This window comes from Mobula birostris, chromosome X (assembly GCF_030028105.1).
Source record: "Mobula birostris isolate sMobBir1 chromosome X, sMobBir1.hap1, whole genome shotgun sequence".
In the NCBI taxonomy this organism is placed as follows: domain Eukaryota; kingdom Metazoa; phylum Chordata; class Chondrichthyes; order Myliobatiformes; family Myliobatidae; genus Mobula; species Mobula birostris.
This window is the reverse complement of record NC_092402.1, coordinates 52,893,244-52,965,104: the sequence shown is the minus strand read 5'-3', so window position 1 is coordinate 52,965,104 and position 71,861 is coordinate 52,893,244. Positions and strand designations below refer to the sequence as shown.

General features: G+C 49.5%; 2 protein-coding genes across 4 annotated transcripts; one reads left to right on the top strand and one right to left on the bottom strand.

Moving 5' to 3' along the window:
* Nucleotides 1-20,630: 20,630 nt before the first annotated feature.
* On the top strand, nucleotides 20,631-50,844 carry LOC140191932 (ATP synthase F(0) complex subunit C3, mitochondrial-like). 3 transcript variants are annotated; one of them, XM_072249819.1, is made up of 4 exons: nucleotides 20,631-20,716; nucleotides 48,374-48,451; nucleotides 49,428-49,591; nucleotides 50,586-50,844. In XM_072249819.1, the coding sequence occupies exons 1-4, from the start codon at nucleotides 20,690-20,692 to the stop codon at nucleotides 50,698-50,700; spliced, it is 384 nt and encodes a 127-aa protein (XP_072105920.1). In that variant the 5' UTR covers nucleotides 20,631-20,689; the 3' UTR covers nucleotides 50,701-50,844. The 3 variants fall into 3 exon arrangements, with proteins under 3 accessions (XP_072105920.1, XP_072105918.1, XP_072105919.1); XM_072249817.1 differs by lacking the exon at nucleotides 20,631-20,716 and adding an exon at nucleotides 25,140-25,213; XM_072249818.1 differs by lacking the exons at nucleotides 20,631-20,716; nucleotides 48,374-48,451 and adding an exon at nucleotides 48,460-48,639.
* Nucleotides 50,845-53,844: 3,000 nt separating this feature from the next.
* On the bottom strand, nucleotides 53,845-59,901 carry LOC140191931 (G-protein coupled receptor 84-like). Its single transcript, XM_072249816.1, has 2 exons — nucleotides 58,466-59,901; nucleotides 53,845-55,967 (listed from the first exon to the last, which is right to left on the bottom strand). Exons 1-2 carry the CDS (start codon nucleotides 59,069-59,071, stop codon nucleotides 55,401-55,403), a joined length of 1,173 nt encoding a protein of 390 aa, XP_072105917.1. The 5' UTR covers nucleotides 59,072-59,901; the 3' UTR covers nucleotides 53,845-55,400.
* Between the last annotated feature and the right edge of the window lie 11,960 nt (nucleotides 59,902-71,861).

Below are 71,861 nucleotides of genomic sequence, written 5' to 3'. Positions count from 1 at the left end.
TAGGAAGAGGTACAGTCAACGTTACGGGCCGGGACCCTTCGTCAGGACTAACTTATAAAGCCTCAGGTCATCTTGAGTTGGGGTGAAGAGGGTTGGCTGGAGAAGTGGAGGATGAGTGATGGATGTATTTAATACTTAAGTAGTATTTGAGTAATATTGTAAATATATTGTTTGATTAAGCATTCTTTGTTTACATAATTTATTATGAGTTATATGTAAGCAGGTTGTGAATGGCAGACGTTATTATGCCACCACATCATATATGAGCACCTCACCAAAGGAAAACAAAGTTGACAAAACAAATCCCGGCTCCTGTGTTTTTCTTTCAATTAATTTCTGGGGTTACAAACCATAACAGGGGGCTCACCCACCGAAATTCCAGAATGTCCAAGTTAGCAGTGTGACTGTTCAGCAGAAGCAATCAGTCAATGGGGTTTGTGACGTCCTGGTCTGTCACTGGTCGGGACCACAGAACGAAAGATTTTACACACACACACACACACACCTCCCCACCACCTCCTCTGATCGATACAGCTAGGTCTTGGTGATGTATTCTAATCAATATCCCATCAGTCAAGGATGCATTAGGGATGCCCTCATTCCCAGCAGGTTGCTGTCATACATTACACAGCCCGTGATGACTTACACACTGAAAAATCTCTCAGTTGTTTTGGTGGGGAGTGGAGGTAGGTGGAAGAAGTGAGGCAGGGAACAGAGTCAGCGGCAACGACATCGTATATTACAGTGGTGTGACATGCCCTTGAGGGAGGAGGGAGATGTGGGTTAACACAAAACTGTTCTCCACAATGGAGCTGTTGTCGATGTGGCCAATATCTTCGAGTCCCAGACATCGAGGGAAAGAGTGAAAGGAAGAAGATAGAACCTTATTCATAAGACATCGAACATAAAACATGGAGAGAGAACATGGAACCTAGGACAAGGGACAAAGAACTTAGGACACCAGACACAGAACATTGATCACAGGACATAGAACATAGAGCACAGGACATAGGGCATAGAATATACAATATTGTAACTCTTGACATTACAATGGACTTTGTTTTGCTTTTTATTCTAATCATATTCTTTCTTGTAAAAATTGTGAATAATCTATGGATTAATCTATGATAAGATAGGGATTTTTCCTTTGGAATGAAGAATGGTGAGAGGTGACTTGATTATCTTTTTCCCAGGGTGGCAATGGCCAATACCAGAGAACATTTGTTTAAGCTGGGTGGAAAAATTACAGATGAAAAAAATGAAGGACTATGTGAGAAAGAAAGGTTAGAGTGATTTTAGAGTAGGTTAAAAGGTCAGTACATCATGGGCCAAAGGGCCTGTACTCTGCTGTAGTGTTCTATGTTCATCTTATCATTCTAGGAGACCATTCAATATCCTGATCACAGTGGGGTAGAAACCGTCCCTGAGCCTGGTGGAACGTGCTTTCAGACTATTGTATCTTCTGCCCAGTGGAGCGGTACCTGAGAAGAGAGAATGTCCGGGGTGGGTGGGGTCTTTGATGATGCTGGCTGTTTTACTGAGACTGCAGGAAATGTAGACAGAGTCCATGCTGGGGAGGCTGCTTTCTGTGATGTGGACACAGCTCTGCACAGGTTCTTGCGATTATGTACAGACCAGTTGCCGTACCAAGCACCCAGACAGAATACTATCTATGATGCATCGATGAAAATTGTTGAGAGCCAACGGGGACATGCCATATCACTTTAACCTCTGGAGGAAGCAGAGGTGTTGGTGAACCATCTGAAGTCAATGACCAGCTCTTTTTGGTGAACGCAGCAGGCCAGTCAGCATCTATAGGAAGAGGTACCGTCGACATTTCGGGCTGGGACAAAGGATCCCGGCCCGAAACGTTGACTATACCTCTTCCTATAGATGCTGCCTGGCCTGCTGCGTTCACCAGGATTTTTTGTGTGTGTTGCTTGAATTTCCAGCATCTGCAGATTTCCTCGTGACCAGCTCTTTTGTTGACATTGAGGAAAGATTGTTTCATGACACCATGTCACTAAGCTCCCTACCTCTTTCGTGTTGGCCTTCATTGCTAGAGGGGCTGAACTTCAGACCTGGGAGTGTGCTGCAACTGTACAGGGTACTGGTGAGACCGCACCTTGAGTATTATGTGCAGTTCTAGTCTCTTTACTTGAGGGAAATGTACTGGCTCTGGAGGGGGTGCAGAGGAGGTTCACCAGGTTGAGTCCAGAGATGACGTGATTAGCCTATGAGGAGAGATTGAGTCACCTGGAACTATACACATTGGAAGTCAGAACGAGAGGGAATTTTATAGAAACATAAAATTATGAAAAGAATAGATAAGATAGAGGCAGGATAGTTGTTTCCACTGGTAGGTTAGACTAGAATTAGGACACATAGCCTCAAGATTCAGGGGATTAAATTTAGGACAGTGATGAGGAGGGACTGCTTTTCACAGAGAATAGTGAGTCTGGAATTCTCTGCCCAGGGAAGTAGTGGAGGCTACATCATTAAATATATTTAAGACACAGTGAGATAGATTTCAGCATAGCAGGGGAATTAATGGTTATGATGAAAAGTCAGGTAGGTGAAGCCATGAATGACTGTGAATGGCGAAGCGGGCTCGACGGACCAGTTAACCGACTCCTGTTCCTGTTCCATATCTTCTTCTGTATTCAGTGCCCTGATTAGTGAAGGCCTGTGTGTCTTCCTCACCATGCTATATACCTGTGTTGCCACCTTCAAAGGTCATTCGGTTTGTGCCTCAGAATGCCCGCCAAAGCTGTAAATGCCTCCATTAACCGGTAAGAGAGTGACAGTAGGAGGGTATACAGTAAGAAGGACCCTTAACAGCATTGATGTACAGAGGGATCTCGGGGTCCAAGTCCACATCTCACTGGAAGAGCCACGTAAGTGCATAGGGTGACAAAGAAGGCATTTGACATGCTTGCCTTCATCAGTCCGGGGTTGAGTTCATCATTCAGGAAGTCATGTTGAAGCTGTATAAAACTCTGGTCAGGCTGCACTTGGAGTTTTGTGTGCAGTTCTGGTCTCTCCATTACAGGAAGGATGTGGGGGCTTTGGAGAGGGTGCAGAAGAGATTCACCAGGATGCTGCCTGGATTAGAGGGTGTGAGCTATAAGGAGAGGCTGGACAAAGTTGGGTTGTTTTCTCTGGAGCACTGGAGGCTGAGGGGAGACCTGAGAGTGGTTTAGAATATTATGAGAGGCATAGATTGAGGAGAGAGCTGGTATCTTTTCCCCCTGGGTCAAAATGTCTAATTCCAGGGGCATGCATTTAAGGTTGTGGTTGGGGGTAAGTCCAAAGGCAATGTGCAGGGCAAGGTTTTTGACACAGAGAGTGGTGGCTGCCTCGAATGTGCTGCCAGGGGGAGTGGGAGAGGCTGATGTGATAGAGGCAGTTAGATAGATACATGAATATAGGTGAACCCATCATTCCCCCGCAAAATTTTAGACATCTCTATCAGGTCCAGGGAGACCAAACCCAGCCTATCTGTTCCCTCCCTGTAACTAAATGCTTCCAATCCAGGCCACGCCCTGCAGAATCTCCTCTGTATCCTCCCCAGCACAGTCTCATCAACGCTCTTGGTCCCCTTGAGTGTGGATGCTGCTAATGAATGGGAAACAGGGTGTCCAATTGGAGTGCAGACAGTGGGAGTGAATGGGAAGGGATGGGGTCCCATTGAGATTCTGGATGGTGGAAGTGAATGGGATGGGGTGGGGGCTTATTGGGAGTGTGGATGGTGTGGATGAATAGGAAACAGGGGTCGCATTGGAATTGAATGTGAATGGGTGAGGTACATTTGGGGTGCGTATAGTGGGAGCAAATGGGAATGGGTGGGACTCATTGGGAGTGTGGACATTGGGAGTAAATGGGAAGGGGTGGGTCCACTGGGAATGCAGAGAGTGGGAGAGAATAGAAAGGAGTGGGGTCCATAGAAGACAGGGAGTAGTAGCCAGTGAGACATTTTCTGGCTGGAGGTCCTTGTCTAGTGGTGTTCTGCAGGGATGTAAACCGGGATGTCTATTGTTTGTGACGTATGTACATTTGTAAATGACTTGGATGAAAACATGGATAGGTGGGTTAGTAAGTTTGCAGGTACACAAAGATTAGTGGTGGTGCTGTGAACAATGTAGAAGGTTGGAGAAGGATACAGCAGGATATAGACCAGGTACAGATGTGGACAGAGAAATGGCAGATGGAGTTTAATCCAGGCAGTTGTGAGGTGTTACACTTTGGGAGGCCAGATGTAAAGGGACAGGACACCGTTAATGGAAGCTCCTATAATAGTATTGATGTACAGTAGGATCTTGGGGTCCAAGTCCACAGCTCCTTGAAAGTGACCATACAAGTATTTTTACACAGAGAGCAGTGGGTTCCAGGAATGTGCTGCCAGGGGTGGTGGTAGAGACTGATACATTAGAAGTGTCTAAGAGCCTCACAGACAGGCAGCGAATGGAGACACAGGGACATTGCATAGGCAGAAGGGATCCATTTAATTACACATCATGGACTTAATTAATATGGCATAACATCATGGGCCAAAATGCCAGTTCCTGTGCTGTATTATTCAATGTTCTATGTTCTATGTTCCAAGTGTGAAATTTTGCAGGAAAAAGTCCCAACCTCTCCTTAATTCCCACCCACCACACTCCAAATGGAACCACAGCCTTTCCCATTCACTTCCACCGTCCACGCTCCCAATCGACCACATTCATGCACACTTTGTTGCCCTCTCACAATCTCCCTCTCCTGTTCCCACAAACCTTGAGTGATCTCCTCCCTCAGTCTCACTCCCCCCAGGGACTCTTCTTCCCTCTGTTCCCTTCATCTCTCAAACACCCTCAGCAACCAAGCCTCACAAGGGGGAAAGAGTTTCTAAGACTCATCTCAAGGTTCATCCTAAGATTCTGTGGGAGGAAATCACTCCCCATCTCTGCCCCCTCATTCTAAAACTGGGTCCCCCGGTTCTCTAAATACCGTCCTCCTCCATTGCTCCCTTCGAGACCCTTTCCCATATGTTCTAATGGGATCTTCTGTCGTTCTCCAGAACCTGAGAGAAAACAGGATCCAGTCCACTTGATCTCTCCCCACGGGACATCCCCTCCGTCCCAGGGATGGGTCTGGTGGGACCTCCGCTGCTCTCCCTCTGAACTAGGTCCATCCTTCCTCAGGGAGGGAGTGATTCCCAGACACAGTGAACCAAGTGTGGATCTCACTGGGAATCTGGATAATTGGGATAAGACCTCTTTGCTCATGTACTCAAATCCTCTCACAATAAAGGCCAGTGGCCACTTCCTTCCCATCGCTCAGTGCCCAGCATCTCAGCCTGAAGCGACTTGTCTACAAAGGCAATCAGATCCCTTTGACTATCAACAACACCCCATCTCCAAGCTGGCTCCCCAGTTCCAAGAAGCTTTGCTGGGCCCATTGCTGGAATGGCAGTAGTTGGTGTACCACACCTGGGGTTGTGTGGACAGGGCCTGTCTCCTCATTGAGGGAAGGATGTGGATGCATTGGGGGCAGTTCAGAGGTTTACTGGACTCAAGCCCAGAATGGGAGGGTGTCTCACAAGGGGAAGTCAGACAGACTGGGATTGTATCCCCCAGGGTTTATAGAGAGCAAGAGGGGAATGTTGGGGGCAGTGGAATGAGATCAGGGTGAGTGGGTGGGTGATGGTTGACCCATGTGCCTGTCTCCGTACCTCTGTGTGACTCTGTACTGGTGAACTGTGGGCTCTCTCAGTGAGTTGATATTTACTTGGGTGCTTTTTAAAAATTCCGCACAATTATTTCACCTTCACACGCACAATACAAATACATCATATACCCCCCAACACACACACACAATCACAAATATATCATGTACTCCCCCCCCCCGACCACCACATGCATACTCATATATTCTCAACACACACAAAATCCTCAGTGCCTGAGACCATTGCTCTCAGAGTGTGAGGGAGATGCAGGGGAGCATTAATCATTGCTACATTACTCCGTTACTTTTGCTGCTGCATATATTCTCTATTCATATTGCTGACGATGTCCCTGATGTAGTCCCAGTTATGGTCCTGGCTCCATTGTGTGCAGACCACTTCAAACGGATAAGGCACAGTAAATCAACCATCCCATTATTGCAATGGCTGTAAATTATGCAGTATGCACAATTACATCTAATGCTCAGAGGATCAGGCCTTCCATGAAACATCTCCCCTACAGACATTTCCATCGATAACTATAAGACACAGCCATTTGTCACACACATACACAGCCCTCCTTATGCTTCCGAGCTCCCTGAAAAATTTCCAGATTCTGGGGAGTGAAATCGCTCAACTAATCCCACTGCCTCGCTCTCTCCTCACATCCCTGTGTCAGTCCCCAAACTAACCCCACTGCCCCACCCTCTCCCACAGCCCTGGGTCAGTCCCCAAACTAATCCCACTGCCCCACTCTCTCCCCACAGCCCTGGGTCAGTCCCCAAACTAACCCCACTGCCCCACTCTCTCCCCACAGCCCTGTGTCTATCCCCAAACTAATCCCACTGCCCCACTCTCTCCCCACAGCCCTGTGTCAGTCCCCAAACTATCCCCACTGCCCCAGTCCCTCCCCACAGCCCTGTGTCTATCCCCAAACTAACCCCACTGCCCCACTCTCTCCCCACAGCCCTGGGTCAGTCCCCAAACTAACCCCACTGCCCCAGTCCCTCCCCACAGCCCTGCGTCAGTCCCCAAACTAATCCCACTGCCCCACTCTCTCCCCACAGCCCTGCGTCAGTCCCCAAACTAATCCCACTGCCCCACTCTCTCCCCACAGCCCTGTGTCAGTCCCCAAACTATCCCCACTGCCCCAGTCCCTCCCCACAGCCCTGTGTCTATCCCCAAACTAACCCCACTGCCCCACTCTCTCCCCACAGCCCTGGGTCAGTCCCCAAACTAATCCCACTGCCCCACTCTCTCCCCACAGCCCTGTGTCTATCCCCAAACTAATCCCACTGCCCCACTCTCTCCCCACAGCCCTGTGTCAGTCCCCAAACTATCCCCACTGCCCCAGTCCCTCCCCACAGCCCTGTGTCTATCCCCAAACTAACCCCACTGCCCCACTCTCTCCCCCAAAGTTCCAGAGCTCAGCTGAAGGAGGAGAGAGCGGTGGAGAGGTGTGAGGAGGGAGTTCTAAGGATTCACCCCCCCCCCCCCAAGGGATGAAATCTCTCCCCATCTCTGTTCCCTCATTCTGGGATCTCGACTCCTAGCTCTGGACTCCTCAGCCCAAAGGATCATCCTCCTCCTCCCTCTCCCCTGTCGGGCCTCCTTCCCTATATGTTCTGATGAGATTTCCTCTCATTCTCCCAAACCCCAGAGAAGACAGGACCTTGTCCACTTGATCTCTCCCCACAAGATCCTACCTCCGTCCTAGGTATGGGTCTGGTGGAACCTCCACTGTGCCAGGTCCATCCTTGCTCAGGGAGGGAGAGCGGTTCCCAAACACGGTACTCTGGGTGCCAAAGGCTCCGGACATTTGTTTGCACACACACACACACACGTATAGGGATTTGATTGCACCTGTGCATGCATGGAATTCTGCATGAAACAATAAACTCCACTTTGACACAAATACATATATACACACAGTCATTTTCACACACACACACACACTCACACACACGGTGACATCATCTAATGCATCTAGGGATTTAAATGCTTCCACATAAATTAACCAGTTCTCCAAGCCTTGCACATTTTATTGATTTTCATTAAATAAAAATTAATTATAACAATGATTTAATTAATAAAATGCCCCGGATGGCTCACCACTGCAAGTACCCAAACCTCGGGGCCCTGGAGCTGACTGACTGATGCAGTTCTGTATTTCAAAAGCGTTTACAGTCTGACACCTTTATGGTAATTTCACACATCCATCACCCTCGCTTTGGCTTGTCTTTCATATTAATAATAATCGGAAGATTTAAATGAAATTGAAATCTTTTCACGGTGCAGAGCTAAGAGGGCGAGGCTAGCATGAAGAGGCAGATGGACAGAGCCCCGGAGGAAAGCTGGATGGAGGGAGAGGGACAGAGAGGAAGAGGAGAGAGAGAGAGGGGGAGACAGAGAAATGAGATGGGAAGAACTAGAGACAGAAAGGGAGAGGGTTAGAGAGTGAGGGGGATAGAAAGAGGGAGAGAGAGAGACAGAGAGAGGGAAGATAGAGAAAAGGATAGAGGGAGAGAGAAAAGGAGGGGGAGAGGAGATGAAAAAGAAAGATCAGGGAGGGGAGGGGGGAGGAGAGGAGAGAAGCAAAGAGGGAGCAAGGAAGAAGGAGTGGGAGAGAGAAATAGGGAGAAAGTGACAGAGAGAGAGAGAGAGAGAAACAGAGCAGAGGGGGAAGGAGAGAGAAGTGGGGTGGCAAGGGCTAGATCCTTCCCCATCTCTGTGACACCTTCCTCCCTCTCCAACACCCCTCCCTATCTCTGAGACACCCCCTCCCCTACACCCCTCTGACTACATGACCCCCTCTCTCTCCTACACCCCTCTTCTCTGTAACCCCCTTCCTCTCCCTCTTATATGTCTGTGACCACCTCCCTACCCTACACCCCTCCCTCCCAGACTCTGTAACCTACACCCTTCCCAGTCTCTGTGACCCCCCCACCCTCCTCACCTACACCCCTTCCCATCTCTGTGGCCCCTTCACTTCCCTACACCCCTCCCTGTGATCCTCACCCCTCCCCGTCTCTGTGACCTCCAGGGCTTGGCTGGATAAGGGAGAGAGAGGTTCGGAAAAGCCTTGACATCAGACATCAGGTACATGGCGGTGGGGGACTTTTAAGAGAAGCTTTCATCCACCTCGAACCATCCACTGAGGGGACAGGAAGTCCCAGCTCACTCACAGTCACAGCCTCGTCAAGCCAGTAAATCAGTAAAATGATCTATCATTGTCACATATACCAAGGTACAGTGAAAAACATGTGACATACGTTGTGAAATTTGTTATTTGTGGCAGCAGTACAGCGCAAGACAGAAATAAATAATGTAAAAGAGGAATAATGAGGTGGCATTCATGAGTTTTGGACCATTCAGAAATCTGATGGTGGAGGGGAAGAAGCTGCTCCTAAAACACTGAGTGTGGGTCTTCAAGCTCCTGTACCTTCTCCCTGAAGGTAGTAACATGAAGAGGGCATCTGCCTTCCTCACTGCCCCTTACTCAAACCCCTCCTATGGTGCTCCTTCCTCGCCACTCTTCCTTCCTCACTGCCCCTCCCTCCTTAAACATTTCTATTCCTCAGGAACAGCTTCCTCATCACTCCACTCAATCTCGCCCACCGTGAATTCACACCTCACAAAATCAGGCTCCAGAGAGGTAATTGGCTTAGTATTGTCACATGAACCAAGAGGGGAGAGGGGAGGGGAAGGAGGGGAAAGTGGAGAGGGATTGTGGGAGTGGAGGAGGGAAGGGCAGAGAGGAGGTGTGGGGAGAGTTGGAGGGAGGGAGGAAAGGAGGGGAAGGAAGTGCAGGGGATGAAGGGGGAGGAGAGGGAAGAGAGGAGGAGAAAGGAGGGGAAAGAGGGAAGAGTTTAAACCTCTGCAAAGTACGGCTGGAGACAGATGAGTTCTATTCCTCCCTCAGGAAAGGTGGGGAGATCGGTCGGGAGGAGGGCAGTGAGGATCCCTGGCTACTCGATCTCCCGGTCTGGGTAATGTGGTTCACACGGCCATACACACACACGTTTACGCCCCTCCCTCCATGGCCAGGATCTCGGGGTGACTTCCCCAGGTCGGAGAGGGCGTGGTACTGCCTACACGGAGTGTCTGTTCCACACCCTCTCCCACTCACTCTCTCTAATTTCATGAACTGGAATCTGATGACTCTAATCTAAGTAGCTCTGATGGTCTATGTTAGACCACTCCATTCCTCCAGGAGTCCTTCCCACTCACAACCACCCTCTTCACACCCCCGCGATCTAAGAACAGCCTCGCTAACGAGCGCCTGGCGTGTCCCTTTGCCACCCCTCCGTGGTCAGTCCCGCCGACTCCTGTGATGCGACGGGCTGAAGCGGGTAGGACGGGGCTGTTTTAGTGGAACTGGGGTTGGGGAGGTGGGGGAGTGGAGATGAAGAGCTGAAGAACAGAGGGCCAAAGGGATAAAATCAAAGAAGGGAAATATTAAATCATGTTTAAATGTTCAGAAATCAATACTCATTTGTGCTGCAGTTCTTTGATGCATCTGAGATCTTTCGGAGCATCAGATCATAAGACATAGGAACAGAATTAGGCCATTCGGCCCATTGATTCTACTCTGTCATTCCATCAAGGCTGATTTATTTTCCCTCTCAACCCCATTCTCCTGCCTTTGACGCCCTTACTAATCAATAACGTAATGCTTTAAATATCAAAGTTCAAAGCAAATTTATTATCAAAGTACATATACGTCACCATATACAACCCCGAGTGGGCATACTCAATACATCTCTAGGATAATAACGTGACAGAATCAATGAAAGACCACCTGACTTGGGCTTTCAACCAGAGTGCAAACAACAACAAACTGTACAAATATTAAAGGAAAAAAGCAATAATAATGAATAAATAAGCAATAAGTATTGAGAACATGGGATGAAGATTCCTTGAACGTGAGTTCATATGTGAGTTCGGTGTTGGGGTGAGTGAAGTTATCCCCTTTTGTTCAGGAGCCTGATGGTTGAGGTGTAGTAACTGTTCCTGAACCTGGTGATGTGAGTCCTGAGGCTCCTCTACCTCCTTCTCCCTGATGGCAGCAGTGAGAAGAGAGCATGGCCTGGGTGGTGGGGGTCCCTGATGATGGATGCTGCTTTCCAGTGACAGCTTCATGTAGGTGTGCTCAATGGTGGGGAGGACTTTACTCATAATAGACTGCGTCATATCCATTATTTTGTAGGATTTTCCATTCAAGGTCATTGGTGTTTGAATTCCAGGCTGTGATGCAGCCAGTCAATATACTCTCCACTACACACCTATGGAAGTTTGTCAAAGTTTTAGATGTCATGCTGAATCTTCACAAACTCCTAAGGAAGTAGAAGCACTGGCATTCTTTCTTCGGAATTGCACTTACGTGCTGGGCCCAGGACAGATCCTCCGAAATGATAATGTTGAGGAATTTGAAGTTGCTGACCCTCTCCACCTCTGATCCCCCAGTGAGGACTGGCTCATGGACCTCTGGTTTCCTCCTCCTGAAGTCTACAATCATCTCCTCGGTTTTGCTGACATTGAGTGAGAGGTTGTTGTTGTGGCACCACTCAGCCAGATTTTCAATCTCTCTCCTCTACGCTGTTTCATCACCACCTTCGATTCAGCCAACGACAGTGGTGTTGTCAACAAACTGAAATATGGCATTGGAGCTGTGCTTAGTCACACAGTGCTAAGTGTAAAGTAAGCAAAGCAGGGAACTAAGCACACAGCCTTGTGGTGCACCTGTGTGGATGGAGATTGTGGAGGAGATGCTGTTGCCAATCTAAATTGACCGGGGTCTGCAAGCAAAGAAATCTAAGATCCAATTGCACAAGGAGGTCTTGAGGCCAAGGTCAAAGCTTGAATAAAGTGTAACAACTACAGCGGTGCAGACAGTCAATAAAGTGCAAGGCGATAATGAGGTAGATTGTGAGGTCAAGACTCCATCTTATTTGTACAGCACTTTTCAAACACAAGGCAGTTCAAAGTGCTTCACATATAAAAATCAAACATCAAATTTCAGACAATATGTAAGAGAATAAAATCACATCAAAATAGATACGATAAATAGAAGTTACAGTGTAGGAGATTCTAATTAAAAGCTACAGCGAAAAGAGAAGTTTTAAGCCTCGATTTAAAAGAGCTGAAAGTTGGGGCAGACTTCAGATCCTGCGGAAGGTTATTCCAGATTTGTGGAGCATAGTGACTAAAAGCTGCTTCATGGTGGTTAGTTTTGACCCTGGGGACGGTCAGCAGACCTGCCCCTTAGACGACCTGAGAGCTCAGGAAGGTTCATAATGCAGCAGGAATTTGGAGATGTATTTTGGCCCCAGACTATTCAGTGCTTTATAAATCAGTTGTAATATCTTAAAGTCAATCTTCTGGTGGACAGGAAGCCAGTGTAGTGATCCGAGAACTGGAGTGATACATTCTACTTTCCTGCTCTTAGTGAGGACTCCAGCAGCACCGTTCTGAATGAGCCGTCTGAGGAATTTTCTAGTGACAATACCATTACAGTAGACAAGCCTACTAAAAATAAACGCAGGGACGAGTTTTTCTAGATCTTGCTGAGACATAAGCTCTTTAACTCTCGCTATATTTTAAGATGGTAGTAGGCTGACCCTGTAATTGTCTTAATGTGGCAGTTAAAATTTAATTTGGAGTCCATCACCACACCAAGGTTTCTGGCTTGGTTTTGTGGTCTGTAACAACAGGGATTCTAAGTGGACACTAATTTCTAATCATTCTTTTTTGGCACCAAAAACAGTTATTTCAGATTTCTCTTTGTTTAACTGGAGGAAATTTTGGCTCATCTAATCAGTGATTTGTTCAACACAGTTTTTTTTTTGTGATTGCTTGCGACCACAATCACTTGATGACACTGTTATAAAAATCTGAGTGTCATCTGCTGAATTAAGGCAAGATATTTTGTTGTTACCATGATTTGAACTAGAGGGAGCATGTATATGTTAAACAGAAGAGGCCCTAGTATGGACTGTTGAGGCACTAATGGACCATCCAATGGTCTGATCACAGTGGGGTAGAATCTGTCCCTGAGCCTGGTGGATCGTGCTTTCAGGCTTTTGTATCTTTTGCCTGATGGGAGAGGGGGAGAAGAGAGAATGTCTGGGGAAGGTGGGGTTTTTGATTATTCTGGCTGCTTTACTGAGACAGTGAGAAGTGTAGACAGAGTCCATGGAGGGGAGGCTGGTTTCTGTGATGTGCTGAGCTGTGTCCACAACTCTCTGCAGTTTCTTGTGGCCACCGGCAGGGCAGGTGTCATACCAAACTGTGATCCATCCGAAAAGGGCGTTTTGTGCGTGGCATCTGTAAAAATTGGTGAGGGTCAAAGAGGACATTGCAAATTTCCTCTAACTTTGCCTCCAAATTCTACCCTGCCCCCAAATTTACTTGGTCCATCTCTGACTCCTCTCTCCCCTTTCTCAATCTCTCTGTCTCCATCTCTGGAGGAAGAATGTCTATTTATATATTTTATAAACTTACTGACTCTCACAGCTATCTTGACTACACATCTTCCCACGCTGTCATTTTTCTCAGCTCCTGTGTTTCTGTGCATCTGTTCTCAGGATGAGACCTCTCTTTCCAGAATATCTGGGAAGTCCTCCTTCTTCAAAGAACAGGGTTTTCCTTCCTCTGTCCTGACCTGCATTTCCTCCATTTCCCAGACATCTCGCCCCATAGCATGAATAGAGTTTCTCTGGTTCTCACCTATCACCCTACGAGCTTCTGTACCCAGCATACCATTCTCTGCAACTTCTGCCATCCCAGCAGCAAATGCATCTTTACCTCGCCCCACTTTCTGCTTTCCAGACACCCTTGTCTATTCATCCCTCACCATGGATCTCCTTCCTGCCAATTATCCCTACAAGTGGCATAAATGCTATACCTGCCCCTACACCTCCTTCCTCAACACCATTCAGGACCCCAAATAGTCCTTCCAGGTGAGGCGACACTTCAGCTGCCAGTCTGTCGGGGTTATCAACTGCATCTGGTGCTCCAATTGCAGCCTCCTCTACATTGGTGAGACTCAACGTAGACTGGGGGACTGCTTTGTCGAGCACTATCATTCCATCTGCCGTAGGCAGGATTTCCCAGTTATTCTACTCCCCATTCCCATTCTTACATGTCAGTCCACGGTCATAAGACCATTCAATATAAGAGACGAATTAGGCCATTCAGCCCATCGAGTCTGCTCCACCATTGTATCATGGCTGATTTATTACCCCTCTCAACAGCATTATCCTGCCTTCTCCCCATCACATATGACACCCTTACCAATTGAGAACTTATCAACATCTGCTTTAAATATATCCAATGATTTGGACTCGTAGTCATCTGTGGCAATCAATTCCACAGATTCGACCCCCCGCCCCGCCCCAGCTAAAGAAATTCCTCTTCACCTCTGTTCTAAACAGACGTCTGTGTATTCTGAGGCCGTGCCCGCTGATCCTAGGCTCCCCTACTGTCGGAAACATTCTCTCCACATCCGCTCTATCTAGCTCTTTCAATGTTCGATAGTTTCCAATGAGATTGCCCCCGCGTTCTTCTGAACTCCAGTGAGAACAGACCCAGAGCCACCAGACACTTCTCATACGTTAACCCTTTCACTCCCGGGATCATTCTCATGAACCTCCTCTGGACCCTCTCCAATGCCAGTGCATCCCTTCATAAGTAAAAAACTGCTCACAATACTCCCAGTGCTTTATAAAGCCGCACCATTACATCCTTATGTTCTAGTCCTCTCAAAATGAATGGTAACATTACATTTGTCTTTCTTACCACCAACTCAAGCTGCTAGTTAACCCTGAGAGGATCCTGCACAAGGACTCCCAAGACCCTTTGCAGCTCTGATTTCCGAATTTGCTCCCTGTTTAGAAAATAGTCCACACCCTTATTTCTTCTCCCAAGTGCATGATCATACACTTCCTAACACTATATTCCATCTGCCAGTTCTTTATCCATTCTCCAAATCTGTCCAAGTCCTTCTGCAGTCTTGCTGCTTCCTCAACACAACCTGCTCCTCCACTTATCTTTGCAACATCCGCAAACTTGGCCACAAAACCATCAATTCCAACATCCAAATCATCCATATATTGTGTAATGTGAAAAGAAGCGGTCCCAACACTGAACACCCAGAACACCACTAGTCACTGGCAGCCAACCAGAAAAAAGCCCCCTTTATTTCCACTCTCTGCCTCCTTCCAATCAGCCAGTCTTCTATCTATGCCAGTATCTTTCCTGTGATAGCACGGGCTTTTACCTTGCTACGCAGCCTTATAAGCAGCACCTTATCAAAAGCCTTCTGAAGATCCAAGTACTGTACACAACATCCACTGACTCTGTTTTGTCTACTGTCACAATGAGAACACTCTCAGGTTGGAGGAGCAACACCTCATACTCCATTTGGGTAGCCTCCAAACTGATAGCATAAGCATCTATTTCACTAACTTCTGGTAATTTCTTCCCCTCCCCCTTCTCTCTTTTTCCATTCCCCATTCTGGCTCCCCTCTTACCCCTTCTCTTCTCCTCGCCTGCCCATCACCTCCCTCCGGTGCCCCTCCTCCTACTCCCCTTTCTCCTATGGACCACTCTTCTTCAGCCTTTTACCTTTTCCACCTATCAGCTGCCAGCTTTCCCCTTCACCCCTCTCCCACCCACCTACCTTCCCCTCACCTGTCTTCACACACCAGCTGCCAGCTTGTACTCCTTCCCCTCCCCTCACTTTCATATTCTGGCTTCTTCCCCCTTTCTCTCCAGTCCCAATGAAGGGGACTTGTCCCAAAGCAACAACTGTTTATTCCTTTCCATAGGTGTGCCTGACCTGCTGAGTTCCTCCAGCATTTTGTATGTGTTGTACCAAATTTCCTCAGCCCCCTGAGGAAGTAGGTGAGCTATCCTGGCCATGATGTCCGTTCTCTGTTGTTTAGATTCATAGAGTCACTGGTCCATTCCCACCAATATCACCATCTGAACCAGTCCCATTTGCCCTTGTTTGGCCCACATCCTTCTAAACCAGGAGTTCCCAACTTCTTTTATGCCATGGACCCCTACCATTAACTGAGGGGTCCGTGAACCACTGGTCTAAATCTTTCTGATCCATATACCTGTCCAAGTGTCATTTAAACATTGTTAATGTACCTGCCTCAGCACTTCCTCTGACAGCTCGTTCCATACACACACCATCACTATCTGTGTTACATTGTTGTCCTTCAGGTCCCCTTTAAATCTATCCTCTCTCTACGTAAACCTGTGTCCTCTAGTTCTGCATTCCTCAGGGGAAAAAGTACTGTGATCTTTCACCCTGAATATGTTCCTCATGGTTTTAAACACCTCTGTAAGACCACGGCTCAGTCTCCTATGCTCCGGAGAATAAAGTCCGATCCTGCCCAACCTCTCTCCATATGAAGGTCCACAACTCCAGGCAACATCCTCGTAAATCTCTGCTGCATTCTTTCCAGAACGACACCTTTCCTATAGCAGGGCAACCAAAACTGACGAAAATACTGTGGGTGCAGCCTCATCAATGCCTTGTATAACTGCAATGTAATGTCCCAGGACATCCAACTTAGAACTGGAATTGGAATTGGTTTATTATTGTCACCTGTACTAAGATACGGTGAAAAGCTTGTCTTGTATACTGCTCATTCAGATCAGATCATTACACAGTGTATTGAGGTAGAACAATGTAAAACAATAACAGAATGCAGAATAAAGTGTCACAGTTACAGAGAAAATGCAGTGCAGTTTAGAAACAATTAAGTGCAATTTCATAAGGAGGTACATAGATTGTGAGGTCAATAGTCCAATTTAGAGTACCGGGGAACTAGTTAATAGTCTTATAAAAGCGGACTGGAATCTGTCCTTGAGCCTGGTGAATCGTGCTTTCAGGCTTTTGCACCTTCTGCCCGATGGGAGGGGGGAGAAGAGAGAATGTCTGGTGTGGGTGGGGTCTTTGATTATTCTGGCTGCTTCACTGAGCAGTGAGAAGTGTAGACAGAGTCCATGGAGGGGAGGCTGGTTTCTGTGATGTGCTGAGCCGTGTTCACAACTCTCTGCGGTCACGGGCAGAGTAGTTGCCGTACCAAGCCATGATGTCTCCAGACAGGATGCTTTCTGTGGTGCATCGATAAAAATTGGTAAGTGTTGGGGGTACTTGCCGAATTTCCTTGGCCTCCCGAGGAATTAGAGGTGGCAGTGAGCTTTCTTGGCCGTGACGTCATCGTGGTTTGACCACGACAGGCTATTGGGGATGTTCACGCCTAGGCACTTGTGCTCTCAACCCTCTCCACCTCAGCACCATTAATGTAGACTTGTCCTCATTTCAGCGCAGAAGCAGAAGCTTGTTTGGTCTGAACAGAGAAGGGAAGGAGATAAAACAGTACCATAAAACAGGAGCAGACCATTCGGCCCATGATGTCGTGCTGAGCTAATTAAGCGTTAATGATAACTGCTCACTTCTACCTACACAATCTCCACATCCCTCCATTCCCTGCATATTCAAGTGCCAATCTAAGAGCCTTTTAAACGCTTCTATCATATCTGCCTCCTCTGCCACACCTGGCTGCACATTTCAGGCACCCACCCACTCTCTGTGTTAAAAAAAACTTCCCCTGCACATCTCCTTTTAACGTACCCCCTCTCACCTTAAATGTACTCGACATTTCCACGCTGGGGAGAAAGATATCGGCTGTCTACTCAAACTATGCCTCTCATAATCTTACAAACCTCAATCAGATCTCCCCTCAGCCTTTGCCACTCCAGAAGAAACAACCCAAGTTTGTCCCATCTTTGCAGGCAGCATCCTGGTGAACACCCTCTCCAAAGCCTTCACACCCCTCCTGTAATGGGGCATCCAGATCTGAATGCAATCCTCCAGATTCAGCCTAACCAGAGTTATATAAAGCTGCAACATAACTTCCCGACTCTTAAACATGGCGTGTGCCATATGCTTTCTTTGCCGCTGTCAATCTGTGTGGCTGCTTTCAGTGAGTTATGGATTTGGACCCAGAATCCCTCTGTACATCAACACTGTTGAGGATCCTGCCATATGCAGTGTCTTGTCCCTTTATATTTGACCACCCAAAGTGCTACACCTCACACTTGCCCGGATTAAATTCCACCTGCCATTTTTCCGTCTGCATCTGCAAATAATCTATATCTCACTGTATCCTTTAGCAATCTCCAACACCATCCACATCACCAATCTTTACTATCACGTTTACATTTTCATTTTCATCCAAGTTACATATATATATATGTCCCCCTCTGTCTTCTGAATCCAAATGACCAAGTCACCATGGATCCTATGCATTTCATCTCCTGGATGAGCTACCACAAGGGTCTTGACATTTGACCTCGCAAAGTGCAACAGTACACACTTGCCCAGGTTAAATACCATCTGCTATTTCTCCACCCACATCTGCAACTGATCTATATCCTGCTGTATCCTTTGGCAACCTTCGACAAGATCCACAACACTCCAAACCTTTGTATCGTCTCCAAATTTAGATAGATCTTTAATATGAAAAGAGTCTGGGTGTCCCAGTTTGTGACTGCAAAGGCCCGGTATCTGGTCTCAGGACAGCCAACAGGCTGTGATCAGTTAGTGTGAGGGGGTTGGACACAGAAGGAGGAGACACAAGAGGTTCTGCAGATGCTGGAAATCTTGAGCAACACACACAAAATGCTGGAGGAACTCAGCAGGTCAGGCAGCATCTGAGGATGGGAATAAACAGTTGACATTTGGGACACAGACCCTTCAACACGACAGTCACAATACTCTGGAGGAACTCAGCGGGTCGGGCAGCATCCGTGGAAAAGATCGGTCGACGTTTCGAAGGGCTGTCGAAGGGTTCCGGCCCGAAACGTCGACCGATCTTTTCCACGGATGCTGCCCGACCTGCTGAGTTCCTCCAGCATGTTGTGAGTGTTGCTTTGACCCCAGTATCTGCAGATTATTTTGTGTTTGTGTCTTCAACACGACAAGAAAGGAAGAGGGCAGAAGCCAAAATAAGGAGGTGGGCGGAGGGAGATAAGTATAAATTGGTAGGAGACACGAGAGATCAGGTGACAGAAAAAGGCTGATTAGGTTAGGACTTTGTTCCTTGGAGAGTTGGAGATTGAAGGGAGATTTGATAGAGATATAAAATTCTGAGGGGTATAGATAGGGTAATGCAAGCAGGCTTTTTCCACTGGGTTTGGGTGAGACTAGAACTAGAGGTTAAACGGGGAACCAAAGGAAGGGTGGTATGGATAGTGGGCAGGATGTGAGGAGGAGGGAGGGGAAAGAGAAGATGTGAAGAGGCCAGTGGGATGAGGAAAAACATAGGAGGATGGGACAGAGGGGAGTGATTACTGGCAGTTAGAGAAATCGATATTCTTACTGACGAGGAGGGAGTGCTGGGAAGTCTATTCTCCCTGAGAAAAAGCAATGCCCCCTGAACCGAGAGTGAAAGGAGCAGACAGCACTCCAGCGTTCCGAGGGAGGCAGGAGGCGGAAGGTGCACCAGAGACGGCAGTGGAACCATTACTGGTGCTGGAGGGACATCTGGTGGTGATGTATCCTCACTGCTGGCCTTCCCTCTGTCCCTCACACTTTTACTTCTCTCTCTCTCTCACACACATTCCTTCTCTCCCTTTCTGGCATACTCCATCTGCCTCTGTCACATTCACTCTCTCTCTCCATCTCCTTCTTTCCCTCTCTCTCTACCCTCTTCCCTTTCTATTTCTCTCCTTCCTCCCTGTCTCCCTCTCCCTTCACCCTCTCTCCTTCACCCTCACCCCTTGCATTTCTCCCTCTCCCTCGTTTGCTATTGTACCTTCTGTCCGATGGGAGAGGGGAGAAGAGAGAATGTCGGTGTGGGTGGGGTCTTTGATGATTCTGGCTGTTTTACTGAGACAGTGAGAAGTGTAGACAGAGTCCATGGAGGGGAGGCTGGTTTCTGTGATGTGCTGAGCTGTGTCCACAACTCTCTGCAGTCTCTGGCACCCCCTTGTCTCCCTGCACTGCACCATCCCTGCTGCTGTTATGCTTTATTCTGTAGTAATTTTACCTTGTTCTACCTCAATACACTGTATAATGATCTGATCTGTATGAACAGTATGCAAGATAGGTTTATCATTGTACCTCAGTACGTGTGACAACAATAAACCAATTCCAATTCCAGTTCCAAGCGTGCAAATGGGATTGGTGTAGGCAGATCCAACCTACGTGTTTAGGTGTCAGAGCAGCTCGTGACCTTTCTTGGCCGTGACGTCAGCATGGTTGGACCAAGATGGACTACTGGTGATGTTCACACCTAGGAACTTGAAGTTCTCAAACTTGGCACTGTTGGCGCAGACAGGATCCTAGGCACTGCCCAACATCCTGAAGGAAAATGATCAGCTCTTCTGTTGACAAAACTTTTGTTTTGTGGTCAGACCACCTTTGGGATATTGTGAGTAGTTTAGGGCCCTGGATCAAAGGAATAATGAGCTGGCCCTGGGCAGGGTCCACAGGAGATTCATGAGAACAATCCCCAGAATGAAAGGCTTTAATATCTGAGGAGCATGGATGGTCAGTATTGACAGAATGGCCTGCTTTTGTGCTGGGTACAAAACACACACAGACACACACACACACAGAATCCAGGCAGAAACCTCCACGAGTGATGCTCAAATATTTCATTATAACCTGCATAAAGACAACCAGAAATTAATCTCCTGATCCCGTTAATAATTTAAAACATTTTATGCCAGGAGCCAAGGATCAAAGGAATCCAATAATTGCTAAAGTCTCCACGTCATTTCAGAAATTAATCTTTAACCACTGCCACCATTCTTCACTGCTAATGCACTTACACAGTACAACACCATCACTGACACCTCCCACCCTGGTCATTCTCTCTTCTCCCCTCTCCCATCAGGCAGAGGGTACAAAGCCTGAAAGCACGTACCACCAGGCTCAAGGACAACTTCTACCCCACTATGATCAGACAATTGAACAGTCCTCAGGTATGAATAAATAGACTCTCGACCTCACAATCAGCCTCATCGTGGCACCTGACTGTCTGCCTGCTCTGCACTTTCTCTGTAACTGCAACACTTTATTCTGCATTCTGTTATTGCTTTCCCTCAATGTACTGATGTGATGAATTGATCGGTATGGAGGACATATAAAACAAAGATTTTCATTGTACATGTCACAATGATAAACCAACTGACCAGTTTTCAATTACACAAACATCCCCATCTGTCAGGCTGAAACTTATTATTACCTAACACACTCCCTCGGTCAGACACAGAGTGAATCTCCCTCCACACCATCCCATCACACACTCCCAGGGTCAGACACAGAATGAATCTCCCTCCACACCGTCCCATCACACACTCCCTCGGTCAGACACAGAGTGAATCTTCCTCCACACTGTCCCATCACACACTCCCAGGGTCAGACACAGTGAATCTCCCTCCACACCGTCCCGTCACACACTCCTGGGATCAGACACAGAGTGAATCTCCCTCCACGCCATCCCATCACACACTCCCAGGGTCAGACACAGTGAATCTCCCTCCACACCATCCCATCACACACTCCCAGGGTCAGACACAGTGAATCTCCCTCCACACCATCCCATCACACACTCCCGGGGTCAGACACAGAGTGAATCTCCCTCCACACCGTCCCATCACACACTCCCAGGGTCAGACACAGTGAATCTCCCTCCACACCGTCCCGTCACACACTCCTGGGATCAGACACAGAGTGAATCTCCCTCCACGCCATCCCATCACACACTCCCAGGGTCAGACACAGTGAATCTCCCTCCACACTGTCCCATCACACACTCCCAGGGTCAGACACAGTGAATCTCCCTCCACACCATCCCATCGCACTCTCCCAGGGTCAGACACAGAGTGAATCTCCCTCCACACAGTCCGATCACACGCTACCAGGGTCAGACACAGAGTGAATCTCCCTCCACACTGTCCCATCAGACACTCCTGGGATCAGACACAGAGTGAATCTCCCTCCACACTGTCCCATCACACACTCCCAGGGTCAGACACAGAGTGAATCTTCCTCCACACTGTCCTGTCACACACTCCCAGGGTCAGACACAGAGTGAATCTCCCTCCACACTGTCCCATCACACACTCCCGGGGTCAGACACAGAGTGAATCTCCCTCCACACTGTCCCATCACACACTCCCGGGGTCAGACACAGAGTGAATCTCCCTACACACCGTCCCATCACACACTCTCGGGGTCAGACACAGAGTGAATCTCCCTCCACACTGTCCCATCACACACTCCCGGGGTCAGACACAGAGTGAATCTCCCTCCACACTGTCCTATCACACACTCCCAGGATCAGACACAGAGTGAATCTCCCTCCACACTGTCCCATCACACACTCCCGGGGTCAGACACAGAGTGAATCTCCCTACACACCGTCCCATCACACACTCTCGGGGTCAGACACAGAGTGAATCTCCCTCCACACTGTCCCATCACACACTCCCGGGGTCAGACACAGAATGAATCTCCCTCCACATTGTCCCATCACACACTCCTGGGGTCAGACACAGAGTGAATCTCCCTCCACACCATCCCATCACACACTCCCAGGGTCTACTCTATCTAATGTCCTCATCATCTTGCCACCTCCATGAGATCACCCCTCAGACTTCACTGCTCGAGGGTGAACAGACCCAGTCTCTCCTTGCTACTGACACACTCCATCTCAGGGAACGTCCTGGTGAACCTCTGCCACACCCTCCCTGTGGTGTGGTGACCAGGTTTGTATGCACTGCTCCAGCTGTGGTCTAATTGAACTTTTGTAAATATGTATCCTGAGCTCTTTTGTCCCCACCATCCGGGCCATCCCATCTTCTCACAGCTCCCATCGGGCAGGAGGTACAGAAGCCTGAAGTCCCACATCACCAGGTTCAGGAACAGCTACTTCCCTTCAACCATTTAGTTCCTGAACCAACCAGCACAACCCTGATCAACACCTCAGTACAGCAACATGTGACCACTTTGCACTGCAATAGACTTGGTTTTTGTTCTGATGGTGTTTTCTTGTAAAAGTTGTCTTTAATTTGATTAATTTATGTTTCCTTGTGAATGTTGTGTCTCTGATGCTCTGTGCCTGTGATGCTGCTGTAGGTAAGTTTTTCACTGCACCTGTACACACAGCGACTTGTACAGGTGACAATGAACAATCTTACCTTACAGGTGACATTGAGATGTTGATGAAATGGGCTGATAAATGGCAGCTGGGGTTTAATCTCGGGTAAATGCAAGGCAATACAGTTTGGGAGTATTAATGTGGCTTGGACACACCCTTTGAATGGTCGGCTCCTAGGGAAATGGAATTGGAATTGGTTTATCAGAATTGTTATTGGAAATACAGTGAAAAGCTTGTCTTACATACTCTCCATCCAGATCAGATCATTACACAGCATATTGAGGTAGAACAATAACAGAATGCAGAACAAAGTGTAACAGCTACAGAGAAAGTGCAGTACAGGTAGGCAATAAGATGCAAGATCATAACAAGGGAGATTGTCAGGTATACTAGGGAACTATTTAATAATACTGTTATTATTATACTGTGGGATAGAAGCTGTCCCTGAGCCTGGTGGTATGTGCTTTCAGGCTTTACCAAAGAGAGAAAGTCCATTGTGGGTGGGGTCTTTGATGATGCTGAGGCAATGGGAAGTGTAGACAGAGTCCATGGAGGGGAGGCTGGTTTCTGTGATGTGCTGAGCTGTGTCCACAACTCTCTGCAGTTTCTTGTGGTCACAGGCAGAGCAGATGCATCCAGATAGGATGCTTCCTATGGTGTGCTGATAAAAATTGGTAGGGTCATCGAGCAGCACCAAATTTCGTCAGCCTCCTGAGGAAGTAGAGGTGTTGATAAGCTTTCCTGGCCATGGTGTCTGTGGTCGGACCAGGACAGTCTGTTGGTGACGTTTTGTGGCAGCAGTACATTGCAATACATAGAAACAATATCATAAGTTACAAAAATAAATAAATAGTGCAAAAATGAAGAGGAATAATAAGGTAGTGTTCATGGGTTCAGGGACTGTTTAGAAAATTGATGGTGGAGGAGAAGAAGCTGTTCCTAAATCATTGAATGTGTGTCTTGAGGTACCTCCTCCCTCATGGTAGTAATGAAAGAAGGTACGTCCAGGGCGGTGGGGGTCTTTAATGATGGATGCCGTTTTCTGGAGGCATCGTTTTTTGAAGGTGTCCTCGATGGCGGGGAAGGTTGCGTCCGTGATGGAGCTGGCGGAATCTACAACACTCTGCAGATTTTTCTGATCCTCTGCATTGGAGGCTCCACACCAGGCTGTGATACAACCAGTCAGAATGCTCTCCACTGTACATCTCCGGAAATTTGGAAGAGTCTTTGGCGACATAGCAAATCACTTGATGAAATATAGCCGCTGGTGTGCCTTCTTTGTGATTGCATCAATGTCTTGGGCCCAGGATAGATCCTCAGAGAAGTTGACGCCCAGGAAATTGAAGCTGCTCACCCTTTCCACTGCTGACCTCTCAATGAGAACTGGTCTGTGGTCTCTCAATTTGACAAATAGTCTAAATGGGCACTTGAATCACCCATACAGGGAAGTCTATGGATCAAGTGCTGGGTGACAGGATTGAGCCAAATGGCCTGTTTCCGTGCTGTAGTGCTCTGTGACACTCCACGGTCCCATGGTTGTGAGGATACTGGTAACTGGGTAAGGGTGGTACAGGGACTTATCTTTTTCTCTCGAAGAAAGGTCTCTTAAAGACTAGCCCCACAGAATGAACAGTGTAACTACACCTCACCCAGACCCCTGTCTCCGTGACCCCACTCCCTCCCCCACACCCCTCCCTGTATCCTGGACTCCCCTGGCCCCCACACTCCTCCGCATCTCTGTGACACCCCCCTTCCTTTACACACCTTCCTATCTCCATGAATCCCCATCCCCTGCACCCCTCCCTGTTTCTATGACCCCTCCAACTCTGTGACTCCCCTCTAACCCTCTACACCTCTCCTTATTTATCTCCTCAACCCGCCTGCTCCTCTAACAATCCCCTAACAACCGCCCTTCCGCACGTCATTGCCTTTAATTCCCAAATTTTCTGTCGGTCAGACAATGAGAGGACGGTGCCGCTCTGCGCCTTTAACTTCATTCCATTTAGCGCGCGTGCGCGAGTGACTTTTGCTTTCCTGCCGGTGAATGTCGGCGTCATGGCTACGGGCGGAGCAGGGGGAAAAGTGGGGGTGGGGGTGGGGGTGGGTGACCTCATTCCAACGTCATCCTCTCTCGGGCTGCGCCCCCTCCATCCTATCTGGCAGATGATCGCACCCCCCCTCCCCCGCCGGATGCCCCGGGAACTTGACCCCACACCCATGTTTTTTTCTTCTTGGTGACTTTCCATTTGCTCCTCTTGCTTTCTCCTCCTCGGGCATGGCTCTCTGCATTAAGATGGCTTGCACCCCCGCCGCCCTGGTAAATGTATTTTAGTTGTGTTGTGGGAGTGCGAAGGAGGCAGGGAGGGAGAAAGAAAGAGAGGAGATGACTGTCACCTCAGGAATGCAAACGGGAAAGGCGCGCGGTCCCTGCAATGCAGCCGAGAGTTTCATTGAAGGCAGCACCGTTGTTTTGCAGATACTGCATTACTATCCTGCATTTAATGCAATTCGGGACACTACAGGTGGTCCGTCGGTCCATTGCGTCCAGTAGGAGGGCACTGCGGTTTGCATTTAATGCAGTGCAGTTGTTCGCTGCATTGAGGTCGGGGAAATTGCATCCTGCGTTTAATGCAATTCGGAATCGTAAGAGTCCGGAAATTCCCCGAGCATTGCAGTCAGTTGCGGTAAATGCAAACTGCTGCAGCTTGAAGATGTGCACTTCTTAAGTTGCATTTACTGTGTTGCAGTCAGTTGCAGCCTGTATTTAAGGCAGTTTGGGGTTATTACATTACACTCTCTTCTTTCCCCTCTCCCTGTGCAGGAGGTCAGGATGGAGCCCGGGTCTCTGGCGCTGGGAGCCAGCATATGGTAGTGCAGCGTATTGGTGAGATCGGGTGGATTTGATGTTCAGCAGGACTTGGGTTGGAGGGTGGGGTCCTTGTACACTAAGTACAAAGGGACAACATACTGGGCAGACAGGCGGTCAGAGGGCAAGTGGCTAATTTGGCCGTGGCTGCGCGGGGGTTGTACGGGGCCCTGGTGAGCGCCGTGTCGGGGAACTGTTCTCCCTCCTCGAGGAAGGACGGACCTGTCACAGACAGTGCGGTGGAGGTCTCACCAGACCCATCCCTGGCGCGGGCGAGGGGGGGTGTCTTCGATCAGAATCAATGATCTTAGGTCGTGAAATTTGTTTACTAGGCAGCAGTAGAGTACAAAAGCACAATTAACTACAAATTACAAAATAAATAGTGCAAGAAAAGAGGAACAGTGAGGCAGCGTTCATGGCTACTTGTGGATTGGAAGAAGCTGTTCCTGAATTGCTAATTGAGTGTCTCTTCAGGTTCCTGCACCTCCTTCCTGGCGGTAGTAAAGAGAAGACGGCATGATCCTGATGCCATTGCCTTATTGCTATTAGTGCGTTCAATGGCTTCTGCGTGTTTTCAGACTTCTGTATGACAAGATGGATGCTTGCCTTCAAAACCCTGTCTTGTTTATATCCTAGCTTATAGTTTACCTGCACTGCACTTTTACATTTTAGAGTCACGGTCACAGAGCATTCCAGCACAGAAACAGGCCCTTCAGCCCATTGAGTCTGCATTGAACTATTATTCTGCCTTATTCTAGCTCAATGATCTGATCTGTACAAACAGTATGCCAGATGAGCTTTGCGATGGATCTCACTACATGTGACAATAGTTAACCAATGCTGATGACAAATTGCACACATTTGGCCCATATACTTTTAAAAGTTCCCCAAATGTGTAGTCCCAACAACCTGCACCTGGACCATAGCCCTCCAAACCCCTCCCATCCATGTACTTATCAAAACTTCTCTTCAATTTTGAAATTGTACCCGCACACATTACTTCACTGGCAGCTCGTTCCACTCTCGCTACCCTCGTGAAAAAGCTCCCTCTCATGTTCTTAAAGCATTTCACCTTTCAACCTTAATACATGACCTCTAGTTCTAGGCTTGCCCATTCTCTCGGGGAGGGGGGGGGAATCTGCTTGCTTTTACCTTATGTACACCCCTCACAATTTTCTATACCTCTCATTCACTAGGGAATAGAGAGGTATATGCTTCAGGGAATAGAGTCCTGACGTATTCAACTTCTCCCTACAACTCAGGTCCTCGAGTCCTGGCAACATCCTTGTAAATTTTCAATCTTATTGATATCCTGTAGCTAGGTGACAACAATTGCACAATCTCAATTGTTCTCTTGCATTTCTGATGCTCCTCCAGCACCTCATTTATTTGTAACTTCCAATACCTGCTCTGCACCTCCTCCTCCTTAACCAGAGGTTCAATCTCTCTCAAAAACCAAGGTTCCCTAAACTTGTGTTCCTTACCCTTTATTCTCACAAGAGCATACAGACTCTGTACTCCCAAAATTTCACTTTAGAAAGCCTCCCACTTACCAAGCATCCCTTTCCCAGAGGACAACCTGTCGCGATCCACACTTGCCAGGTCTTTTCTGATGCTATCAAAATTGGTCTTTCCCCAATTTAGAATCTCAACTCTCAGACCAGACCGATCCTTTCCCAGAATTATCTTGAACCCTATGACATTGTGATCACTGGCTACACACGCTAAGGAAACTAGTCCACGGAGCTGAACTATTACTCTGCCTGATACCATAGCCCTCCACAGTCAAGTCATTGGGTGTGTTCAAGGCAGAGATGGATGGGTTCTTGATTGGTGGTGGGGACAAGGTGGGAGAGGGGTTGAAAAAGAAATCACCCATGATTGAATGAGGGGACCAACTGGATAGCCAAAGTAGCCTAATTTTGGTCTCATATCTCATGGGTTAACAGTGTTGTGTCTGAACGCAGTAGCAGATTACATTATGCAGGCGGATAACTCATAATCTCCGCAGAGTGTTAATATTGGTTTTGCTTGCATGCTGACAAGTTGCAGAAATTTGATGAGGTAAGGATTTGCAAACATTATTTTGTAAGAGTGAACTATTTCAAGAAAAGCCCCAAGCAAGATTTTAATGGAGCTATGACTTAGTTCCTCATTTCGACGTGATCTTTACCGTCAGAATCAGGATTATTACTGACATGGATGAAATAAATTTTGCAGCAGCAGTACAGTGTCAGATATAAAATCACTACAAACCGCAAAAATAAATAAACAATAAGGTAGTGTTCATGAGTTTGTGAACTTTCCAGAAATTTGATGGTGGAAGTGAAGCAATTGTTCCAAAATCATTGAATGTGGGTCCTTGAGTGCATGTCCTGAATGGTGAGGGTACTTAGTGACGGGCACCTCCTTTTGAAGATGCCCTCAGTGATGGGCAGAGATGTGCCTGTGATAGAGTTGGCTGAGTCTCTAGTGATCCTCTGCATTTGATGCCTCCACACCTGTAAAAATTTGCAAGAGGTTTTACAAATCTCAAATTCCGAATGAACACGAGCTGCTGGTGTGTCTACTTTGATCAATATGTTCGGTCATTGATCAATCTTCAGAGATATTGACACTCAGAAACTGGAAACTGCTCACCCTTTCCATTGCTGACCCTTCGATGAGGGCTACTGTAGGTTCTTCCAACTTCCCCTTCCTGCAGTGCATAATCAGTTCCTTGGTCTTTGCTGACGTTAAATGCGAGGTTATTGCACTACCACACAACCAGCCGATCTTTGTTGCGTAATTTATAGATACCAGAAGGTAGCATTGCTTAATCACAAAGTCATACTGGGGTAGTGGGGAAAGAGTAATGTACAGTACTGGTACAGGTTGGTCCGTCACTGTACAACACCGGGGTACGGTACCGGTGGGGACGGGTCTATCACTGTGTGACACCGGGGTACGGTACCGGTGGGGACGGGTCTGTCACTGTGTAACACCGGGGTACGGTACCGGTGGGGACGGGTCTGTCACTGTGTAACACCGGGGTACGGTACCGGTGGGGACGGGTCTGTCACAGTATAACACCGGAGTACGGTACCGGTGGGGACGGGTCTGTCACTGTGTAACACCGGGGTACGGTACCGGTGGGGACGGGTCCGTCACTGTATAACACCGGGGTACGGTACCGGTGGGGACGGGTCTGTCACAGTATAACACCGGAGTACGGTACCGGTGGGGACGGGTCTGTCACTGTATAACACCGGGGTACGGTACCGGTGGGGACGGGTCTGTCACAGTATAACACCGGAGTACGGTACCGGTGGGGACGGGTCTGTCGCTGTGTAACACCGGGGTACGGTACCGGTGGGGACGGGTCTGTCACAGTATAACACCGGAGTACGGTACCGGTGGGGACGGGTCTGTCGCTGTGTAACACCGGGGTATGGTACCGGTGGGGACGGGTCCGTCACTGTGTAACACCAGGGTACGGTACCAGTGGGGACGGGTCCGTCACTGTGTAACACCGGGGTACAGTACCGGTGGGGACGGGTCCGTCGCTGTGTAACACCGGGGTACGGTACCGGTGGGGACGGGTCTGTCACTGTGTAACACCGGGGTACGGTACCAGTGGGGACGGGTCCGTTGCTGTGTGACACCGGGGTACGGTACCGGTGGGGACGGGTCTGTCACAGTATAACACCGGAGTACGGTACCGGTGGGGACAGGTCTGTCACTGTGTAACACCAGGGTACGGTACCGGTGGGGACGGGTCCGTCACTGTATAACACCGGGGTACGGTACCGGTGGGGACGGGTCTGTCACAGTATAACACCGGAGTACGGTACCGGTGGGGACGGGTCTGTCACTGTATAACACCGGGGTACGGTACTGGTGGGGACGGGTCTGTCACAGTATAACACCGGAGTACGGTACCGGTGGGGACGGGTCTGTCACTGTGTGACACCGGGGTATGGTACCGGTGGGGACGGGTCCGTCGCTGTAGAACACCGGGGTACGGTACCGGTGGGGACGGGTCTGTCACTGTGTAACGCCGGGGTACGGTACTGGTGGGGACGGGTCTGTCACTGTACAACACCAGGGTACAGTACCGGTGGGGACGGGTCTGTCACTGTGTAACACCGGTGGGGACGGGTCTGTCACTGTGTAACGCCGGGGTACGGTACCGATGGGGACGGGTCCGTCGCTGTGTAACACCGGGGTACAGTACCGGTGGGGACGGGTCCGTCGCTGTGTAACACCGGGGTACGGTACCGGTGGGGACGGGTCTGTCACTGTGTAACACCGGGGTACGGTACCGGTGGGGACGGGTCCGTTGCTGTGTAACACCGGGGTACGGTACCGGGTCCGTCGCTGTGTAACACCGGGGTACGGTACCGGTGGGGACGGGACTGTCACTGTGTAATACCGGGGTACGGTACCGGTTGGGTCGGGTCTGTCACTGTGTAATACCGGGGTACGGTACCGGTGGGGACGGGTCTGTCACTGTGTAACGCCGGGGTACGGTACCGGTGGGGACGGGTCCGTTGCTGTGTGACACCGGGGTACGGTACCGGTGGGGACGGGTCTGTCACTGTATAACACCGGGGTACGGTACCGGTGGGGACGGGTCCGTCACTGTGTAACGCCGGGGTACGGTATCGGTGGGGACGGGTCCGTCGCTGTATAACACCGGGGTACGGTACCGGTGGGGACGGGTCTGTCACTGTGTAACGCCGGGGTACGGTATCGGTGGGGACGGGTCCGTCGCTGTGTAACACCGGGGTACGGTACCGGTGGGGACGGGTCTGTCACTGTGTAACACCGGGGTACGGTACCGGTGGGGACGGGTCTGTCACTGTGTAACGCCGGGGTACGGTACCGGTGGGGACGGGTCAGTCACTGTGTGACACCGGGGTACGGTACCGGTGGGGACGGGTCTGTCACTGTGTGACACCGGGGTACGGTACCGGTGGGGACGGGTCTGTCACTGTGTGACACCGGGGTACGGTACCGGTGGGGACGGGTCTGTCACTGTGTGACACCGGGGTACGGTACCGGTGGGGACGGGTCTGTCACTATCACACCGGGGTACGGTACCGGTGGGGACGGGTCTGTCACTGTGTAACACTGGGGTACGGTACCGGTGGGGACGGGTCCGTCGCTGTGTAACACCGGGGTACGGTACCGGTGGGGACGGGTCTGTCACTGTACAACACCGGGGTACGGTACCGGTGGGGACGGGTCCGTCGCTGTGTAACACCGGGGCATGGTACCGGTGGGGACGGGTCTGTCGCTGTACAACACCGGGGTACGGTACCGGTGGGGACGGGTCCGTCGCTGTGTAACACCGGGGCATGGTACCGGTGGGGACGGGTCTGTCGCTGTGTAACACCGGGGTACGGTACCGGTGGGGACGGGTCCGTCGCTGTGTAACACCGGGGTACGGTACCGGTGGGGACGGGTCCGTCGCTGTGTAACACCGGGGTACGGTACCGGTGGGGACGGGTCCGTCGCTGTGTAACACCGGGGTACGGTACCGGTGGGGACGGTTCTGTCACTGTATAACACCGGGGTACGGTACCGGTGGGGACGGGTCTGTCACTGTATAACACCGGGGTACGGTACCGGTGGGGACGGGTCTGTCACTGTGTAACGCCGGGGTACGGTACCGGTGGGGACGGGTCTGTCACTGTGCGACACCGGGGTACAGTACCGGTGGGTAAAGAATCGTGGCTGAAAGATAGCTGCAGTTGGGAGCTAAATGTCAAAAGTTACATGTTATATCGGTGGAATAGGAAGGTAGGCAGAGGGGATGGCGTGTCTCTGCTGTTAACGAATGGCATCAAATCAGTAAAAGGATGTGACATAGGATCAGAAGATGTTGAATCCTTGTGGGTTGAGTTAAGAAACTGCAAACGTAAAAGAACCCTGATGGCAGTTATATACAGGTCTCCCGACAGTGGCTGGGATGTGGGCCAGAGATTACAACAGGAAATAGAAAAGGCATGTCAAAAGGGTAATGTTATGATGGTCATGGGAGAATTCAACATGCAGATAGATTTGGAAAATCAGGTTGGTAATGGATCGCAAATGAGTAAATTTGTTGGAATGCCTAAGAGGTGGCTTTTTTGAACAGTTTGTCGTTGATCCTCTTCGGGGATTAGCACTACAGGTTTCCCCCGCCATCCGAAGGTAGGGTGTTCCTCTGAAAAGGTTTGTAAGCCAGAAGGTCGTAAAGCGAAGAAGCAATTACCATTTATTTATATGGGAAAAATTTGTGAGTGTTCGCAGACCCAAAAATAACCTACGAAATCATGTCAAATAACACATAAAACCTAAAATAACAGTAACATATAGTAAAAGCAGGAATGATATGACAAATACACAGCCTATATAAATTAGAAATACTTCTCTACAACGATTGCCTGCACTGTTCCCATAGCGAAAATCTCACGCAAGCGCTCTTGGCAGAAAATCTAACACAAGCGCTGTTGGCAGAAACATTCTCTCCAGTAACCTTTAAGCTATGAAGATGCCAAATCATACCAAATAACATGTAAAAATACACAGCCGATATGAAGTAGAAATAATGTATGTACAGTGTAGTATCACTTACCGGAATTGGGACAGCGCCGAGCACACTGATGGTGTGTTAGACTGAGTTGTCAGAGTTTGGGTGGTGCAGTGGCCCCCACCCTCCGGGCAGCGAACCGATACCGATCAGCGAAGCATGCAGGGGTACAGCAGTAGCCGGGACGCACACAGCACATCTTTAAGAAAAAAGCTGAAACAAACAGGCTAATTAATAAGGTGCCACCTGGCACGTAAATGTCGGCCCAGATCAGAGACGATGCAAACGCCTCTGATCTGGGCCGACAATTACGTGCCGGGTGGCACCAAATTAACTAGCATGTTTATTTTGGCTTTTTTCTCAAAGATGTGCTGTGTGCCTCCCGGCTACCGCTGCATTCTCCGCGAATCGGTATCTGTCCATGGCCTGGGTGTTGGGGTGGTGGGACACCGGGGTGTCATCTCGTCGTCTGTTTCCATTAGGGCAGGCAGCTCATCTTCTCCTATGACTGCTCGCCTCGATGTCAAAGGTCGAGGTTCGTCGTCTGCTGTGGCTGATGTGGAAGACTTGCTTGACTGCTGAGCCTCACGCATTTTTCTATCATACAGTTCTTTGTAAGCACTCAAACCATCCTGCATGTATGCCCTAAACCAACGTACTCTTTCAAAATTAAAGTCATACTTTATCATTACTCATTTGGTTTCGATTGCTATCCTTTCCTCTTCCAATTGCATCAGCTCTTCATCTATCAGCTCCTGGTCATGAGATGCCAAAACCTCTTCAACATCATCTTCGTCAACTTCCACAAGCCAAACTCACTTCATCCTTACTTCGTTCACCACGATAGAAACACTTAATTATGTCTAGTTTTACGCTAAGTGTAACACCCTTACGAGCTCTTTTAGGCTTTTCCAATACCTTAGAACTCACCTTGCAAACGACTGCTCACAGGCACGTGTTTAAGCAATGCCAGCGAGAATGCCGTTCCAAATCTAGGGGAGAGCGGCTGCTCGGGGCGCGCACTGATTTTTTCCACGCACTGCATTTTTTCGTAACAGTGAGGTTTCATAAAGCGAACATTCGAAAAGCGGGGGACACCTGTACTGGATTAGGTGTTATGTAATGAGCCAGAGGTGATTAGGGAGCTTAAAAGTAAAAGAATCCCTTAGGAGCCAGAAATCACAATATGAATGAGTTCAACTTGAAATTTGATAGGGAGAAAGTAAAGTCTGATTTAGCAGTATTTCAGTGGATTGAAGGAAATTACAGCGGTATGAGAGAGGAGTTGGCCAAAGTAAATTGGAAGGAGATACTAGCAGGGCAGCAATGGCATGAGTTTCTGGTAAAAATGAGGAAGGTGCAGGATAGATGTATTCCAAAAACAAAGAAATACTCAAATGGCAAAATAGTACAACTGTGGCTGATAGGGGAAGTCAAAGCAAAGGAGTAGCAAACAAAGCAAAAATTATTGGGAAGATAGAGGATTGGGAAACTTTTAAAAACCTACAGACAGCAACTAAATGAATCATAAGGAGGGAAAAGATGAAATAATATAGTGAGCTAGTAAACAGTATCAAGGTGGATAGAAAAAAGTTTTTTCAAGTATATAAAAAAATAAGGGAGAGATTTAAGTAGATATAGGTAGGACCACTTGAAAATGAGGCCGGAGAAATAATAACAGGGACAAGGAGATGGCAGATGAACTAAATGAGTATTTTGCATCAGTCTTCATTGTGGAAGACACTATCAATGTGCCAGGTAGTGAAGGGTGTGAGGGAAGAGAAGTGAGCATAGTTACTATTACAAGGGAGAAGGTGTTCAAAAGCTGAAAGACCTGAAGGTACGTAAGTCACCCGGACCAGATGAACTGCACTCTACGGTTCTGAAGGAGGTAGTGGAGGCATTAGTAATGATCTTTCAAGAATCATTGGACTATGTCACTGTTCTGGAGAACAGAAAAATTGCAAATGTCACTCCACTCTCTAAGAAAGAGGGAGGCAGCAGAAAGGAAATCATAGACCAGTTAGTTTGACCTCAGTGGTTGGGAAGATGTTGGAGTCAATTGTTAAGGATGAGGTTATGAAGTCCTAGGTGACACAGGACAAGATAGGACAAAGTCAGCATGGCTTCCTTGGGGGAAAATCTTGACTGACAGACCTGTTGGAATTCCTTGAGATTACAAGTAGGGGATTATAAAGGGGATGCAGTGGATGTTGTATATTTGGATTTTCAGAAGGCCTTTGACAAGGTGCCACACATGAGGCTGCTTACCAAGTTAAGAGCCCATGGTATTACAGTTAAGTTACTAACATGGTTAGAGCACTGGCTTATTGGTATGAGGCAGTGAATGGGAATAAAAGGATCTTTGTCTGGTTGGCTGCCAGTGACTAGTGGTGTTCCACAGGGGTCGGTGTTGGGACCGCTTCTTTTTGTGCTGTATATCAATGATTTAGATAACGGAATAGATGGGTTTGTTGCCAAATTTGCAGATGATACAAAGGTTGGTGGAGGAGCAGGTAGTGTTGAGGCAACAGGAAGGCTGCAGAAGGACTTAGACAGATTAGGAGAATGGGCAAGAAAGTGGCAAATGATACAGTGTTGGAAATTGCATGGTCATGCACTATGGTAGAAGAAATAAATGTACAGACTATATTCTAAATGGGGAGAAAATCCAAAAATCTGAGATGCAAAGGGACTTGGGAGTCCTTGTGCAGAGCACCCTAAAGGTTAACTTGCAGGTAGAGTTGGTGGTGAGGAAGGCAAATGCCATGTTAGCATTCATTTCAAGAGGTTTAGAATACAAGAGCAAGGATGTGATGCTGAGGGTTTATAAGGCACTGGTGAAGCCTCACCTTGAGTATTATGAACAGTTTTGGGCCTCTCATCTTAGAAAAGATGTGCTGGCATTGGAGAAGGTTCCGAAGAGGTTCACAAGGATTTTGGAAATGAAAGGGTTATCATATGAAGAACGTTTGATGGCTCTGGGTCTGTACTCGCTGGAATTTAGAAGGATGAGGGGGGATCTCATTGAAACCTTTTGAATGTTGAAAGGGCTAGACAGAGTAGATGTGGAAAGGATGTTTGCCATGGTGGGGGAGTCTAGGTCAAGAGGGCACAGCCTCAGCAGGATAGAGGGGCATCCATTTAAAACAGAGATGCAAAGAAATTTCTTTAGCCAGAGGGTGGTGAATTTGTGGAATTTGTTACCAGAAGCAGCTGTGGAGGCCAGGACATTGGGTTTGTTTAAGGCAGAGATTGACTGGCCACAGAATCAAAGGTTAAGGGGAGGAGGCCAGGGAGTGAGGCTGAGGAGGGGATAACAAAGGATCAGCCATGATTGAAGCAGATTCGATAGGCCAAATGGCCTAATCCTGCTCCTATGTCTTATGGTCCTCCGACACTGCTGGAACCAAACTGTATTGGTCTCTTCCATTCCTTTGGATTCATGAAATGCATGGAGAGTGGGAGCTTGCTACATGGGCAATAACTTGCTCTCCATATCAGACTGCCCTGGCTTGTAGACAGCTAGGATGCAACATTCATGGGCAACCCCAACCATCGGAGGGCCTCAGGTTTATTATTGTCACATGTACTGAGATACAGTGAAAAGCCTGACTTACAGATCAGATCATTACACATTCTATTGAGGCAGTACAGGCTGAAACAATAACAGGATGCAGAATAAAGCGTAACAGTTACAGACAAACTGTAGAGCAGGAAAGAAGGTGTTAGGGCTGTGATGAGGTAGATTGAGGTCGATTCCATTTTGTACTTGAGGACTGTAACAGTGGGGTAGAATCTGTCCTTGAGCCTGGTGGTATGTGCTTTCAGGCTTTTGTATCTTCTGCCCGATGGGAGAGGGGAGAAGAGAGAATGTCGGGGTGGGTGGGGTCTTTGATTATTCTGGCTGCTTCACTGAGCAGTGAGAAGTGTAGACAGAGTCCATGGAGGGGAGGCTGGTTTCTGTGATGTGCTGAGCTGTGTCCACAACTCTCTGCGGTCTCTTGTGGCCACCGGCAGAGCAGTTGATGCCTAAGCTCTAAGGAGAGGTTGGACAAACTTGGGCTGTTTTCTCTGGAGCGATGGACGCTGTGGTTTATCGATGTACCTGATAGAGATTTATAAGATCATGAGAGGCATAGATACCTTTCCCCTCCAGGATCAAACTTTCCAATACCAGAGGGCATACGTTTAAGATGAGGGAGAGTAAGTCCAAAGAAGCTGTTTTTTTCCCCTGCACAGAGAGAGGTGGGTGCCTGGAATGTGCTGCCTGGGGTGGTGGGAGAGGGAGATATGACTGAGGTGCTTAAGAGGCTCTTAGTCAGAAACATGGATGAGCAGGGAACGAAGAGATAAGGACATTGTGGAGGCAGAAAAGATTTATTTTAATTTGGAACTGTATTTGGCACAGACAGTGTTGGTCGAAGAGCCTAGACCTGTCCTGTAATGTTCCCTGTTCTTTGTATGTGTGAGTGTCACTGTGTGTGAGAGTGAGAGTAACTACAACCCTTTGCTTTGTCATGAGGTAATAAAGCAGAATTCATATTTCATTTCCGCTGAGCTAAATATAGACTTTGACACAAGGGTTTGAGATTTCACAATCAACAACTTAACTAAGCTGGACATGTCTACCAAATAACCGGATTAGCCAGTTTCTGAAAACACACTTAAAATTGCAGCAGGAACATACACTTCCTGTTCAAGGAAGTCAGAACATAAACACAATCAGAGTACATGCACACATAGGGCACAGCAAACAGGCAGGGTACAAACACAGAGTGAATCTCCCTCCACACTGTCCCATCACACACTCCCAGGGTCCTACACAGAGTGAATCTCCCTCCACACCGTCCCATCACACACTCCCAGGGTCCTACACAGAGTGAATCTCCCTCCACACCGTCCCATCACACACTCCCAGGGTCCTACACAGAGTGAATCTCCCTCCACACCGTCCCATCACACACTCCCAGTGTCAGAAACAGAGTGAATCTCCCTCCACACTGTCCTATCACACACTCCCAGGATCAGACACAGAGTGAATCTCCATCCACACTGTCCCATCACACACTCCCGGGATCAGACACAGAGTGAAGCTCCCTCCACACTGTCCTATCACACACTCCCGGGGTCCTACACAGAGTGAATCTCCCTCCACACCGTCCCATCACACACTCCCAGGATCAGACACAGAGTGAATCTCCCTCCACACTGTCCTATCACACACTCCCAGGATCAGACACAGAGTGAATCTCCCTCCACACTGTCCTATCACACACTCCCGGGATCAGACACAGAGTGAATCTCCCTCCACACTGTCCTATCACACACTCCCGGGATCAGACACAGAGTGAAGCTCCCTCCACACTGTCCTATCACACACTCCCGGGGTCCGACACAGAGTGAATCTCCCTCCACACTGTCCTATCACACACTCCCGGGATCAGACACAGAGTGAATCTCCCTCCACACCATCCTATCACACACTCCCGGGATCAGACACAGAGTGAATCTCCCTCCACACCATCCCATCACACACTCCCGGGGTCAGACACAGAGTGAATCTCCCTCCACACCATCCCATCACACACTCCCAGGGTCAGACACAGAGTGAATCTCCCTCCACACAGTCCCATCACACACTCCCGGGGTCAGACACAGAGTGAATCTCCCTCCACACAGTCCCATCACACACTCCCAGGGTCAGACACAAGAGTGAATCTCCTTCCACACCGTCCCATCACATACTCCTGGGGTCAGACACAGAGTGAATCTCCCTCAACACTGCCCCATCACACACTCCCAGGGTCAGACATAGTGAATCTCCCTCCACACCATCCCATCACACACTCCTGAGGTCAGACACAGAGTGAATCTCCCTCCACACAGTCCCATCACACACACCCAGGGTCAGACACAGAGTGAATCTCCCTCCACACTGTCCCATCACACACTCCCGGGGCAGATGCAGAGTGAATCTCTCTCCACACCATCCCATCACACACTCCCGGGGTCAGACACAGAGTGAATCTCCCTCCACACCATCCCATCACACACTCCCGGGGTCAGACACAGAGTGAATCTCCCTCCACACAGTCCCATCACACACTCCCAGGGTCAGACACAAGAGTGAATCTCCTTCCACACCGTCCCATCACATACTCCTGGGGTCAGACACAGAGTGAATCTCCCTCAACACTGCCCCATCACACACTCCCAGGGTCAGACATAGTGAATCTCCCTCCACACCATCCCATCACACACTCCTGAGGTCAGACACAGAGTGAATCTCCCTCCACACAGTCCCATCACACACACCCAGGGTCAGACACAGAGTGAATCTCCCTCCACACTGTCCCATCACACACTCCCGGGGCAGATGCAGAGTGAATCTCCCTCCACACCATCCCATCACACACTCCCGGGGTCAGACACAGAGTGAATCTCCCTCCACACCATCCCATCACACACTCCCGGGGTCAGACACAGAGTGAATCTCCCTCCACACTGTCCAATCACACACTCCCGGGGTCAGACAGAGAGTGAATCTCCCCCCACACTGTCCCATCACACACTCCCGGAGTCAGATACAGAGTGAATCTCCCTCCACACTGTCCCATCACACACTCCCAGGGTCAGACACAGAATGAATCTCCCTCCACACCGTCCCACCACATAATCCTGGAGTCAGACTCAAAGTGAAGCTCCTTCTGCACCAGGAGAGGAGAATCCCCAGTCCTCCTAGCACCTCCATCCCGCCGTCCCCTACATATCCTCATCCCTTCAATCACTCGGTTCCTTTATTTACTTACTTGCCCATCAACCCCATGTACATCGAAACACACAGTGATTTACGTTAACAACTCGAGGGTGCGCTGAGGGCAGCCCGCAATTGTTGTCACACATTCCAGCACCAACATCGCATCATTTCCCACAATGCTCAGCAGAACAACACCGAACACAACGAGTAACAATAAACAGCAGTAAAACCAACCTCTTTCCCACCCAGTCAGCACTCCAACCCTATGACTGGCCACCTCTAGCCCTCAATCCACTGCACCCCTCAATCCCTCCGTCCCCTCCATCCACTCCACCCCCCTGTTCCCTCCATCCAATCCACTCCTCCATCCCGCCGTCCCCTACATATCCTCATCCCTTCAATCACTCGGTTCCCTTATTTACTTACTTGCCCATCAACCCCATGTACATCGAAACACACAGTCATTTATGTTAACAACTCGAGGGTGCGCTGAGGGCAGCCCGCAAGTGTTGTCACACATTCCAGCACCAACATCGCATCATTTCCCACAATGCTCAGCAGAACAACACCGAACACAACGAGTAACAATAAACAGCAGTAAAACCAACCTCTTTCCCACCCAGTCAGCACTCCAACCCTATGACTGGCCACCTCTAGCCCTCAATCCACTGCACCCCTCAATCCCTCCGTCCCCTCCATCCACTCCACCCCTCAATCCCTCCGTCCCCTCCATCCACTCCACCCCTCAACCCCTCTGTCCCCTCCATCTACTCCACCCCTCTGCCCACTCCACACCTTCATCCCCTTCACTCCTCCATACCTCTGTCCCCTCAATCCCTCCATCCCCACCATCCACTCCACCCCTCAATCCCTCTGTCCCCTACATCCACTCCACCCCTCTGTTCCCTCCATCCAATCCACTCCTCCATCCATCCAAGCCTCCATCAACTCCACCCCTCCATCCCTCCGTCCCCTCCATCCACTCCACTCCACCCCTCAATCCCTCCATCCCCTCCATCCACTCCGCCCCTCAATCCCTCCGTCCCCTCCATCCACTCCACCCCCCTGTTCCCTCCATCCAATCCACTCCTCCATCCCGCCATCCCCTCCATCCACTCCACCCCCCTGTTCCCTCCATCCAATCCACTCCTCCATCCCGCCGTCCCCTCCATCCACTCCACCCCCCTGTTCCCTCCATCCAATCCACTCCTCCATCCATCCAAGCCTCCATCAACTCCACCCTTCCATCCCTTCGTCCCCTCCATCCACTCCACTCCACCCCTCAATCCCTCCGTCCTCTCCATCCACTCCATCCCTCAATCCCTCCATCCCCTCCATCCACTCCACCCCTCAATCCCTCTGTCCCCTCCATCCATCCACCCCTCTGCCCACTCCACACCTTCATCCCCTCCACTCCTCCATACCTCTGTCCCCTCCATCCACTCCACCCCTCAATCCCTCCATCCCCTCCATCCATCCACCCCTCTGCCCACTCCACACCTTCATCCCCTCCTCCATACCTCTGTCCCCTCCATCCCTCTGTCCCCTCCATCCACTCCATCCCTCTGTCCTCTCCATCCACTCCACCCCTCCAACCCTCCATCTCCTCTGTCCATTCCATCCCTCCATGCACTCCACTCCATCCTTCCATCCACTCCACTCCTCCACTCCTCCATCCATTCCACCCCTCTATCCCTCCATCCACTCTATCCTTCCATCCACTCCACTCCTCCACTCCTCCATCCATTCCACCCCTCTATCCCTCCATCCACTCCACTCCTCCAACCCTGTCCTCTCCATCCACTCCACCCCTCTATCCCTCCATCTCTCTGTCCACTCCATCCCTCTGTCCTCTCCATTCACTCCACCCCTCCGTTTCCTCCATCCACTCCACTCCTCCAACCCTCCATCTCCCCTGTCCATTCCATCCCTCCATGCACTCCACGCCATGCTTCCATCCATTCCACCTCTCTATCTCTCCATCCACTCCACCCCCATCCCTCTGTCCTCTCTGTCCAGTCCAGCCCTCCATCCCTCCATTCCCTAGTCCTCCATCCCCGCTGTCCACTCCACATCTCCAACCCTCCATCCACTCCACACCCTCTGACCACTCCATCCCTAAACTCCCTTCCAACCCTCCATTCATCTCCACTGTTCTACCTCCTCCATTCCTCTGTCCCTCCATTCCCTCCACCTCTTCCAATCTCAGATCCCCTCTCTCACCTACGCCCACCATGGAAAAAATAAATTCTGACTGTCTGCGCCTCTCAAATTCCTATAAGCCTCTATCAGGTCTCCCCTCAGCCTGCACTGCTCCACCATGTTATGAGCCAGGAGTTTGCAAAGGTTCACTAGAGTAGGTTGTGTGTCGACAAAGAGGCCACGGGCAAATGGGAGGCTTTTAAATGTGAGACAGTGAGAGCTCAAGGTCTGTAGGTTCTTGTTCCCGAGTGAAGGGCAAAACTGGCAGGAGTAGGGACCTCTGGATGACTAGGGATATGAAGGCACTGGCTGGGAAAGTGAAGGTGGCATGGGTCAGCTACAGATCAACTGAACCCCTGGAGGATTATAGGAGATGCAGGAATATACTCAAGAAGGAAACCAGAGGGCAAAAAGGTATACGAGATGGCTTTAGCAGAGAACATAGAACAGTGCCCTTCAGCCCATAATGTTTTGCTGACCCTTTAACGTACTCCAAGATCAATCTAACCCTTCCCTTCCACATAGCCCTACATTTTTCTATCATTCACATGCTTATCCAAGAGTCTCTTAAAAGTTTCTAATGTATCTGTCTGTACCAACACCTCTAGCAGGGCATTCCATGCACCCGTAACTCTGTGTGTAAAAACCCTACCTCTAACATCCCCCATATACATTCCTCCAATCACTTTAAAAGTATGCTTCCTCGGATTAGCCACTTTCACCCTGGGAGAAAGGCACTGGCTGTCAACCTTATCTGTGCTTCTTATCATCTTATACACCCCTATCAAGTCACTTCTCATTCTCCTTCACTCCAAAGCGAAAAGCCCCAGCTCACTCAACATATTCTCATAAATCATGCTCTCTAATCCAGGCAGCATCCTGGTAAATCTCCTCTGCACTCTCTAAAGCTTCCACATCCTTCCTGTAATAAGTGGCTAGAGTATTCCAAGTGTGGTCTAACCAAGGTTTTAAAGAGCTGCAACATTACCCTGTGGCTCAACTAATGAAGGCCAACACACCATATGCCTTCTTAACCACTCTATCAACTTTAAGGTATCTGTGATTGTCCAGTGGTTGGGTGGGGGGGAGGGATGACTAGGTCGGGACCTGTAAACATTGGAGGTTTTGGAGGGGTGAAAAGCAACCTAGGTTCTGAGGTGGGTGCTTGACAGGATGAGTGGTGAGAGGGTGAGGGGATTCCAGAACTGGGGCAGGAATATGATGGACAGGGGGACATGTTCCAGAATAAGAGGGGTGGGGGAAGAGGCTGAACGTGCTCCTGTCTCCATCAACAATGCTGAGGTTGAGAGGAACTGAGAATCTCACATTCCTAGGAGTGAACATCACCAATCCAGTGCTCCCAGTGCAGCCTCCTCTACATTGTCGAGACCCAAAGCTGATTGCCGGACTGCTTCATTGACCACCTATACTCTGAATGCCCCAAAAGGCAGGATCTCCTGGCAGCCACTCATTTCAACTAGACTTCCCATTTCTATTCAGACTAGTCTGTCCATGGCCTCCTCCACTGCCACGATGAGGCTAAACTCAGGTTGGAGGAGCAAGACCTTATATTCCAGCTGGGTAGCCTCCAACCTGATGGCATGAACATCAATTTCTCCAATGTGTGGTAATTTCTCCCTGCTCTCTCCTTTTTTGCTCCATTCCCCATTCTCGTTCACCTCTCACCCCTTCTCTCCTCACCTGACCGATGCCTCTGTCTGGTTCCCCTCCTCCTTCCCTTCGTCCCACAGTACACTGTCCTCTCCTGTCAGATTCCTCCTCCTTCAGCCCTTCACCTCTTCCACCTATCACTTCCCAGTTTCTTCCTTCACTCCCCCTCTCACCTGGTCTCACTTACCTTGTATTCCTCTCCCCTCCCCACCCCACCTAATTCTGCATCCTGCTCCCCTTCCTTTCCACTCCTGATGAAGGGTCTTGGCCCGAAACGTAGATTGTTTATTCCCCACCATAGATGCTGCCTGACCTGCTGAGGTCCTCCAGCATTTTGTGTGTTACTCTCTTCGACAACTTTGCTCAACTTGTCCAACAGCTTGAAGCCTAATTATTGGGAAGCGCATTCCTCATAGGGAGAGTGACAGGACAGCTCGGGAAAGGGACTGCCAACGCAGCGATTTAGCGGGCAATTTTTCCCTGAGCAGCAGACTGCATGTCCAAGAGATTTTTAAAAAATGGGACTGGAAGGAAACTGACAGTGTCAGTGGAGTTGTTAAGAGTGGGGGTGGAGGGGAAGGTGGGAAATGAAGATACCCCAATTCTCACGACCCTTCCCATAGCATAGTGCTCCCCTTTCACTGTTCATACAGATCAGATCATTACGCAGTGTGTTCAGGTAGAACAAGGTAAACCAATAACAGAATGCAGAATAAAGTGTCACAGTTCCAGAGAAAGTGCAGCGTAGGCAGACAATAAGGTGCAAGGGTCACTCGAGAGACTGAGTTGTAGGAAGAGGCTGAGCAGTTTGGGACATTTTTCATTGGTGCATTGGAGACTGAAGGTGACCTTTTCGGGGTGAATGAAACCATGAAGGACATAGACAGGGTGAATGTGCACAGTTTTTCACTCCCAGGAAGTGGAATTGAAAACTAGAAGGCCCAAGTTTAAGGTGAGAGGGGAAAGATTTATCAGGAACCTGAGGAGCAACATTTTCACCCAGAAGATAGTCTGAGCTGACAGAGGAAGAGGTACATTTACAACATTAATAAGGCCCCTGGACAAGTACACAGATGGGAAAGGTAGAGGGATATGGCCCAAACATGGGCAGTTGGGAACCTTAGTCGATGTGGACTGGTTGAACCGAAAGGCCTGTTTCCATGCTGTATGACTCCGTGATTTTCGGGGTCACGTGCCCAAGTGGGGGTGATGCGTCTCCTTGAATTGTCACAACATATATTCCTCAGCGCCACAGCCTTCATTCTGCTGGGCAGGAGAGGTGGGGGTTTCTGTGGGGTTTTTGGAGTCGCCGGGGCGAAAGTCTACAGTGTGATTTGTAGACGGTGTGCACTGCATTTACTGTGTGCCAGTGGTGGAGGGAGGGGGGTGTTCAGGGGGGAGGTAGAATGGGATGCTTTCCATTCCGATCAAATGGGATGCTTTGTCCCAGCAGTATCAAGCTTCTCGACAGTTGTTATAGTCACACTCATCCCAGGCAAGTGGGGAGTGAAACATCACACTCCTGACCTGTAGACAGTGGAGAGGTAATGTAGTGGATGTGGAGTGCATGGACTAACTCCACCCAGGCAAGTGGGGAGTGTTCCATCACACTCCTGACCTGAGGACAGTGAAGAGGTAATGTGGTGGATGTGGAGTACATGGACTAACTCCACCTGGGCAAGTGGAGAGTGTTCCATCACACTCCTGACCTGTAGACAGTGGAGAGGTAATGTGGTGGATGTGGAGTGCATGGACTAATTCCACCCAGGCAAGTAGGAAGTGTTTCGTCACACCATTAATCCATGGATGATGGAGGGATTTTGGGGTGTCACTCCCTATAGGTTATCCAAGCTTTCTGTTTTGGTTGGAAGTCTTACCCATGTTGAAGATGGTCATGGCTGGTCTTGAAGTGGTGGGAAAGGTATTGAATGTATGTCCAAGCGTAGTGTTGTGCATAAAACTTGTCCAGCTCGAGCAAAGGTTATGGTGGATGGTGGTTTATCTGACTCCCTCCCCAACCTCAGCTCCCATCCCTTTCCCCAAATATCTGCTCATCCTCTTCTTGAATATACCCAGTGATCCAGTCTCTAGGGTAGAGGATTCTTAAGATCCACCTACCTCCCAGAGAAACAATCCCCCTCTACTTATTCTGAAACTATTCTTCTACCTACCCCACACACCCAGTTCTGAAATCCCCCTACCAGGGGAAACATCCTCTCCCCACCCACCCTGTCCAGCTCTGACCATGTTGCCTCTCACTCCTCCAAAACCTTTAACGGGTACATGGTCCCAACTTTGTCAACTCTTCCACTCAAGGCAAAGAGGGGAAATCTTAGAGGTACACAATATTATGAAGGGTATAGGGATCTTCAATTTAGGGTGAAAAAATGAAGTATCTGAGGGGAACCTGAGGGGGAACTTCTTCACTCAGAGTGGTAAGGGTGTGGAATGAGCTGCCAGTAGAAGTGGTGGATGTGGGTTCAACTGCAAGATTGAAGAGAAGCTTGGATAAATACAAGGACGGGCAGGGGTATGGAGGGCTATGGTTCAGGTGTGGATTGATGGGACTAGGCAGAATAACTGTTTGGCACAGACAATGGGCTGAAGGAGAGCTTCTATGCTGTAGTGCTCTGTGACTATAACCCAGGCGAGGAAGTTCCTTGAGAGTGTTGCAAGGGACTGGAGCCATTTGGCAAACAGAGGCAAGATAAAGATGGAAATGAATGATTCTAGGATGTCATTCACTATTTATTGGATATTTTACTAAATCTGAAATATTACTGGCCTTTGATGTGCAGACTTGTTTAGTTATTAATGCCTGTGTGATTAGTGATTGATTATGTAAATAAGGAATATGAACATCCACAAGGTTACTAATTGGTCAATAACTTTATCCAACTCATCTATTTCTATATAAAAATGGCATTTTGTTCAAACTTTCGGACAGTGTGGTGACAGGGGCCGGGCAGTTCGCCTTGTGCACAAATAAAATGTAATTGAGGCCAGTGTGAGTTTTTCGAGTCCAGTTAATCAGAGATGACGGAGGGATGTGCTGGGGAGATGAGGTGGACAAGCTGGGTGATTCCAGCACATCCCCAGGGAGAGATGGGGGGAGAATGTAAGATTGGAGAGAGAGAGGGACAGACAGTGAGTGAAGTTGTGGAGGATAGGCAGATGGTCAGCGTGTGAAAGGGATGGGGACAGAGTGTGGGAGAGGTGAGAGAGATGGACAGTGTGTGAGAGAGATGAATAAGCATGTGGGAGAGAGAGGGATGTACAGAGTGTGGGAGAGGTGGTGAGAAAGAGAGGAATAGATAGACTGTGGAAGAGGTGGGGGAGAGAGAGGAATGGACCGAGTGTGGAAAAGGTGACCGAAATGGACAGTGTGTGAGAGAGGTGGGAGAGAGACTGTGGGAGAAAGGGATAGACAGAATGTGATAGAATTCAACAGAGAATGAGAGAGGTGGAAGAGAGAGAGAGATGGACAGAGTGTAGGAGATGTGGACAGAGTAGGAAAGGGAGGAAGTTAATGAGAGAAAGATGAGTGAAAGGTGGGAGAGAAGATGGAAGGGGATGGATGAGAGAGATGGACAGAGTGTGGGAGTGGTCAGAGAGGAGATGATCGAGGGTGTGGGGGGAGAGAGAAATGACAGAGTGAAAGAGAGGGGTCTGAACAGTGACAGAGGTGAGAGGGAGACAGAGACAGCAGGGTGGGGCAGAGAGATGGACAGTGTGTGAAAGGTGAAGAGAGATGGAAAGAGGGAGACAGGGATGTACAGAGTGTGGGAGAGAGATGGACAGTGAGAGGAGGGAGAGAAAGAGGTGGACAGAGTGTGAAAGGTGAGATTGACAGAGTGAGAGAGGCAAGAGAGAGAGTGGGATGAAGAGTGTGAGAGAAAGAGAGAAATGAACAGTGTGTGAGACAGGTGAGAATAGAGGGATGGAGAGAGTGAGAGAGAGGAGAATGAATAGAGAGTGTGCATCAGATGAAGAGAAGGATGTAGAGAGTGTGGGAGAGCTGAGGAGAAAGAGCGGGCAGTTGCAGGATGGTAAAATGGGGATAAATGATCAATTCGGGGGGGAGGGGTCTTCACTGGGGGTTCTGGTGGGGGAGAGTGCGCTCTCGGGCTGCCCCCCTGCCAGTCTTCAATCAGCAACTGTCCTGCGGCTGAGTGACATTTGCGTCGGAGAGCTGTGGAGAGTTGTCAGCCTGCGCAGCCAGCTTGAAGTGTAGGCAGATGGAGGAAAAGTGTGGATATCCATCCATCCATGCCCTCCCCTCCCCTCCCCACCCCACTCTCCATCGGTGAACACATCACCTGTCAGGGAGCTGTCTGTCAGTCTGAGTGAAGGGAAGACAGATGGCGAAGACTCAGGAGAACCACAGCCTTAGCTCTGAATCCTGGCCAGGTGGCCATGTGGGGAGTGCTGATGCAGCTGAAGTGCTGTGTGCTAGTTCTGAGCACCACACCACAGGGAGGACGTGACCACACTGGGGAGGTGCAGCAGGAAATGGTACTGGTATTGGGATTGGTTTATTATTATCACACGTACTGAGCTATGGTGAAAATCCTGTCTTTCATACTGTTCATACAGATCGGATCATTACACAGTGTATCGAGGTAGAACAAGGTAAGACAGTAACAGAATGCAGAATAAAGTGTCACAGTTACAGAGAAAGTGCAGTGCAGGTAGTCAGTAAGGTACAAGATCATAACGAGGTAGATTATGAGGTCAGGAGTCAATCTTATTGTGCTGGGATACCATTCGATAGTCTGATTACAGTGGGGTAGAATCTGTCCTTGAGTCTGGAAGTGTGTGCTTTCAGGCTTTTGTATCTTCCGCCCAATAGCAGGGAAAAGAAGAGAAAAACCAGGGTGGGTGGGGTCTTTGATTATTCTGGCTGCTTCACTGAGACAGTGAGAAGTGTAGACAGAGTCCATGGAGGGGAGGCTGGTTTCTGTGATGTGCTGAGCTGTGTCCACAACTCTCTGTGGTTTCTTGTGGTCACGGGCAGAGCAGTTGCTGTATACAATTGGATGATTCCATTTTGTACTCGAGGACTGTAACAGTGGGGTAGAATCTGTCCTTGAGCCTGGTGGTGTGAGCTTTCAGGCTTTTGTATCTTCTGCCCGATGGGAGAGGGGAGAAGAGAGAATGTCTGGGGTGGGTGGGGTCTTTGATTATTCTGGCTGCTTCACTGAGCAGTGAGAAGTGTAGACAGAGTCCATGGAGGGGAGGCTGGTTTCTGTGATGTGCTGAGCTGTGTCCACAACTCTCTGCAGTTTCTTGTGGTCACAGGCAGAGCAGACAGTTGTGATGCATTGGGATGTGATGCTTTCTGGGGTGCATCATTAATGTTGGTGAGGGTGGATCAGAGTAATGAGAGTGCATGAAATAAAATGTTCTCCTGTTGCAGATTCGTTCTGGTTCCAGGCTGCTGTACCGTCCGGTCTGTGCGTCATTCCAGTCGAGATCGGAGTCCCATCCCCATCGGGTAAGACCAGCGTGACTCTTGCCCCTGCCTTGCATTCTCAGTTTCACACACTATCCTTGTGTTTTTGGCCTCTGCTTATGTACTTGAGAAGTTCTACAGCTCCTGGTGAGCAGGAGGTATGGGTTTGGCCAAAGGACGTTTATCTGGCTGAGGATAAAGGGTCAGTTGCATCTTCAGAAGGAGTTGAGGTGGGTATGGTGTTCTGTTGGAGTTTTAGTTGGGGGGGGCACAAGAGTGGACATTTCACCTACCCTGTTCGCTACTCTGACCCTTTCCTTGAGGATGGCGAAGGTTTAACAGATGGCATCTTCAATAACATCCCTCTCTCTTCCTCTCCCTAATATATCCCCCTCCCGCCCTCCCTCCACGGATTCTGTCCCCTTCCTCCCTCCCTCCTTTTATATCCCATCCTTTTCATCCTCTCCCTTGCCCTCCCTCTCTTTACTCCTCTCACCCTCTCAATTACCACCGTGTCTTTTTACATCCTCATCCTTCCTGTCCCCTTCCTGTTATTTCCTCCCCTCTCTGTCCCTCCTATTCCGTCTCTCTCCCTCCTTCCTCTATCCCACTTCATCCTTCCCTTTATTCCACCTCACTCCCTCTCTCCCTGTCTCTTTCTCACTCTCCATCGCCCCTTTATTTCTTCATTCATCTATCCCTCCCTTCCCTCCTTTTTCACCCCTCCTTTTTCACCCCTCCTTCCTTATCCCATTTTTATTTCTCCACACTCTCTCTATCTCTTTTCTTATTCTCCACTCTCCCTCCTCCTGGTTTTCCTTCCCTTTTCTCTCCCCCCTCCATCCCACTCTGTCTCTGTCTTTATTCTATCTTACTCTTTCCATCTCTATCTCCTCTTTACTTCACTTTCCCTCCTTGTATCGCTCCTTTTATTCTTCCCCTCTCCCTCGCTTTACTCCTCTCACCCTGCCTCCATTTATTGGCCCTCTTCATCTGCCCTCCTGGTATTTCCCTCCAGCCCCAGCCCCATGTGACCCTACGGCCATTCCAGACCAGCTCCCTGACCTCTGACATCGACACTGCGGCAAAGTTCATCGGTGCTGGAGCGGCCACGGTGGGAGTAGCGGGATCAGGAGCCGGAATTGGCACTGTCTTTGGCAGCCTTATCATCGGATATGCCAGGTATGATACACCGACTCCTCTCCCTCATCTGAAACACATGCCCTGTGATATTAGGGGACCATTACTGAACAGATTACTCCCAAGTGCGGTCTGACCGGAGGGTAGAGTTGCAACATTATCTCATGGCTCTTGAACTAAATCCCCAGCTAATGAAGGCCAACACACCACGGCCCTACTAAACCATCCTGTCACCTTGCACTGCAGCTCAGCACACATGTGCAATTGCAAAGAAAGGATAACAGCACCTCTATTTCCTTAGGAGTTTGTGAAGATTTGACGCAACACCTAAAACTTTGACGACTTTCTATAGATGTGTGGTGAAGAGCATATTGACTGGCTGCATCACAGCCTGCAATGGAAACACCAATATCCTTGAACAGAAAACCCTACAAGAAGTAGTGGATATGGCCCAGTCCATCACGGGTAAAGCCCTCCCCACCCCTCACCATTGAACACATCTACATGAAATACTGTCACTGGAAAGCAGCATCCATCATCAGGGATTCCCACCACCCAGGACATGCTCTCTTCTCACTGCTGCCATCAGGGAGAAGGAGGTAGAGGAGCCTCAGGACTCACACCACCAGGTTCAGGAACAGTTACTACACCTCAACCATCAGGCTCCTGAACCAAAGGGGATAACTTCACGCCCCATCATTGAGATGTTCCCACAATCAATGGACTCACTTTCAAGAACTCTTCATCTGACATTATCAATATTTGTTGATCTATTTATTATTATTTTTTGTAGTTTTTTGTCTTTTGCTCACCACTTGTCTGTCTTGTTGAGTGAGGTCTTCCACTGATTCTATTAAGGTATTGGATTTATCGAGTATGCCCACAAGAAAATAAATCTCAGGGTTGTATATGATGACATATACTGTATGAACTTTGATAATAAATTTACTTTGAATTTAGATCTTCCAAAGTGAATTACAGGGAAAGAAAAATGACAATTCCACACTCTAATCCCATACCCGGTGTCTGTCCTCAGGAACCCTTCCCTGAAGCAACAGCTGTTCTCCTACGCCATCCTGGGCTTCGCGCTCTCCGAAGCAATGGGACTCTTCTGCCTGATGGTGGCATTCCTCATTTTGTTTGCCATGTGAGCGACAGATTATCCAGAGCCCAGCCTGATCGTCCATGGGGACGTCTGTCTCCCCTATCTGCCTGAAATCTCAGGGATGGCATGCTTGGTTTTGGAATGCAGGCGAAAGATCGAAAAGAAAAGTAAATCAATAAATGTTCCTTTTGAGTAAAAGGTGCTCTTTGTCGCAGATTTTAAGACCATAAGACAGGATCAGAATCAGAACATTCGTCCTCCTGAGTCTGCCATCACATCATGGCTGATTTATTATCCCACTCAACCACATTCTCCAGCTTTCTCATGACCTCTGACATCCCTACTAATCAGCGACCTATCAAACTCCACTTCAAATGCACCCAGTACCTGGGTCTCTGCTGTTTTCACTGACCACTGGTTTAACTGCACCCGATAACTTACGAAACAGGCATGTTCGAATCGTTTGATAAGTAATGAATGAGAAAAGGAGACAGGAACTATACACGGTGCTCCCGGTGTGGGTCTGACCCAGGGATAGGGAGACGGGAACTGTGCACGGTGCTCCCGGTGTGGGTCTGACCCAGGGATAGGGAGACGGGAACTGTGCACGGTGCTCCCGGTGTGGGTCTGACCCAGGGATAGGGAGATGGGAACTGTGCACGGTGCTCCCGGTGTGGGTCTGACCCAGGGATAGGGAGACGGGAACTGTGCACGGTGCTCCCGGTGTGGGTCTGACCCAGGGATAGGGAGACGGGAACTGTGCACAGTGCTCCCGGTGTGGGTCTGACCCAGGGATAGGGAGACGGGAACTGTGCACGGTGCTCCCGTTGTGGGTCTGAACCAGCGATAGGGAGACGGGAAATGTGAACGGTGCTCCTGGTCTGGGTCTGATACAGGGATAGGGAAATGGGAACTGTGCACAGTATTCCCAGTGTGGTTCTGACATTGAGATAGGGAGAGGGGAACTGTGCACGGTGCTCCCGGTGTGGGTCTGACCCAGGGACAGGGAGATGGGAACTGTGCACGGTGCTCCCGGTGTGGGTCTGACCCAGGGACAGGAAGACGGGAACTGTGCACGGTGCTCCTGGTGTGGGTCTGACCCAGGGATAGGGAGATGGGAACTGTGCACGGTGCTCCCGTTGTGGGTCTGAACCAGCGATAGGGAGACGGGAACTGTGCACGGTACTCCCAGTGTGGGTCTGACGCAGGGATAGGGAGACGGGAATTCTGCACGGTGCTCCCGGTGTGGGTCTGACCCAGGGATAGGGAGACGGGAACTGTGCACGTTGCTCCCGGTGTGGGTCTGACCCAGGGATAGGGAGACGGGAACTGTGCACGGTGCTCCCGGTGTGGGTCTGACCCAGGGATAGGGAGACGGGAAATGTGAACGGTGCTCCTGGTCTGGGTCTGATACAGGGATAGGGAAATGGGAACTGTGCACAGTATTCCCAGTGTGGTTCTGACATTGAGATAGGGAGACGGAAACTGTGCACGGTGCTCCCGGTGTGGGTCTGACCCAGGGATAGGGAGACGGGAACTGTGCACGGTGCTCCCGTTGTGGGTCTGACCCAGGGATAGGGAGACGGGAAATGTGAACGGTGCTCCTGGTCTGGTTCTGATACAGGGATAGGGAAATGGGAACTGTGCACAGTATTCCCAGTGTGGTTCTGACATTGAGATAGGGAGACGGGAACTATGCACGGTGCTCCCGGTGTGGGTCTGACCCAGGGACAGGGAGATGGGAACTGTGCACGGTGCTCCCGGTGTGGGTCTGACCCAGGGATAGGGAGACGGGAAATGTGAACGGTGCTCCTGGTCTGGGTCTGACCCAGGGATAGGGAGATGGGAACTGTGCACGGTGCTCCCAGTGTGGGTCTGACCCAGGGATAGGGAGATGGGAACTGTGTACGGTGCTCCCGTTGTGGGTCTGAACCAGCGATAGGGAGATGGGAACTGCGCACGGTGCTCCTGGTGTGGGTCTGACCCAGGGATAGGGAGATGGGAACTGTGCACGGTGCTCCCGGTGTGGGTCTGAACCAGCGATAGGTAGATGGGAACTGTGATCGGTGCTCCCGGTGTGGATCTGACCCGGGGATAGGGAGGTGGGAACTGTGCTCAGTGCTCCCGGTGTGCGTCTGACCCTGGGATAGGGAGACGGGAACTGTGCACTGTGATCCCACTGTGATTGTGGAACTGCTCCTCTGCAGGGTTCTGGATTTGCGGTTGAATAAGTAATGGTTGAGCAAGTGTTAACACCTCTCCTCTTCCCTCTGGGTCATGCTTTTCATTGTGGGTTCGTTAGGGGGAAGTGAGATTTCTGCATTCTCTGTCAGAAGAAGAAGTTGTTCAAGGCCTCAATATCTCTGAAATGTGATCCTGAACTGAATGTGGAATTGAAAGTCAGGCGATTTCAGGTGGAAGGATGGTGTAACATCATTGCGCAGATCCTGATCTGTCAGTTGTCTCATCGTTACCTGCCGCTTCTCAGCAATGCTACCCTCCCTCCTCACCACCCCACCCACACTGCAGCACTCCCTCCTCACCACCCCTCCTACTGCATGGTGCTCCCTCCTCACCACCCCTCCCATTGCGTTATGCTCCCTCCTCACCACCCCTCCCACAGCATGACACTCCCTCACCGCCCCTCCCACAGCACGGTGCTCACTCCTCACCACCCCTCCCAGTGTGTGGTGCTCCCTCATCACCGTCCACCCACATCATGATGCTCCCTGCTAACCCCCTCCCCACCTCCTCCCATAAAGTGGCACTCTCTCCTCACCGCCCCACCCACAGCACGACGCTGCCTACTCACTGCCCCTCTCATAGCGCAACTCTCCCTCCTCACCACCCCTCCCACAGTGTGATGTTCCCTCCTCACCACCCCACATCCACCACGTTACCTCTCCACCGTCTACAAGTCAGGAGTGTGATGGAACACTCCCCACTTGCCCAGATAGAGTTAGTCCATAAGCTCCATATCTGCCACATCCCCATCCACTCCCCCTCCCTTTCCCTATCTTCTCCTTCCCCTTCCTCCCCTTCCCTCTCCCCTCTCCTTCCCCCTCCCACCCCTTCCCCCTCCCCTCTTCCCTCTCCCCTCCCCTCTTCCCTCTCCCCTCCCCTCTCCTTCCCCTTTCTCCTCTCACCTGACCACTCTCTGCCAAGACAAACCAGGCAGTGACACACAAGCAAACGTTTAAATATTTTATTTCATATGCGTGTTCTGACATTATGTGGAGAGGTGAAAAGGGACCATGTCTTTTACAGAAAGGGTGGTCTGTATATGGATCGAGCTGCCAGAGGAAGTGGTTAAGGCAGGTACATTAAGAACATTTAAAAGGCATTTGGTCAGGTCCATGGATAGGGAAGAGTTAGAGGGATATGGCCCCAATGTGGTCAAATTGGAGTAACACACACAAAATGCTGGAGGAACTCAGCAGGTCGTGCAGCATCTATGGAGAGAAATGAATGTCGACTTCTCGGGTAGAGACTCTTTATCAGGACATGACCCAGACATTGTTTATTCCCTCCATAGATGCTGCCTGACCTGCTGAGTTCCTCCAGCATTTTGAGTGTGTTGCTCAAGGTTTGCAGCATATGCAGAATCTCTTGTGTCTTGAGCAAATAGGACTGTCATAGGTGGAAATCTTGGTTGGCATGGATCAATTGGGCGGAAGGTCCTGTTTCCTTGACTCTCTAACACCAGGACTGTGTGAGTCTGGAGCTCAATATTTTGACAACGATGTAACTGCAAGACGCGACCATTCCAGGTCGGCGCAGAGGAGGTTCACCAGATTGATTCCAGAGGTGGTGGGGTTCCCCTATCAGGAGAGATTGCATCACCTGGGGCTATACACACTGGAATTTGAAGAATGCGAAGGGATCTTATAGAAACATACAAAATTATGAAATGGATAGACAAAATAAGAAATGGAGAAAAATTGTTTCTACTGACAAGTGGAACTATAACTAGAACTAGTCTCGGACCAGAGGACACAATCTCAGAATAGAAGAATGTCCCTTTATAGCAGAGATTAGGAGGAATTTCTTTAGCCAGAGGGTGGTGAATCTATAGAATTCATTGCCACGGACAGCTTTGGAAGCCAAGCCATTGGATATATTTAAAGCGGAGGTTGATAGGTTCTTGATTAGTTAGGGCATCAAATATGGGGAGAGGGCAGGAGAATGGGGTTGAGGGGGATAATACAGCAGCCATGATAGAATGGTAGAGCAGACTTGATGGGCTGAGTGGCCTAAATCTACTTTTATGTCTTATAAGTTTGTGGAAGTAGATTTAGGATGGAGCTAAGGAAAGATTGCTTTGCCCGGAGTGTAGTGACTCTGGAATTTTCTGCCCAGGGAAGCAGTCGAGGCTACTTCAGTAAATATATTTAGGACACAGTTAGATCGATTTCTGCATAACAGGAGAATTAAGCATTATGGGGAAAGGGCGGGTGACGCTGAGTCCACAACCAGATCAGTCATGATCTTATTGAATGGCAGAGCAGACTGGATGAGCTGATGGCCGACTCCTGCTCCTGTTTCTGACATCGTTATGTTAGGACTCAATGACTTGACCCCTCTTTGAGTCCAGGACCCCACCACTCTACGCCTTGGTGACTCCCAGACTCAATGGCCCAATGATTCAACAACCCCATGTCTTCAGGAGTGAATGACCCTGGACTTGATGTCGCGGTGACTCTACGACCGGATGACCCCATGTCTCGACAGCTTGGTCCCTCCTCACTAAGAGCTCCCGGGGCAGAAGCAGCGGGTGAACAGGCCGGCAGCACGCCTCAGCACCCCGAGGTAGGCGGTCTGGAACTGGCGGTTCATCACTGCGTAGAGCAGGGGGTTGAGACAGCTGTTCAACCAGGTGCAGTTACCGGCGATCATGTGCAGGAGGATGGGGGCCCGTTTCTTTCCGTCCGCCACGTGCATGACACAGAAGGGGAAGTAACAGGCCACGTAGACCAGGAACATGGCGAAGCACATGCGGGTTACCCTCTGGAACTCCCGATTCCCACTCCGCTTGGACGAGACCGCCCCCTTTCCTTTTTCTCCACCGCCAGCAGAGGCGGAGGGAGGGTCGGGGGTGGGGGCAGCGGGCTGGGAGTCCGTCCCTGGCTCGGACGGCCCCTCCCACGCCGCCACACTAGTCCCATCCGTGGCCTGGGAGCGGCTGGGGTCCTCCTCGTCCACGGCCAGCCCGCTGTCGGAGGTTGCGGCCCCGTGGGGTTGGGCGTGCTGGATCTTGAGCCGACCCTGGTTCTCCAGCCGGTACTCCTCCAGTGCCTGCGATACGCTGCGGACCTGCGGGGGTTGGGGGAGGGGGGAGAAGGAAAGGTGGGGATTAGTTCACTGTGGACCGTGAGGCATAGGAGATAGAAAATAGGGGTTGTGGCGAAGATCATAGGAGCTAAGTCTTAGAGTGTTGAAGATAGAAGACAGAACGTAAAATGGAGAAGGTCAAATGTGGAACGTACAATGCAAGGTAGAAGGTGGAAGAGAATAGGCAGGGTTTAGAATGTACCACAGAATGCAGAGTCTCGTCCTTTTAATTTGACCTCCTGAAGTGCATCACCTCATACTTGCCCTGATTAAACGCCATCTACCATTGGAGTTTACCATATTTGTAACTGGCCGGTGTCCCGCTGTATCCTTTGGCTGACTTCTACACTGTCTACAACACTCCCAATCTTTGTGTCGTCTGTGAACTTAATAAATGACCCATACAGCTTTTTACCCAGGTCATTTATACACACACAGTGGCCACTTTATTAGGTACACCTGCTTGTACTGTAAATATCTAATCAGCCAATCATGAGGCAGCAATTCAATGCATAAAAGCATGCAGACATCAGAATAGGGAAGAAATATGATCTAAGTTACTTTGACCATGGAATGACTATTGGTACCATATGGGGTGGGTTGAGTATTTCAGAAACTGCTGATCTCCTGGGGTTTTCATGCACTACAGTCTCTAGAGTTTACAGAAAATGGTGTGAAAAACACACCATTCTCCTTGGTGAGTACCAATTCAAAATACTTGTTGAGAACCTCACTCCCTCCGCTGACTCCAAAAATGAATTTCATGCTTTATCCTAGAGTGGCCCTACCCTCTTCTTAATTTTCTTCTCGTCTTTCATGCACGTATAAAATGCTTTGGGATTCCCTTTAATGCTACTTGCCAAGGATATTAAAGGGTCCTGCTAGTTTTCTTCACTTCGTAAATGAGTACCTTCCTGCAAACTTTATATTTCTCAAGGTGCTGGTCAGATTTCAACTCCTGAACCTCATACACATGCATCAGTTTCCTCTCTGACTAAATTCACAAGCTCTCTCGAGGACAGAGCTTCCCTTCCCCCATCTTGCCACTTGCCATCATCGCCCTTCCTCCTTACGGCAACATGTCGGTGTTGAACTCCAATACGCCCGTCTATAAGCAACTGCTGCATGCCAGAGTTGGACTTGTCCAATGACAGCTGTGTTCCGGCTAAACCTGGACATTCTTGCTGTCCCATCTGAGCCTTCTGCATTAGAGAAGCTCCAGTCTAAATAATGGGGAAGTGAAAGTCACCCACTATGACAAACATGTTGCTTTGACACCTTTCCATAACCCAACATTATATCTACCAATTTCTATCGATGTACCACAGAAAGCATTCTATCCAGATGCATCACTGTTTAGTACGGCAACTGCTCTGCCCATGACTGCAAGAAACTGCAAAGAGTTGTGGATACAGCTGAGCACATTACAGAAAGCAGCCTCACCTCCATGGAACGTAGAACATTTCAGCACATCTTATGCTGAGCTTTTAACCTACTCTAAGATCAATCTAACCCTTCCCTCCCACATAGCCGTCCATTTTTCTATCATCCATGTGTCTATCTAAGAATCTCTTAAATGTCCCTAATGTATCTGCCTCTATCACCACCACTCTCTGTGTAAAACCCTACCTCTAACATCCCCCCTATACTTCCCTCCAATCACCTTAAAATTATGCCCACTCATATTAGCCATTTCTGCCCTGGGATAAAGTCTGTCTCTCCACTCGATCTATGCCTCTTATCATCTTGTGCCTCTCTATCAAGTCACCTCTCATCCTCCTTTGCTCCAAAGAGAAAACCCCTAGTTCTCTTCTTTACTGGCCTGTCAACCTGTGCGGCCACTTTCAGGGAGCTGTGGACTTTTACCACAAAATCCTTCTGTGCATCAACACTGTTAAGAGTCCTGCCGTTACCGGTGTTCTGTCCCTTTCGGTTTGACCTCCCGAAGTGCAACACCTCGCACTTGTCCGGATTAAGCTCAATCCTCCATTTCTCTGATCAGACCTGCAACTGGTCTAAACCCTGCTGTATCCTTTGGCAACCTTCAACACTGTCCACAACATCATTAATTCTTGTAATCGCAACATCCCAACTTTAGAGCTTAGTATCTTGACTAATGAGGGTAAAGCCTGCCATCTGTCCTCTCCATCAACCTGTCTACTTGTACGGTCAATTTCATTTATGGACTAGGGCTCCCAGGATCCCTCTGTACTTCTAAGACTCTTGCTATTAACGGTGCCCCATCCGTTTACATTTGCCCTCCCAAAGTGTAACCCCTCACCCTTGCCCGATTAAACACCACCTGCCTTTTCTCACGTCCCGCTGAAACCTCAGCCGACCTTCCTCCGACTCCAGTACCGTACCACCCCGGCCAACCCTCCCTCTCGTCCAGCCTCTCGGGATTGGGAACCGCGCGCCTGAACCCCTGAAGTGGCCCCGACGCGCCGCCAGTCCCCATCTCTCCTTGTGATGGAACCGACCTTGCGATAGATGAGGTAGTAGAAGATGCCGATGCAGCTGAGGCCGAAGCCGAACATGAAGAACATCAGGATGGTTGTGTAGGGTCTCCCCCGGGAGCGGTGGAAGGAGCAGGTGCAGACGACCGGCAGGAAGACGTAGATGTTCCAGAGGGGGCCGAAGAGAGCCAGCCCCAGGGCCCAGGGCAGGGCCAGGATGAAGGGGAGTACGCGATTAGAGGAGAGGCGGTCGAAGCGGCGGGAGTCCGTGATGAGGATGTAGCGGCCCACAGCAATCAGGATGAGGTTGAAGATGGAAACGGCGTTGGCCACGAAGAGCATAAGACCGAAGACGCGGCAGGCGAGGGCGCCGCCCCTCCAGGTGAAGTGGATAAAGGTATCGACGGTGAAAGGCTGCAGGAAGGCGCAGTATATCAGGTCAGACACAGTCAAGTTGAGGATGAGGAAGTTGAAGCGGGAACGGAGGTGGGGGTCGGTGGCGAAGGCCAGCAGGGTCATCACGTTGCCCACTGTCCCCACCAGCGTCACCACGATCCCCAGCAGCGCTCCGAAATAGCGGTACGTGAAGACTTCAGGGTGGCATTTGTCACTGGTCAGATTGGCGTCCATCCCGATGGAGGAGGAGGAGATGCAGTTGTTTGCTGGCTCCCTCTCTCCCTGCCGCCCGGGGTTTGTTGCGGGACAGTCGGCGGCTGCGGGTTTATAGGGCGGAGAGGAGAGGAGGAGAAGTGGAAGGAGGGAGGGAGGGAAGAGGGAGCGGCTGGACTTTCCTCTGTCCGGAGGGGAAGTGGGAGATGTTCTGTGCGGGAGGGCGGGAGAGAAAGAGAGGGGTTAAGAGGGGGCAGAGAGAGCGAAGAAGGGTAAAGAGAGGACAGAGGGTAAGAGTGAGAGATACTGGGAGAGCTTTAAAAAGAGTAAATACGAGAGAGAAGCAGATACTGACATAGATAACTCTCTCTCTCTCTCTCACCACCCCTGTGAGAGAGAGAGAGAGAGAGAGAGAGAGATCTTTGTGTCCTCTTTAGCCACAAGCGAGGTCCCAGAGGACTGAAGAGTAGACGAGGTTCCTATGTTTCTGAAGGGAAATAGGGATAATCCAGGAATTTATAGGACGGTGAGCCTTACATCAATAGTAGAGTAATTATGGAGTAAGATGCTCAGGGACAGGATCGACTCACATCTGGGAAAACTTAGACTTATTCCGGACAGCCGGCACCGCTTTGTGCGGTGGATGCTTGGAATGTGTTGCCACGGTGGTGGTAGAAGCAGATATAACTGAGGTGTTTAAGAGGCAGTTGGACGGGCGGGGAATAGAGGGGAAACAGCCGACATGCAGGCAGGTGACATTAGTTTGGTGTGACACCATCGTTGCACTATTGAACGGTCCCCTTGTACGATATGATAAGACTCTTGACCTCCCAATCCACTCGTCGTGCAACACCTGCGTCACCCTTCGAGTTCCTCCCTCACTCTGCTGCACCACCTCCCTCCCAAACCCCCCACCCCACCGGTCGAGAGACATCACTGCGGAGACAGAAGGAAACAGCGGGGGGGGGGGGGGGTCGGGGCTAGTGGTTTCCAAAGTTGGGACACAACCAATTTCTCAAGTTCCGGGAGAAGTGCAGGGGTGCTGTGTTGCAAGACCGGAAGGGCTACGGGAAGTACTTACAATCAAGCACAGGACGTTTTGTTCGGAATAAACCACACGATCACAGTTTGTGTAATAGCCCCCCCCCCCCCCCACCCCCACCACCACCACCACCACCACCAGTGGAGAAGGGAAAGTCCACAGGAACAAATTTTAGACCATAAGACAAAGGAGCAAAATTGGACTACTCAGCCCATCGAGTTTGCGCCGCTATTACACCATGGGTGATTTATTATCTCTCTCAATCCCGTTCTCCTGCCTTCTCCCCGTAGCCTTCGACACACTGACTAATTAAGAATTATCAGCCTCCACTTTAAATATACCAAATGACTTGGGATCAACAGCTGTCTACGGCAATGAGGCGATTGATACAAAAGTCAGAAGTCGTGCTGCAGTTGTATAAAACTTTGGTTAGTTTGCCTTTGGAGTATGGTGTGAAGATTTGTGGGGGTTCTAAAGGGACATCCTTCTATTCTGTCCCCTCTGGTCCTAGACTCCCCCACTATTGGAAACATCCTCACCATGTTCACCTGTTCTAGGCCTTTCAATTTACAATAGGTTTCAATGAGATTCCCGTAAGTCTTCTCTACTCCAGCGAGAACAGACCCACAGCCATTAAACTCTCCTCATACATTAACCTTTTCATTCCCAGGATCATTCTTGTGAACTTCCTCTGGACCCTCTTCAATGCTAGCACATCCTTTCTTAGATAAGGGACCCAAAACTGCTCACAATACTCCGTATGGTCTGACCAATACCTTTTCAAGCCCTAGCATTGCATCCTTGTTTTTATATTCTAGTCCTCTTGAAATGAATGCTAATATTGCAGTTGCCTTCCTTACCACAGACTCATCTTGCAAGTTAACCTTCAGGAAATCCTGAACAAGAAACCTACCCTCCAAGTCCTTTTGCACCTCTGATATCTGAATTTTCACCCCATTTAGAAAATAGTCTACATTTTCATTCCTTCTACCAAAATGACTATACTCTTCCCTACACTATATTCCATCTGTCACTTTTTTACCCGTTCTATTAATCTGTCTCAGTCCTTCTGCAGCTTCCCTGCTTCCTCATCACCATCTGCCCCTCCACCTCATCTTCGTATCATCCACAAACTTGGCCATCATCCAAGTCATTGACAGAAACATGAAAAAAAGTGGTCCCAACCCCAAACCTGGTGAACCACTAGTCACCAACAGCCAATCAGAAAAAGCTCCCTTTATTCACACAGCCAATCAGCCAATGCTCTATTCATGCTACCTTTCCTGTAATACCACGGGCTTTTATCTTGTTAAGCAGCCTCATGTGCGGCACCTTGTCAAGGGTCTTCTGAAATTCCAAGTAAACAATATCCACTGACTCTCCTTTCCCTATCCTGCCTGTTATTTCCTCAATGAATTCCAACAGATTTCCCTTTAAGGAAACCACGCTGACTACAGCCTATTTTGTCATGTGCCTTCAAGTACCCCGAAACCTCAACCTTAATAATGGACTCCAACGTCTTTCCAACTTCACCCTGATCGCCGTGGCCCATTGCATCCTCATCTTGAACTCCCGCTGCTTTGTCCACCTCTCCTCCAACCGCATCTTCCCCCTCGTCTGGACCCTGGAGCTGGCCCTTTTCAGCCCCCACTGGAACATCTATGTCTTCTTGCCAGCCATCTGCACCTGTTCCTTCCACCACTTCTGGGGGAGGTCCTACACCACCATCCTGCTTTCTTCATGTTTAGCTTCGACCTCAGCTGCATCAGCATCTTCTACTACCTCATCTATTGCAAGGAGCTTGGGGAGGTGGGTGGGGGTGGGATGAAGAGCTGGCGGAGGGATGGGTGCACCTCGGGGGTTTGAGCATGCCGTTCCCTATCCTGAGAGTGCCCCAAATGGCTGGGCAAGAGGGAGGGTTTGACCAGGTGCAGTGAGAGGTTTCAGCAGGACATGGGAACATAGACAGAGGAATGGCAGATGGAGTTTATTCCGGGCAATTGTGAGGTGTTGCAGTTTGGGAGGTCAAATGCAAAGGGACAAGACTGTGATAATGCCAGGCGTCTTGGAACCTTTGATGTGCAGGGGAGATCATAGGGCCCAGGTCCACAGCTCACTGGCAGTGGCTGCACAGGTTGACAGAGCAGTAAAACAAAAGTGTTCGATATGCTGGCCTTCATCAGTCGAGTCACTGAGTTCAAGAATTGGGAAGTTATTTTGCAGCTTCATAAAAAGACGAAGACAGATGGGATTGAATTCTGAATTAGCTTGTCCATAGAATACGGAGGGTATGTTAGCTGGAGGTTCGTGATTAGTAATGTTCTGCAGGGATCTGAACTGGGGTCTCTGCTGTGTGTGATGACCTGGATGAAAACATGCAACACACACGAAATGCTGGTGGAAGAGAAGGGTCTCGGCCCGAAACGTCGACTGTGCTTCTTCCTATGGATGCTGTCTGGCCTGCTGTGTTCCACCAGCATTTTGTGCGTGTTGCTTGAATTGCCAGCATTTGCAGATCTCCTCGTGTTTGCGTGGATGAAAACGTGGATGGGAGCAGACAATACAAAGACCGGTGGTGTGATGGCCAGTGTAGAAGATTGCCAATGGGTACAATGGAACATAGACCACTTACAGATATGGACGGAGAGGTGTCAAATGACTTTAATCTGGGCAACTGTGAGGTCTTGCACTTTGGGAGGTGAAATGTAAGGGGAACGTATGCAGTGAATGGCAGCATTGACGCACATAGGGATCTTGAGGTCCAAGTCAACAGTTTCCTGCAAGTGGCAACACAAATAGATTAGATTAGGTTAGATTACATTATGAGGACACACAGTCCTCTTTTATTGTCATTCAGAAATGCATGCATTAAGAAATGATATAATATTCCTCCGATATGATATCACAGAAACGTAGGACAGACCAAGACTGAAAAACTAACAAAAACCACATAATTATAACATATAGTTACAACAGTGCAACAATACCATAACTTGATGAAGAACAGTCCATGGCACAGTAAAAAAGTTCAAAGTCTCTCAAATGTCCCACATCTCACGCAGACGGGAGAAGGAAGAAAAACTCTCCCTGCCATGCCCGACCACAACCCGACTCTGAGTCATCCGAAAACTTCGAGCTCTGATCAGCCCTCTGACACCGAGTACCGAGCACCATCTCTGCTGAACGCTTCGACCTCAGCCTCGGTCGCCAGCAGCAGGCAAAGCTGGGGATTTTGGGGCCTTCCCTCCGGAGATTCTTGATCGCACAGTAGCAACAGCAGCGAACCGGGCATTTCAGAAATTTCTCCAGATATTCCTCTGCTTCTCACGTCTGTCTCCATCAAATCAGAATTGTCCACGGCCCCTATTTAACAGATACGATATCATTTCACCGGAGAGCTGCGCGCGCTGCGTCGCACTGCCATCTTCTCCTCCCGCTGCGTCACGACAGGATGGTAATGAAACTGTACAGCATGCTTGCCTTCTTCAGTCAAGGCTATTAATATAAAAGTCAGAAGTCATGCTGCAGTTGTATAAAACTTTGGTTAGTTTGCACGAAGTATGGTGCGAAGTTTTGGTCTTAATACTATATGACATAGGAACAGAATTAGGCTATTCAATCGTGGCTGATTTATTTTCATCTCAACCTCATTCTCCTGCCTTTTCCCCGAACCTTTGGTGCCCTTCCTAATCAAGAACCTACCAACTTCTGCTTTGAATATGCCCAATGAATTTGCTTCACTGCCATCTGGCTGAAGAAATTCCTCCTTATCTCTGTTCTGAAGGGAGGTCCTTCTATTCTGAGGCTGTGCCCCCTGGTCGTCCCATTATAGCTCCCAGAAAGTGGCCAAGCAAATAGGGTCGGAGCACTGAGTATAAGAGTCAAAAGTCTTGCTGCATCTATATGTCTTTGGTCAGACCACATCCGGAGTATTGTGTTCAGTTCTGGTCACCCCATTACAGGAAGGGTGTAGGGGCTTTGGAGAGGGTGCAGAGGAGGTTCACCAGGATGCTGCCTGGATTAGAGAGCGTGAGCTATAAGGAGAGGCTGGACAAACTTGGGTTGTCTTTTCTGGAGCAGCGGGGGGCTGAGAGGAGATCTGAAATAGGTTTATAAGGCTATGAGAGGCATAGATAGAGTAGGCAGCCAGTATCTCTTTCCCTGTGGTCGAAATGTCTAATGCCAGAGGGAATGCATTTAAGATGATGGGGGTAAGTTGAAAGAAGATCTGCAGGGAAAGTTCTTATTTATATGGAGAGTAGTGGGTGCCTGGAATGTGCAGCCAGGGGTGGTGGTGGAGGCAAATACAGTAGAGGGACTTAAGAGGCTCTTAGGCAGCCAAGTTAATGTGCAAGGAATTGAGGGATAGGGATATTGTGTAGGCAGAAAGGATTTAACTTAATTCAGCATCATGTTCAGGACAGATATTGTGGGCCAAGGGGCCTGTTCCTATGCTATACTGTTTGATGTTCTCAGTTCCTGAAGGGAGGGAGTTAACCCAGAGTAGCTGGTTGTTGGATGAAGTACAAGGGGAACAAACCTCGTATTTCCCCTCGATAGTCCACGCCTGACAGCATAAACACAGATGTCTCCAACTTAAGGGAACTGCTCTCCCTCTGTTTACTTTTCTATCCCTTCCCAAAATGGACCCACCCAAGTTCCCCATCACCCCGTCTTTCTCCCCCTCCACCTTCTCCATCTGCCCATCAACCACACAGTCCTCCTCCTCCTCCTGCATCCCACCACTCCCTTCACTGATCCCCTCCATCATCTCGACCTCCCTCCCTCCAGCTTCCTCCCCCATCTGACTCCATCCACCTGCAGCCTCGTGTCACCTCCACCCCTCAACTCCCACCCTCTGTCCCTATCTCCAACCCCTTCTTCTTTGTCTGCTCACCACCCCCTCCTGACCTGAGTCCACCTATTACCTGCTTCCACCTCTTAATCTCCCCTCTACTCCTTCAGTCCAGGTGAAGGGTCTCAAGCCGTAACGTCAACTTGCACAGATGCTGCCTGACCCCCTGAGCCCCTCCAGCAGATGGTGTGTAGCTCTGGGTCACAGCGTCTGCTGTCTCCGTGGCTGCCTTTGAGTTTCGGTATCAGACGTGGTGGGAAGGAGTTTGCTCTCCTGATCAGGGGTAACATCACAGCTGCACTCAGAGGGGATGTCCTGACATCTTGAGTGGAGCTCAGAAGTAAGGATGATGCAATCAGTCTGATGGGGCTAAACGATGGACCCCTCAATATCCAGCAGGAATTGGAATTGGAACTGGATTTGTTTTGTTATAGTCACATGTACTGAGATACAGTGAAAAACTTGTCTTGCATATTGTTCTTACAGATCAGATCATTACACAGTATATTGAGATAGAACAAGGTAAAATGATAACAGAATACAGAATAAAGTGTCACTGTTACAAAGATTAGATTATGAGGACACGCAGTTCTCTTTTATTGTCATTTAGTAATGCATGCATTAAGAAATGATACAATATTCCTCCAGTGTGATATCACAGAAACACAGGACAGACCAAGACTGAAAAACTAACAAAAAACACATAATTATAAAATATAGTTACAACAGTGCAACAATACCATAACTTGATGGAGAACAGGCCATGGTCACAGTAAAAAGTTCAGAGTCTCTCGAAAGTCTCACATCTCATGCAGACGGGAGAAGGAAGAAAACTCTCCCTGCCATGCCCGACCACAGTCCGACTCCGAGTCGTCTGAAAACTTCGAGCTCCGATCATCCCTCCGACACCGAGCACCGAGCACCATCTCTATCGGAACGCTTCGACCCCAGCCTCAGTCACCAGCAGCAGGCAAAGCTGGGGATTTTGGGGCCTTCCCTCCGGAAGATTCTCGATCGCACAGTAACAGCGGCAGCGAACCGGCGTTTCAGAAATTTCTCCGGATGTTCCTCTGTGCCTTCTCACGTCTGTCTCCATCAAATCAGAATTGTGCATGGCATCCTACTTACAAGTACAATATCATTTCACCAGAGAACTGCGCGCGCTGCGTCGCGCCGCCATCTTCTCCTCCCGAAAGTGAAGTGCAGGCAGAAAGTAAGGTGCAAGGGCCGTAACGAGTAGATTGTGAGGATAAAGGAACTACTTAATAGTCTTATCACAGTAGATATTCTGACACCTCTCTCCCCTTTCTCGATCGCTCTGTCTCCATTTCTGGAGACAAACTGTCTACCTACATCTTTTATAAACCTACTGATTCACACAGCTATCTTGACCATACTTCTTCCCACCCTGTCTCCTGTAGAAATGCTACTCCCATTTTTCAGTTCCTTCATCTATAAAATAAATCCTGTTTCCAGGATGAGGCTTTTCTTTCCAGTACATCAGAAATGCCCTCTTTCTTCAAAGAATGAGGGCTTCTTTCCTCCACCATTGATGCTGCCCTCAGCCGCATCTCCCCCATTTCCCGGACATCCGCTCTCGCCCCATCTTCCTGCTGCTTTAAGAAGGATAGAGTTCCTCTTGTCCTCACCTACCACCCCATCAGCCTCCATATCATTCTCAGCAACTTCCAAAATCTTCAACGGGATCCTACCACCAAACATATCTTTACTTCCCCACCCCCCCCAACTCTCTGCATTCCGCAGAGATCACTGCGCTGATTCACTGTCTATTCATCCTGCCCCACTGATCTCCCTCCTGCAAGCGATAGAAATACTACACCTGCTCATTCACTTCCTCCTGTACCTCCATTCAGGGCACCCAACAAAACTTCCAGGTGAGGCAACACTTAAGCTGCAAATCTGTTGGATTGTCTATTGTATCCGGTGCTCCCAATGTGGCCTCCTCTCCATTGGTGAGACTCATCGGAAATTGGGGGACCGCTTTGTCAAGCACCTCTGCTCTATCCACAAAAAGTGGAATTTCCCAGTGGCCAACCATTTTAATTCCTATTCCCATTCCCATTCCAGCATGATGCTCCATGGCCTCCTCTTTGGCCATGATGAGGCCACGAGGCCACTCTCAGGGTGGAGGAGCAACATCTCATATTCCATCTAAGTAGCCTCCAACCTGATGGTATACAGTGAACATCGATTTCTCCTTCCAGTAATTTTTTTCCTCCACCCCCCACCCCTTCTTCAATTCCTCATTCTGGCCTCTTACCTTTTCTCACACCTGTCTATCAGCTCCCCCAGGTGCCCCTCCTTCTTCCCTTTCTCCCATGGTTTACTCTCCTCTCCACTCAAATTCTTCCTTCCCCATCCCTTTACCTTTCCCACCCACCTGGCTTTATCTATCACCTCCCAGCTTGTCCTCCTTCCCCTTCCCCCACCTTTATATTCTGGCATCTTTTCCCTCTCTTTCCAGACCTAATGACTCGCCTCAGTCAAAATGTGAACTGTTCATTCATTTCCATAGATACTTCCTGTTCTGCTGACTTCCTCCAGCATCTTGTGCGTGTTTCTCCAGTAATTTTCCATACCAGGGTGTGATGCAACCAGTCAGGATACACCCCATTGTGCATCTATAGAAATTTGTCAAAGTTTTAGATGACATACCGAATCCTCGGAAGCTTCTAAGGAAGGAATGGCACTGTCATACCTTATTTGAAATGGCACTTACGTGCTGGGCCCAGGGCAGATCCTCTGATATGACAATGCCAAGGAATTTGAAGTTATTGACCCTCTCCACCTCCGATCCTTTAATAAGAACTGGCTCATGGGCAGCTGATTTCTGACTTATACAGTCAATAATCAAATGTCCTTGGTGAGTAGAATTAAAAAGATTTTATACTAGCATGAGAGACAAGATGTAAAGCAAGGAGAAGGCAGGGGCACTCTAGGATAAAGCAGGGAATTTATTCTAGGAATAAAAGGAGGGGGGCAAAGTACTCAAAGAGTACTTTGTGTTGGAACTCACCAAGGAAAAGGGCATGGAGGATAGTGAGGGGAGTGTGGGACAAAAGAATGCGCTGGGGGCATCTTGAGATAACGGTGGAGGTGGTGTTGGGTATCTTGAAGAACAGTAAGGGCTGGATGGGATTCAAAAGCCCCAGGCTATTGAAAGAGGCAAAAGAGGAGATAGCTGGAGCCTTGACAGAGATCTTTGTGACATCCCAAAGCAGTGACAAGAACCCGTCCTCCTGGACGGAGTAACTGCTCCCAGTTCAACAGCAGAATGCTTCATTGCCAGTTCTCACTAACAGACACCAATACCTCGTCTGGTTGTCGGTGAGAGGGACCCTTCCAGTCAGATCCTTCCGGCGTGCCCAGACCGTCAATCCCACTGCGCATTGACCCTGAGAGGACTGTAGTGGAGATGAGACAGTCGCTCACCTCGTTGCGGACTGCAAGTTTTGTGAAGAGGGTGTGGGCCTTGTCACGGTTCATTTTGAGCAGATGCATGACAGAGGACTCTCTGACCAATAGGCTGTTCCCAGGGACACACACGGAGACGGACGTCAAGAGCTCCTGGCAGATCATCAACTTGGTCTGCCTGAAACTTGTTGATCTGCCAGCGCATTGAGATGTCTGTGGAGGAATGTTACTGACTGGCATAGCCCAAAGCTGCAGGGTTTCGGGTTCTTCCACCACTGAAGAGGGAGGGAGGGGTCTCTGTTGGGTTAGAAAGCAGCTCAATTATTGTCGTAGTGTACCACCCCAGGGGGCACATGAGTGGCAACAGTCCTATTGGTTTTCGGGGAGTAATTGAACTCTATTTAATGCATTGTCTTAAAATGTAAGAATGAAAAGGCTCATTGTATGATTTATTCTTGTAATTTTTTTTATTATGAATAAGGTTTATTTTGGTTAAAAAGAAACAACTACCTCTCTGCCTTGAAAAACTACCAGTTCCAGGCCACCTACCTTGGGGTGCTGAGGAGTGATGCAAGCCTATTCATCCGCTGCTTCGACCACAGGAGGTCCTAATGGGGAGGCTAGGGGAGGTGGAGGGAGCAGTCACTCTGTCATTGAGACCTGGAGCCACCAGTGGTAGGATCACCAAGATACTGAGTCCTAGAGTCACAGAGTGTTCCATCACACTCCTGACCCATAGACGGTGAAGAGGTAATGTGGTGGATGTGGAGTACATGGACTAACTCCACCTGGGAAAGTGGGGAGAGTTCCATCACACTCCTGACCTGTAGACCGTGAAGAGGTAATGTGGTGGATGTGGAGTACATGGATTATCTCCACCCGGGCAAGTGGGGAGTGTTCCACATTCAGCCAGAGACTCATTCCACCGAGATGCGACACAGAGCGTCATAGGAAGTCATTCCTGTATGTGACCATCAAACTTTACAACTCCTCCCTTGGAGGGTCAGACACCCTGAGCCGATAGGCTGGTCCTGGACTTACTTCCTGGCATAATTTACATATTACTATTTAATTATTTATGGTGCAACTGTAAGGAAAACCAATTTCCCCCGGGATCAATAAAGTACGACTATGACTATGGTGGAGAGATAATGTGATGGATGTGGACACTCCCTTCCTCTTAGTGGCCGCTTGATAAAAGAGGAAGGTGGCCGAATTTAACCACAGATGACACACACATGCCTCTCTTTAATAATCTCAGGAGTAGCATCCAGAGAAAGCAAAAGAGAGTATGTGAGAGAGAGGGGCAGAAAGACAGCAACAGAGACATAGAGAAAGGGAGAGAGATATAGATACAGGGAGAGGGAGAGAGAGAGAGAGAGAGAGAGAGAGAGAAAGACAGAGCAGAATCTGCCCCTCCCGCACAGGCCCACAAACCAAGGAAGCACAACACTGGAGGGGGTGGTGAGGATGGAGTGCAGCACTGCAGGAAGGGTGGTGTGGGGAGAAATGCAACAAGCGGGAAAGGCGATGAGGATGGAGCCCTGCACTGTGGGAGGGGCAGTGCAGAAGCTGTGCTGTGATGTGCAAGGTCGGTGCGGGGGAGGGGGGGTGCCACACTGTGGGAGGGGTGGTGAGGAAGGAGCACCATGCTGATGGAGAGGCAGTGAGGAGGGAGCGGTGCGCTATGGGAGGGGCAGTGAGCAGAGAGCGGCACGCTGAGGAAGGAGCACCGTGTTGAGGGAGGGTCGGTGAGGAAGGGGCACCATGCCGAGGGAAGGGCACATGAGGAGGAAGAGGTGCACTATGGGAGGGGCGGTGAGGAGGGAGTGGAGCGCTGTTGGAAGGCAACAGATAACGATGAGATGACTGACAGATCAGGGTCTGTGCAATGATATGACCGGAAGTTGCCTGACTTTCAATTCCACATTCAGTTCAAGATCACACTTCAGAGATACTGAGGGCTCTAACAACTTCTTCTTCTGACAGAGAATGCAGAAATCTCACTTCCCACTAACCAACACACTGATCCAGAGGGTGTGAAAGGTTAAAACTTGCTCGACCATTATTTATTCAGCTGCAAATCCAGAACCCTGCAGAGGAGCAGTTCCACAGGTCACAGCGGGAGCACTGTGCACAGTTGCCATCTCCCTATCCCTGGGTCATACCCACACTGGGAGCACCGTGCACAGTTCCTGTCTCCCTATCCCTGGGTCAGACCCACACCGGGAGCACCGTGCACAGTTCCCATCTGCCTATGACCCACACCGGGAGCACCATGCACAGTTCCTGTCTCCCTATCCCTGGGTCAGACCCACACCGGGAGCACCGTGCACAGTTCCCATCTGCCTATGACCCACACCGGGAGCATCGTGCACAGTTCCCATCTCCCTATCCCTGGGTCAGACCCCCACCGGGAGCACCGTGCACAGTTGTCATCTCCCTGTCCCTGGGTCAAACCCACGATGGGAGCACCTTGCATAGATCTTGTCTCCCTATCCGTTGGTCAGAACAAAAGCTGGAGCACCGTGCACAGTTCCCATCTCCCTATCCCTGGGTCAGACCCACACCAGGAGAACCGTGCACAGTTGTCATCTCCCTGTCCCTGGGTCAAACCCACGATGGGAGCACCTTGCATAGATCTTGTCTCCCTATCCGTTGGTCAGAACAAAAGCTGGAGCACCGTGCACAGTTCCCATCTCCCTATCCCTGGGTCAGACTCACGCTGGGAGCACCCTATCCATTCAGAGGGGGAAAGCGAAGGTGAGCAGACAGGTAGTGCAGAGCACGCCTGTAGCCATTCCCCTGAATAATGTTTACCGTCCTGGATACTGTTGGTGGGGACGACCGACCAGGGGTGAGCCACGGTGGCAGGGCCTCCGGCACTGAGTCTGACCCTGTGGTGCAGAAGGGTGGGACGGAGAAGAGGAGAGCTGTCGTCATTGGAGACTCTATAGTCAGGGGAGCAGACAGGAGATTTTGTGGATGTGAGAAGGACACCCGCATGGTTTGTTGCCTCCCGGGTGCCAGGGTCTGGGATGTCTCTGACTGGGTGCACAACATCCTGGTACGAGAGGGAAAGCAACCAGAAGTCGTGATACATGTTGGGACCAACGATATAGGCAGGAAGGGGGATGAGGTCCTGAAGTGTGAGTTTCGGGAACTAGGCAGAAGGCTGAAGAACAGGACCTCAAGGGTGACGTTCTCAGGATTGCTGCCAGTGCTATGTGACAGTGATGGTAAGAATTGGAGGAGATGGCAGTTGAATGCGTGGCTGAGGAGTTGGTGCAGGGAGCAGGGTTTTAGATTTTTAGATCATTGGGATCTCTTCTGGGGAAGGTGGGACCTGTACAGATTGGATGGGTTGCACCTAAACTCGAGGGGGAGCAACATCCTTGCAGGTAGGTTTGCTAGCATGGTTCGGGAGGGTTTAAGCTAATTTGCAAGGGGGATGGGACCCAGAGCGATAGAGCAGTGAA

Bases quoted from the DNA above. Each gene is read 5' to 3' on its own strand.
- LOC140191932 (XM_072249817.1), top strand. From the start codon at position 25,172: ATGGCTCTCTGCATTAAGATGGCTTGCACCCCCGCCGCCCTG. The intron at 25,214-48,373 runs GTAAATGTATTT...CTCCTGTTGCAG, and splicing joins CTTGCACCCCCGCCGCCCTG to ATTCGTTCTGGTTCCAGGCT. The intron at 48,452-49,427 runs GTAAGACCAGCG...ATTTCCCTCCAG, and splicing joins CGGAGTCCCATCCCCATCGG to CCCCAGCCCCATGTGACCCT.
- LOC140191931 (XM_072249816.1), bottom strand. From the start codon at position 59,071: ATGGACGCCAATCTGACCAGTGACAAATGCCACCCTGAAGTCTTCACG. The intron at 55,968-58,465 runs GTCGGTTCCATC...CAACCCCCGCAG, and splicing joins ACTACCTCATCTATCGCAAG to GTCCGCAGCGTATCGCAGGC.